Source organism: Aphelocoma coerulescens, chromosome 2, assembly GCF_041296385.1.
Source record: "Aphelocoma coerulescens isolate FSJ_1873_10779 chromosome 2, UR_Acoe_1.0, whole genome shotgun sequence".
In the NCBI taxonomy this organism is placed as follows: Eukaryota; Metazoa; Chordata; class Aves; order Passeriformes; family Corvidae; genus Aphelocoma; species Aphelocoma coerulescens.
In genome coordinates this window covers 150,015,442-150,087,530 of record NC_091015.1, presented here as the reverse complement: position 1 = coordinate 150,087,530, position 72,089 = coordinate 150,015,442, and the positions used below count along the sequence as shown (strand labels likewise).

General features: G+C 38.7%; 1 protein-coding gene across 1 annotated transcript; it reads right to left on the bottom strand.

Moving 5' to 3' along the window:
* Positions 1–35,319: 35,319 nt before the first annotated feature.
* On the bottom strand, positions 35,320–71,836 carry EMC2 (ER membrane protein complex subunit 2). The gene is made up of 11 exons (XM_069005355.1): positions 71,740–71,836; positions 65,298–65,411; positions 64,590–64,654; positions 60,277–60,362; positions 57,445–57,502; positions 46,460–46,545; positions 46,230–46,289; positions 43,812–43,893; positions 42,563–42,673; positions 41,571–41,675; positions 35,320–35,713 (listed from the first exon to the last, which is right to left on the bottom strand). Exons 1-11 carry the CDS (start codon positions 71,777–71,779, stop codon positions 35,627–35,629), a joined length of 894 nt encoding a protein of 297 aa, XP_068861456.1. The 5' UTR covers positions 71,780–71,836; the 3' UTR covers positions 35,320–35,626.
* Between the last annotated feature and the right edge of the window lie 253 nt (positions 71,837–72,089).

Genomic DNA, 72,089 nt, shown 5'->3' with positions numbered 1-72,089 from the left:
GCTGCCCCTGGTGCCACATTAACAACTGTCTGTGACAACCTGCCTTGGTGAGACCTCTGACCGCACCCTCTCCATCATCTCCAGCTTAACTAATCCTCTCCCACTGACCATGATCTTTTTCTCATAATGTTGGCCTATTCCACATGCCCCTTTGGGGTAGTTTCTCTCTATCATTATGCAGAGATGGAATTTCCAAGGCAGTTTTCTCCCCTGCCACCCGCTCTCAAGTGAAGGAGTCTGACTGTAAGCCATCTCCCTTGTTCATACCTCATCTGTGGAGCTTCTCCTCAAATCTTATTCTCAAAAAGCTTCAAACAGGCAACTAAAGTGCTTGTAGCTCACTAAATACATGAGGAGTGACAAGACAAATCACACAAACCTTGGCTGCAACCTTTCCCCCAGTTCCCTCACACAATTAGCTGTTTCCACTTACTTAATGCATTAGTTTATCTACTAATAACTTAATCTGTGTCATGGAAACTCATGTCTTGTTTTGTACAAGAGATTTCAGTGTGAAAATTACATCATTTTGTAGGATGCCAGACTTTCGCACTTCAACCTTTACAATTGTTGATCAAAAAAGGGCAGCCTTTGTGCAGAGCATTTCTATCACCACAGGCATAATGTCACACTCACATTTCATGGAGTATGAAGTTCCTGCAGATTGGAAGCTCAAGAATTAGTTATGGCTACTGGTTTCAGACAAGAAAAAACAAGAAAAGCCAACCTGAGAGGTTAAAATTAATGTTAGAGAGCAGCACCACACAGAGAGAGGGACAAATTCTGCTTCAATACAAGACTACCCAAGACCAAAGCTGAAGTTCAGCTACTACTGTCCCACTACGTACTGCAGTGTTCACAGGGCTAAAGGTTTGATGAGGGTGGTTGCATGGTCCTTCTGAGGAGCAGTGAGGCCCCTTGCTCAGTCCACAGTGCACCAGGACCTGCAGAGCAGGACTGGCTGTGCCTGTAGCCTCCCTGCCAGCCTCCCCCTTATCACTTCATTGTCTCATTCCACCAGCAAGAGAAGGCATTCCTCTGCCAGGATATAGGAGAGTGGAGCCCATCTCCTCCTTTTAAACATCAGCTGGAACCAGCCAAAGGAGCAGCCATATTTTGAAAGAAGGGAATGACCACAGGCTGACTTCCAGACGACTTGCTGGCACTGATTTTCAGAGGAGAACTGGAAGCCCTCTGCAGGAGAGAGAACGGTTTTCACACTTCAGGGTGAAGTGAGTGATCTGGGACGTATCCTTGCCCTGAGCATATTCAACTCACAGGGAGAGGGGTCTGCCCAAGGCAGTGCTGTGCACTTTGGGGATGCCTGTCCTCATTCCATGCTTTGGAGGAGAACCTAGGGATTTGATTTGGGGGTGCTATTATGATTTGGAGATGCTATCACAGTCCTGTAGCTATGGGGTCTTTAGTGGAGATTAGTGTAAATATAATTAGAATCAAAAAGATTGCAGAATCCATGCAGAGCCAAATACATTCCTTAGCAAGGGGCACCCAAATTGCGCTTAGAGTTTGCTTGTCCAAGTCACTATTAGAGCTAACAAAAATAGATATATTTTTGGTCTAGGAGCTTTAAAAGGAAAGTCAACAGCTGAGAGACAAAATATATTAATTCTGAGACTAGTCTTTGGCAGGATTGGGAAGACTACTGAGATTGTCTAAAAAGTCTCTGGAAGTTCGGCACTGTCCGAGCAACCATGAGAATGACATTAAAGAGAGCAGATACAGACCCTGTCCAGACCACAAACCCCACATGTAGTGATCCCCAGGTCCACTGAGCTCTTTTAAAACAGCTGACATTATTTTCCAGCTTTTTGAATTTCCAGATTTTTAAATTATCCCAGCTTCTCTGAGCTGACATAAATCTAGACAGTGAGTTAAGCCTGGAGACAGGAGAAACATATCCAGTTCTTCAATTCCCTGTTGAATGCTGTGATGGGACTTGACCTGGCAAGAGGTTTGAATTGAAGCTGCTCCAGACTTTCTGTGAAGCCAGCATACCAGAAGACCTCCAATCCCTAAAGCATTTTTTTTTTATTACAGAACAAAATAACAAACCAAACATTAAAATGAGTAAATAGGAGAAAACACAGAATGTCTGGATGACACCGCTCAAGTAAAAGGCTGTAAAGCAAAGGTCCTTGGTGTCCTTGCAGCATTGGATAGGTTCTCCACCCCTGCACTCCAGAGGTTTGCTGAGCCATGCTAGCTTATGTCATCCCCACTGATGTTCACAGCTCCTTTCCTTCGGGAGCCTCTGGGACCTTACTTTGCTGCAGACGCGCTCATTGCTCCTCGCTGATCCCCTAGACCCCAACTACAGGCATCCTGTGCCCCCTGTCCAGCACTGCCTGGGGGCAGTTGGTAACCAGAATCCTTCCCCCTGGCCCTGGTGGGATGGCAAAACAGTGGCTCACATCTGCTCTCATGTTAGGAGAACTCTCACTTTGCTTCCCTCTGATTCAACACTGTTGGGCCTAAACAGGCTGATTTGGAAGAGGGTTTAGCTTGCTCTGTTTCACCAGTTTCTGCTTCTTGTCTGAGCAGATTGCATACCTGTAAAATAGGTTGGGAGGGAGGAAAGAGAACACAAGTCCTTGCTGGCTGCTTCTGTTACAGACCCTCTGGCAACCACATGACTTTGCACACACATAGCTCTGATGGGGCAAAACACAGCCCCTGGTACTCCCTGCAGCCCCTGGTCACTGTCACTTTTGCTCCTGATGCCCTGTGTCCCTTGTCACAGCAGGCAGAGAGCCAGGGCCAATAGGTATGAATGTGTTGTTGGTGGCTCCTGCATGGTGCTGATGTCTCTTCTCTGAGCTGTCATCCATGCTACCTTCAGTAGCAAATGGAGATGATTCTGGTGTCTTGGCATAAACCTTCAAATCCCAGATCAAATATGCTTAATATAACAGAAAAAGTAGAAGAGAAGAGTGTAGACTAATTTTCATCCCTCAGAAAAATTACTGTGTAACATCCATCTCTTCTGTGGAGCCACAGAATGAATAAAAGTGGCTCTTGAGATGTTTCCTATCTTCCCCCAGGAAAACAGTAAGGAATAAGAGGAGATCTGTGTGTTTTATAGGCAGTACTAGAGTTGCTAGTGTTCACTTTGAAATCAAGGAGAATACCAAATCCATCTTCTAATTTTTTTTGTATTTGTCATAGTGTGATGGAGCTGCAGGAGGCAAAGAGGGAAAAAAAGTAGGACTGGCTTTCATCTCGTCGGAGAAACTGTTAGTGGAATTTAAAAGCCATCAGTGTCCAGGCTTCATGCTAATGACTATTTAGCAAATTGATAGAAAGTGGAACAGTGGAAACATAGAGAAAGAGGAGTTCTGAGGTGGGAAACTTTGGGCTATGTCCAGTTGAGCAGACATAGAGCCCCATGTCCCAGAAGATGGAATGTCCCAGCTGCAGTGGCTGGGACAAGAGGGAAAAACTTCACGGGCGGAAGGGAATTATGTGTGCTCAGCAGCACATGATCAGGCAATAGGGAATTGTGGAGAGGAAAGGAAATGTCCGATTTGGGGCATGAGAGGTGTCACACACCCTGACACAGCACATACTGGGTGCAAAACATCAGACATCTACCAAGCACTGCTGGCAGGGTGAGTTCAAGCAGCTCCCAGGTGGAATTTTAAGCAAGTATATTTTGGGCTTTGGGTTTGAAGCTGCCACTGTGAACTACACTCCAGCTGTGAGGGTGCAGATTGCTACCATCCCCAGTTACAGTTCCAGTTCATCTTAGAAGAGTTTCTGTAAAAATATGCACAAAAGAAAACCACCCCCATTGGCCTGGCTGAGTGCTGGTGGAGGCTTCCATCCCATATCCCAAATTACATGTTTGTACTCTTCTGTCAGACAGTGATGACTGAGAACAGTAAATACAATGTGTATTCCTCTGGCCTCCAAAAGCCTGCGTGTTGCTTCCAGCAACCTTTGTTTGGCTCCTGAGAGTTTTTTTAATACAGACAGTGCAAAAGCCAAAACTAGATTAAATCCACCATAATGAGTAAAAAAACTTCAAGAATATGGTCTGGTGATCTTAATGAATGGCTGAAGAGTATGTGTCTTGGAAGACATCTCAGGATTACCTGAAGAAGGATTAGTTCTTTACACAGCTCACACACATCAATCATTTAGCTTCTCATGGATCTCTTAGCAAAGTAATCTTCATGACCCTTGATTTCTACTTTCTTTAAGAATTTATTATCACAATGGAATAATTAATACCAAGCATTATCCAAGGCAACCCCTAAAACAGGAATTCACATATTTGCATCCTTTTCAGTATTTCGAAAATCTTTGAAAGCTTTGTATTGTTTTTATATAGAAAGAGTTCAGGAAAAATATACGGAAAGTATTCTCTGTGTCATTTGGATTCACTTTGGAACACTTGGCCTTCACAGTGCAGCCCAGAGCTGTTTAAGGCCATCATGCTTCCGAATGCTTGAAGAGAAATGAGACTGTGCTGCTTCACAGGGAAACTCAGTATTGACTCTGGAATCCAGTGTCTTTCAGGGGAACGAAAACCTGTATATATCATGACAGCAAAGAAACAGATCCATTTTATCATTTTACCTCTTACTAATTCAACATTAAAATCAAATGGTTTTGCATGTAGTTCAGTGGACATATTCCTGGACTCTGGAGATATGAGGATGTGAGGACAACAGTCAAACCCTTCAGCTCCAAGAGTCGTATGAATTATTTCTTCCTTAAGTAAGGCTGGTTCTAGATTTAGTGATGAAAGTGGGAGAGTCTAGCTTATGGACTGCAGCTTCATCTGCTGAACAGATGGCTTACATATGCTACAATCTAAATATCATACAAATAGACACTATTTCGACCAGGATGGAAAGCAGAGGCTGCATCTCAGATCTTGTTTCTGCTTTTTCCTTCGTTATGTTGATATGATGCAAATAAGAACATTAATTAAAATGTTTGTAGTTTATGTGCTGCTAGCACACTGCCACTGCTGTCACATCAAAGCTACAATTCTGCTAAAATGGAATTCAGTGATGAATTAATTAAATTGTGCTATGTGGCAGACTGGAAATCACATCTGTGCAGAATATTTATGATACAAAGAAGGATTTGAGGAGTTTGTGACCAATTACTACATCATAAAGATGATATTTCAGAGAGGGACAACCATGTCCTTTTCCACAGGCTCAGCAGTGCACCCCCTTCCTGCACCTGTACTGGGCAGTGAGTGGGCACCACAAACAAAGGGAGCAGCAAAGGCTGAAGTGAAGGAGCAAGAGGTAGTGGAGCTTTGACTGAGCATCCCCAAAGCTTCTGCCAGTGCAGCTGAGAGGGTGGGAGCAGGCAGCAAACTGACCCAGAAAAATAGGTGGTGGTAACCTTGTTCCTCCCCCAGGAGCAAGAGGGAGCAGGAACCGAATTGTGACTTTCATTGGCAATTTGATCTTTGCTATGCTCCCAAGGCAGCGAGACCATGCCCTGCCCCTCACCTTAGTGTGGATTGCACAGTCAGTGCTAAAGGAGATAACCAGCTGTAGGTCTTTCAGAGAGCCTGAATTTAATCCCCCCAGTGAGAGCATTCAGTTATGTATTTAGAAAGGAAAAAGGTTTCTACACGGTATAAATCCTTGCTTGATAATCCCAGAGCTAATGGGGAAGGCATTCGGTAGTAAACTACAGTCCTTGGACAAAGACATCTGTAACCAGACCGGAGCTCTATGATTAAACTCAAATTCACAGATTGGTTACATGCAGCTAATTTTATTCATTGAGAATACATGACCCCCCTAAGCGGATGTTTAAATTAAGTAAGAATATTGATGACAAATGTTCAAAATGTAAGACAGATGCCTGCAACTTTTGGCATGAAATTTGGAACTGCCAAGAGGTTTGGGAATACTACTCTGGGGTCATTAGGAATTTGGATATCCAAAATGTTCCCCAGCTGCTGATCTCTTCAGAGGCTACTATACTTGGTCCTGGAAAACTAGAAATTCAGTACAGTAAGTGATGCCATATACATTGCTCGGTTGGTAGAATGCATAAACAATTGGAGAAACTTTCCCCTTTTTCTAGGAAAAATGCAGTGGAGAGAGGGGTCTTGATTTGAGTCTGGGTTTAAACAAACAGTGTAAAAAAATAATGCCTGGTTCTTTAAAAAATTGATGTTTGAATTGTCTAGATCTGGTCTTTCACACTGTTTCTGAGCCCAGGCGTGGGTTCAGTTGCCTGTTGTGTTGTTTTCCACGGGTGCACACAGATCTTCCCTGCCACAGCCAAGGCCTCCGCTGCACCCCTGCCCCCTGCTGCTCAGCTGGTACCTATGGAAAATGGTTTTTTTTGGGTAAATAAACAGAATGAAATCATTAAGAAAAGAGGATGAAGGCTGGGTGTGTGTACCCCGCAACAGACACGAGGTAGAAATCCCCAGAGTATGTGTGGGGGTTGGATCTGACACCCAGGAAGTTAAGGGAAAGAATCCCATGTTATTTTAATTAGCTCCACACTAGTTCCATAATTGCAATGCTATAAACAGAGACACTTTGCATGGATCAGACGTCAGACCAAAACGGGGAATAGAATCTGTGTTTCCTGACTGTACTCTGAACTGCTGGACAATCCTGTTTTTCCAGTGCTGAGTCCCATAGCTCCTTCACCTAGGGATTTGATGGGAGCTCCAGATTTTCCTTAACCATGCCAAGCTGCCATAGGTGGGGCCTTCAATCACAACCCAACATATACCACTGCTTGCCTAACTGACCTGGGAAAATCTTGCTTCAATTTATGGAGTTACGTGATCTGGCTACACTGGGGCTAAGAATTCTAGAAGAACATTGAGGTGTTTGATGTCTCATTTTCCTGCCAACAGCAAGAACAATTTATCCACTCATAATTGTTTCATAGCTAGGCTGATATCTGGGAAAAAAAAGGTGTGTGTTACTAATACTGTGTTTTTCCTACGGTTGTATTAATATAGGCCAGAATTACAGAAAAAATATTTTTATTTAATTTTGGAAAAAAAAAGTTTAAAAGGCAGAATGCCTCTTTTTTAAACTATTATGAAATTTAGTTTTCCACAATGTCCACTGGCATCTTTCTCAGCAATTCATTTTAATAGTACACACTTTCTGGCAGTAAAAAGGGAGATAGCAACTAATATAATTAAGACTGCAAAACAACCTCTAAACTGAAATGTGTCTCTCGGCAGAACAAGCATAGGATTGTTCATTACAGTGCTCTCCAGGAATAACAAAAACAATTCCCAAAAATGCATTATTAATGGACATTCCCAGAATTAATGATAAAACAAACCAGATGTTCTCTTACATTTGCCTCATAAATGCAAAGTCAATATGCCAAACCAAAAACCCATCTTTGGAAAGCTATAGGCTATTTATGAAGGTACTTTAACTGTATTTCTCTTTACTATAAGAGACAGAATTCCTTATCTATAGTTTAAAATGACCTAGTTATGATTCTATATCTATTAATGAAGAAAGGACTCATGCCCAAGAGAAAAGTAGGTGAAATGTACGATTTTACATAGCCTGCATTTACTATAGAGCTGTCCATTTCAAATTAGACACATTTCTTATAAAAGAGAAAACCACAATATTCTTACACAAAGAACACTCCACAGTCACAGTCACAAATTCCTCCTATAACAAATATTTTCAAAATACAGCTTAAGACTGAAAAATCCTTCACCAAACAAGTTTTAGCTATATTAGTAGGTAGCAGTTTGATATCTATCCATCATGGAACATGATTACTCACATGGAATGTATTTCATCCTCCTGAATAAAGGTTGCAAAAGTCAACTGAAGCTGATAGAAAATAGTACTGATAAAGAAAAGTACAAAGCAAATTATACTTATGCTAATACCTTAATGCAGTAGTATCAAACATGGTGGGCCATCTGGTGTCAATCATCTGGTGAAGTCAATGGACCTGGAAAAATTTGCATCAGATTAAGTTCTTGGATGGGTGTACAATATTTTTGTGCACAAAATTTCTGAAGAGAAATTTTTTAAGAAAACCGTTATTAAGAAAAAATGATTTTGAAAAGTTACAAGTGTGTGTCAGGAGTAAAGAGTGAACAGTAATCAAGCACAAGACCTGAAAAAAATCAGAAATTTGGTATCTTTACTTTGTAAATAAAATTAGAAGAACATATAAGATTTTCAAGCAAACATTAGGTTCCTATTTTATATAAATACTTGAGTCTAACCACTGTTATTTTAAATTATTGAACAATGAGTGGGTTTTGTTTTTAGTAACACTTTCAGTTGCCAAGTGACATGCGAAAGGAAAAGGCAGCATTTATGCTGAAGGCTGCTGCAATGACAGGCTCTCCTGTAATACTGTGTGCAGGGAGACACGGAGCTGAAGCCATTGAGGAAAAGGCAGAGGTTATATTTTACTTTGTGAACTCCACTAACATGCCATGGGTCGTTGGGATTTTTTTCAGCATTGTCAATCTAATCTCTGTAATGATCACGAGACATGGCCAGGATCTCATCCAAAGACTTGTAGACTTTTAAAGTCCTTTGGGTCTCTTGCAAAGCTGTCCTGCTGTGAAGTTTCACTGCCCTACTGCTCCACCTGGCTGAGGCAGTGTCTGCTCTGTGCTGATACCCAGATCACCAGTCTAACTCACACTGCACGCTCACCCTACTGTTAACATTCCTCCGCTTGCCAGGTCCGTGGAATGAACCACTGGCTAAAGCCTTTCATCACTCCTGGATTGCACCCGAGCAGAGGAACAGTCTTCTGACCTTGCAGTGCCATAAACGACCATCTCCATTACCTCTGCTTTGCAGGCCTCAGAGACCTAAACAGTTCTGAGCCACAGGGCAGCTCAAACAACATGCTTTTCAGTGGGGGCTGAACACCTCACAGCCCACTTTGGGGTCTCACTGCAAGTAGGGTCTAGATAAACCATATCTTCTTTGCAGACCACAGTCATCTTTCCTTCTACCAGAGCTGGTGCAGGAGAGGCACAGGTACATGCTTGGGTCTTACCCTGACAAGGGGCTGACCTGCAGCCAGATTCCATGCCTGGACCTAGTTGTGCTGCTATCCCGTGGTCTATTGCTCCTCAGACACCCAGTCTCTTCACTGCAGGCTGGGTTAGGCTGCAGGGCAAATGGTGACTTCAGGAATAGCAGATCCGGCTGAGTGGCTCTGACCTGAGGCCAAGGTCAGCTGGTTGTGTGTTGCAGCTGGGAGGAGCCGCATGCTATGCTTCTGCCCTGCTTCTTTGGCCATGAGGCCACACCAAGTACTGAGACTGCTCAATTGCCCAAAATAATGACAAGGTGAGGCTGAGAAGCATCTGTGACTCCCCTGAATCCTTTGAAACTCTGCTTGTAGAGACAGAAAAAACAACTGCAACACTAATGTTTAGCTCTGCAGATGATGAGGTTCTCTCAATCATCATTTTTTTCTAAGCCTTCTTAAGGCCACAGACCCCACAACTCCCATGTGAATCACAAGCAGCAACTTTCCTAAAAAACAGGTCATCTTCAGCCTTCCTCTCTCCAATGCTATTGAGTACTGTAGATATTCGTAACAGATACACACATGGCCTTTATTCTTATGAGTGGGAACATGGATAGGAAGACGTTAGTCCCTATGTCTCCAACAGGAGATCAGAGGCTGAAGTGAGAAACACAGTGAAAGTTGCTAAAAAGCAGAGCAATTAAAAGTATTTCCTCCCTTGATTTGTATACTTTACATCAGTCAAGAAAAACCAGAAGCAGAGGTGGATGCGCTTCTCTGTAGGTACATATATAGATATTAAATGAAAATGTTGAATATGAAATAAAACCAATTTATCTAAAAGAAATAAATAATAAAATGTTGTTTCTCCGTTTCACAGCTACTGATTACTGCTCAGCCCTAACAAAGTTTGGAAGGACCTGTGACAGTCACCTTGTCTAAACTGTTGTTCAAAGCAGAGATTATACTTTGGGAAACATGAGGTGAGGGTCGGTCTGTTCTCCCAGGTAATAATTGACAGAAAAAGAGGAAATAGCCTAGAGTTGCACCAGAGGAGTGCTGAAAGAGTGGTCAGGCCCTGGTACACGCTGGCAAAGGAAGTAGTGGAATCATCATCTCTGCAAGTGTTCAAAAAACATGGAGATGTGGTGCTGAGGGACATGGTTTAGTGGTGGACCTGTCTGTGTTAGGTTAATGGTTGGACTCAATGACTTTGTAGGTCTTTTCCAACCTTAATGACTCTATGATTCTATGTTGATATATTTTGCATGCTGCAATGGCCTAAGTCTCATTCTCTCAGTTGCATGATCTGTTCTCTCACATGTGACATTATTCCGGTGCTTTACTTGAATCCCCCAGGCCTAGAGGTAACTAATAGCAAATTATTTGGCAGAAGCCCAACTTCTATGATTAAAACTTAAAATATCTCAATTATTCTGTATTTAAAAACATGCAGTCAAAACGCTTTTGAACAAAAATATGTATCATTCTCCTCAAAAATCTTTGGTACGTATTTACATTAATGTCCAGAGGCGTGTTGAAGCTTTCCACTAGACCTTCAATAAGGAAGAAGATTTCCTCCTGAGATGGAAAGGGGCAGCAAATAAACTTCATAGGAGGAGAAAATCCCGCCACAGTGGCTGTGGCGGCCACTGCAGAAACCTGGCCTGATCCACAGCCTGCCCAGCTCCTTGACCTCAGCAGGAACACACAGCACACAACCTAACCCACGTGGGGAATGAGCTTCCATGTGCTGCTGCCATGCCCCACAGAGCTACCCAGCCTCTCTTCAGTTTAAGACCAAGTAACACATGCAATACTTGTTTTTCTTGTGTTGCTGCTATCTGTATTTTATAGGCACAGGGAACTGCAGAACTAGGTAGTGAGGTGTTATTTGTGCTTCAGTGATTCCCAACAGTGTGGTCAGACAATGTTTTCATGGCCAGACTTCACATTTTCTTATTGTGGCCTGCTGGCACATGTTTGATAAACATAGAGGTTGGGAACATTATGGTTCCAAGGTCAAGTGTCGCTGTTCTCTGTAGTGGGCAAACAGGGGAGCACTAGTTTTCAGATGCAGCTCTCTCCAGCCACAGGTAAGCTGGAAACCCTTTTTCATTTTTTACATGGAGACTACAGATATACAGTTTTTGTATTCCTTATACAGACTTCCCTTTTTATTACTGTTGCGCACATTTAAATGTAATTCTCCAGCAGAACACTTGCACTGTCCTGAATACATGATTTCTTCCCTTCTAAAGTGTCAGATAACTCCTCAGTCTCAGGAGTATGAATATATTACACAGCCGTGGACTTTTCAGCTTGATGAAAGTAATCTCCATGCTTATCCAAATGTTTCAGAGCTCTGTCAGCAAACAAAGAGTAGATCTTCACAGCCCCTATCATCCAGCCCCGAGGCACTAACAAAAGCTCCATCTGTACCTAAAATGGCAGAGCATTTACAGAGCTTCCCCTGGATTTTCTCCAGCCATTTGCAAACTTCCACTTGAAGCATTGTCCCTGTGGCTGGGACCAAGGAGCAGGTAACTGCCTGGGGGACACCTGCACCCTAGAGCCCCTCGGAGGAGGACATCTTCCATCCTGCTGCATCTGCCCCCAGGCTCGTGACACAGCCCTCGTGCAGGAGGGTTGGGCAGTGCAGCACAAACCCCAAACTGTCAAGAAATTGCACTGCTGGCTCATCCAGTGGCTCCCAGGTGAGACCAAGCAGTGGCACGAGGTACAAGGACACATGTCCGGTGGTACACAGGGTCTGTCTCATGTTTGTGTTTTTGCTCCTCTCCCTGTCTTACCCTCGTTAGCATCTCGTTAGGCACAGTTGGCAGCTGAGCATCTGTCAGGCAGATTGCACACTTGGCACATTTCTTAACAACTTCAAACATCATTCCCAAGCATCTGCAAGAGCTTCTGCGCCATTCCTGGCTGTTGCTGTATCGCCCTAGGTGGGCTGCTCTGGGTCTTTCTGCAGGTGTTTGGAGACAAAGCATGTTCAAAGAAACTTTTACATCTCATTTTTACTGCTTCTGTCCTCTTTTTGTCTGATGCCAAAGATTAAAGAATGCAAAGATTAAAATATAGAAATTATATTTATAATATCAAGGCATGTTCATGCAGCTATTTGGTCAAGCCTGTGATCTGTTGCTGGTCAAAATTCAATAATGTGTATGTTTGCAAAGCAGCATTGGACACAGAGAAGACATGTGACCAATGTAGAAGGACACTAAGGGAATTATCAGGCTTAAAGAAACATAAGGGTTAAAATTACATTCCAGTTTAGTGGCTGGAGATTTTACTTAGAACTCTGGAATAAAGATTTTTATATATCATCTCTGACATCTTAAAGAGAGCAGTTTATGATGCAGGACTCCAGAATGATAACTAATTATATGTAATGTGTTAATCTAGATGAGGAATTTTGCAGTACCCCTAATTAAGGAGAGTGATAGGATGCTAAATACCAGGTAAGTAACCTCTGGCAGGGAAGCTTGTTCCCAGAACCTGAGGAACCCAGCGGTGATCTATTTTCTACTTACTTCGAAAACAATAGAAAGGCTTTAACTTTTCCTGATTCTTGTAATGAAAACTTGCACTATGAAAATGCTTTCTGCAGCACACCCTGCACTAACAAAAGTCATATTTGTCAGTGCTTTGGAATGGGAATTAGCACCACAGTGACCAGAAAGAAAGCATTTGAGTATGCAAAACCACTGTATTTGAATAAATCACCAAGAAAAAAAGCAGTCTTCAGAAATACCAAAGATTTACCTAAATATTCTCTCTTAGAAGCAAAAATAAGTACTTTGGAAGGCTTCATAAAAAATGCCTCATGGCAAGCTGGCTTTGTGTGATTCAAATCAATGCAGAGGAGACACTGTTGTTATGCTAAACTGAGCCATAGTTTGATTTGACTGGTTTTGGAGTTCAGCAGGTGGTCTTTGCAGACATCCCAACCCCTTCTGCAACTGGAGGGCGAGCTAGAATAAACAAGCATGGGTTTTGGGCCCAAAACTGGAAGAGGAGCCCTAATTCTTGCTGTGGATGGTAAATGTGGTCCCTGGGGTGAGGTAAGTAGTGGCTAAAACTCTAAGGTAGAAACATCGAATCTTTCAGATGCTTTTGCTGTCTGTGACTGTCTGTGAATACTGTACATGATGTGCTGGCTAATGATGCAAATGTGCCTGGGTGAGGCAGTTCCACCTGAACCATCAAATTCTGGGCTGTGCATTGCTGGTGGTATCCAGCCTGTGACATCTCCTGCATTAGCTGAAGGGGCCCTCCAAAATTTTCTGAGGCAGGGACAGCCCTGGCTACAGCCTATTTCACTTGCATAGAGATACCTGGACACACAATATGCTGCTCCAAAAATGCAGTGTGGTTCCCCTTTGCAGGTGACAGTGGTGTGCTCACAGGCACTCAGTGCTGGGCAACCAAACCATCCTTGCTCACCCGTCAGGTCCCTCACAGACATTCCTGGGATCAGGGCAAATGAAGGCAGGATTTAAGGCAGCATCACATTAGGACTCACACCACAATCTGGGTGTGCTCACGCTCCACCTAAGCCAACATGTGTAATATGATTAAGGGATGTAAAGTATCATTTCAAAATGCAAGTGTCAGATGACATGGGGCCAGCCAAGGAGCAGCAGAGGGGAGGTGCATCACCCCTGCTGTTCCCTCCTCAGTGCTAAGCCCTGTCTCTGTCTCTGGGACCCAAAGCAGGACCACTTGCTATCTGGGGCAATGAAGCTGGGCCAGGAGCGAGGCTCGAGCTCCAGCAGGCAGTTGTCCATGGTGTGAAGCTGTTGGGCTGCTCCTACCCCACAGAGCACTCTCCCAGCAATGTCAGGTCACACTGTGGGAGGAAAGACTTATCCCAGTAGGCAGGAGTGTGGGGGGATGAAAAGAGTCTGTCTGGGCACAGGCTGGGCCTGGTGCCTGCCCTTGGGCTGTTTGGTTTATGAACGTGTTGTGGGGATGGAAGTGCAAGGCACTGTTACAGCCCTGCAACCCTCCTGCCACTGGGCCCCAAGCCTCTTGCAAGTCCAGCGCAGAGAACAGAAAATGCTCATCTCAACATTTATAAGGAGGCAAACCAAATGCCTTCAAATTTTCAAAGCACTTCAGCTTAGCTTTGTCAGTTGTGTAGTGCTGGCACAAGGCATGTTTTTATAAAGAAGCATGGTTTTAAAAAATAGCAATAACCCTACTCTAATTAGTCTTCTTACACTTATTAAGGCACTTTCTGAATAAATTGCATTTTAAGCATGACAGAATGTCATACTTGGGTGAAAAACTTTAAATTAATCAAATACCTTGGAAAACTCAGTGATGACTTTCATGAGTCTTTGAGAGTAAAAACAGCTAAAATCTTTTTCTCCCCTGTTATAAGCCAAAGTTCAAATACTGGAGCAAGGTCACTTTTAAACAGACACATTCCACCCAGTCATTGTTTAGGTGAAACAAAATGTTAAAGCCTTTTTAGATTTATGCAGTAGCCACCAATGAAATTCTATTCAATATAAATCAAAGAAATTGGATCTATTCAGATTGATGGGGATAGGGGTCAGGGAAGCATGCCCATTCCTCAGCAGTCAAAGTGACAGATTGTGTAGGTTTTCCACAAATCTGACGTGGTTTCTTAATTAGAAACATAAAGGAAGCGGATATACAAATCCCACTGGTATCCGGTGGAAATGAGAGGAGAATGCCAAATGATAAACCAATATTTATAGGGGATTGTTTCCAAGATTTTATTACATTGTTTTTCCATTTAATTACCTTGAACTGGTCCTATAGAAATACTATAAAAAATATAAATGTGCTCTTATTTAAAAAAACCCCCGAAGTCCTGTTTAAAATGGGCTAATTAGTCTTACTAGATACATTTGAGATCTGCTGTGAAATCCCAAGGCTTAGTCTGCTCACAGCATAATCACCTTAGCTGACATCTCTCATTGGAAAAGTCTAACCTTTACAGGGCACTGGGAAAGACGATCTCATGTATTATTCCAACATTTACAAATCTCTAAGGCAACTGGTTCCATTTTTAGTAAAAAATCATACATGTTGTATGATTTGGGGTTCATTATTTGCATTGAAGAAATTAATTGTATGTTTACAAAAGAAGGATGCAAGCAGCAAGAAAACCATTTCCCAAAAAAATCACCTTTTTTTCAAGCAACTTTTTCTAAAAGAAATTTTTTGGGTAGACTGGCTCTAGATTTTTTTTTTTCTATCAGCATTCAGAATGAAACAGGAGAAAATATGTACCATTTCATCTCAGTCATATCCTTAAACAGATTCTGTTTTGATTTTAACTTTAAAAAAGACATATTGGGAAATTGCTGGAATCAACACCTACTTTGAAATCAGAAATAGTAGTCAAGAGCTTCTGTTCCAGACCAACAAAAGTATAACAGTACATACAAAAACAGACAAACACTGTGAGGCAGCAGAAGATAGGGTATATTTCCTGCAGAATGAAGTAGGATCAGGTATTTTTACAAGTACTATTATTTTTTAAACATACTCTGTGCTACAATGACACTTTAGAGTTTATTCCTAGACCTGTCTGATTTAAATAATATACCAACCCTCCTCTAGAAGAATTTAAACCCAATTTCAGAAAAAACATTGAGCTTCATATGTCCTATTAAAATTTATAGTTCTGACAAGCTTAAACGTATTTGCAAACCTCATTTTTTCAATCAAATTTGAAAGGCAGTGGCTTGATATGGATTGGCAAGACAGTGTAAATATGAGGTATGGATAGTCAGTGACACTTCACATTCGTCTAGTTTTCCACAGGCAGCAGGTAAAATGAAGATTTGTATTTGGCTGTGTGGAATGGGGATGTGGATAGAGCCCTGCCAGTGCTGCAGGACAGCAAGGGAGAGAGCTTGTCAGTGTCTGGCTGAAAAACTATCACAGGCACAATGGAAGGTGGAGTTGATCCTTTTTACTGAACAATGGGCAGGATGAAGAATAAGTGTGGAAAGGTATTATGAACTGAGGGAAAGGAGCTTATTTTTGAACTGATAAAGAGGAATCGGGGAAGGATTACAGAGAGTAATGTCAGAGAGTGTCACAGTCAAAGCAACAAGGCTGAAGGATGACCCATGCAGCAATATGCTCGATGGAAGCAAACAGCAATGCTGCATTTGTCATACCTAGAGAAAGTGTGCAGAGATCAAGACATGAGCTGGTGAAAGCTACAGGGTGAGCTTTAGCAGTGCAGTTAGATAGGAACGGCCATGTCTTAGAGAGGCTAGGCATCTTCAACCCTTCTTTCTCTCTGAAAACTCAGTCCTCTTTCCAGGAGTGAAAACTTTGAAAGATATGCGGAGGTGATGTGTCAGTTAGATGGGTGACAGCCATGAGGTTCTGCTGTCTGCAGAAGTGAGGATGGAGGGGAGTCTCAGAGCCTGCCAGGCTGCTTCATAATAAAAAGGGGACAAGATAGCTAAATACAGAGTCTCAATGAACAGAATCAGGTTACAACCAGAGGACAATTTTTGTCCCCAAATGCACACATATCTGTTGCTTATTTTACTGCATACGATGTGCCAGAGTGTTTTTTGACTTTGCACAGCACAGCTCATGTTAATGCAGCTGTACCCTGCCCCTCTCTCCTCCAAGAGGGTGCTCTCATCTCTTCTGGCTTTTGGAACACTTCCTCAGCTGCCCAGTTCCCCAAACAGCTGGGGATGCCCTTTCCATGGACATACTTCCATGGAAAAATGATGGTTGTTACAGCCCAGGTCAGGCTAGAAAGTGTACTACCAGTTACACTGTATGACTGCACAGCAGTGCCATGTCTCATGTAGTTTACTAGGAGTTGTTCAGATTAATTTAGCTTACAGATGTTACTGTGCTAGAGCCAACCTGAAAGCAGCCCTATTGCTGGGGAGGGTGGAGAGGGTGGAAGGAATCATGTAGAGGTGGGGCTTTGCAAAAGAAACCTCCCGAACAAATCCCAAGCTTAACTAACTCACATAATCGCAAGAAAAGCTTCCCCCATGGCATATATACTCCAAGTTGGGAAAATTCTACAAGGGTCAAGTTTCTGCATTAAGCTGGGGGCCTGGCTTTCTACCTGCTGCAGGCTGTGGGGTTGACCAGATGCTTTTAACCTGTCCTATAACACTTCATGCATATTAATCAATCACCTTAGTACTAGGGAGACATGTGCAAGCCCATCACCCATTTTACTGAACAAATTAGGCCTGGCTTGTTCCACAAAGCTGTATGCTCATTGCACAGGACCCACCTTAAAGCTCTGCTGATGGTTAGTATTTATTATCTGCACCACAGTTCAGCCTGTGCACCCTGAGCCTCAGCATATGAGGTGCTGTATACAAAACCAGCACTAAAAGATGTTCCCATGCTCCAATGGGCTTATTCCGATCTGGCTGCTTAGCAATATTGAAATGTTTTGTTGAATATTAAGATTGAATAAGCAGACAAGGTATGTGGCATGTATTCAAGTATTTTTTAATGAGAATTTCTGACCCAAATGACCTTTGAAAGGTAGAAGCTGTCATTCCAAGAAATACATAGGGGCAGGCATCATCTTTTACAGTGCAGAATCTGACTCGTTTTCAAAACACTGGCACCAAAAGGGAGACTTGTGAACAATTTTTGTCGTAAACATTAAGAAAAAGTGACTAAACACTGGAAGAACCAGAAAAGCCTACACCTTTTTGAGAATTTAAACTAATCTATGGTGCTTCAGGTATTTTCCTTTAGAATAAGTATTTTGTCTTCTATGGTGCTATACAGTACATACAGCAGGGAATACCACTTTTGAGAAGCAAAATAAGCCTCATGACACAAATCCTGCTCACTGCACTTAAGCAAACATTCTTCATATTGAATCCAATAGGACAAGTTCTGAAAAGTAGAGGAGAGAATTTGGTCCATTATGTGGCTATCAGATTTAAATTACACCAATAACTGAGACGCATGGGGTATCAGTGACAGGAATACTGGACCCAGAGTGTATGATTACTCAATTACTTCAATGTCTGTTGGATGCTTAAAGGCTAAAACAATTTTGGGTTCCTTCCAGTCAGTGCATATCACTGTCAGCTCTTCAGACAGTTTACCTTTCCCAAGAAGCTTTTGCTTACCTTATCACCTTCCCAGATCTGCTGCTTGCATTCTCCAATTACTGCACTTAACTGCAAGCCACGTTACATATACTTTACACTTCATCTTTATCTGTTCCATTTTGGTGATGTGATATTAGGCAAACATCTTAAACTTACAGCACCGGGCTTTAAGTCACTGACATCTTAGATTTATTTTTCCCAAAGCTTTCAGTTTTAGCAGGAGCTCAAATGGAGCACTGAGAAAGTGGAGCAGGGAGCCGTAGCCGCAAATGTGAGGGCAGTCTGGAAAATTAATGTATTCTTAAAGTGCAAGACAAAAAGAGGTAAAAATCTTCAGCACTCTGTAGTTCTGACTCATGAAGGAGATCACAAAATTTAAAGTTGAAAAGAAAGTTGAAACAAGATAATATGAATGAAAAAGGAGAAACGTGAAGCAAGGAGTGTAATTAATGTAGGTTATAAGGAATCTATAAAAGATATTATATTAGCTGGAAATATTTCTTATTACTGTTGTTATTTCTATTTAAAAATCTTAACGGAAAGTAGCTATTCACAGAGTGAGACAGAAATATCTACTTCCTTCATTAAAAACTTTTATCTGATTTAGCTTTACTCTGCAGTACCACTACTTGAAATGTAATGCATCATTCAGGGAAATAACAGCCAAGACATAGATTACTTATAAAAGGAAGGTGCTTAATACGTCATATCAAAATCAAATGTGTTTGTTTATTCTAATTTGTCACATCGGTCTTGCTTATGTGTGCTGATAAAATTAATTCATAACCAAGTGGCTGCTGTTTCCATCGATTACACATTTTGAGCATCAGTCATCATTTTTTACAAATTGTCACCAGTATTTTCCTTGGTTTGTTTTTTCTCTGAACTCTTTCCTGGTCCAAAACTAAAGGAACAGTTTGTAAGACAAATAATTCAGCAAAGACAAATGAGATAAGTTTATCACAGTCAATTCATACCAATAAAGGGAAATACTAAGAAAATCAGCAATGACTACAAAATAACCAAACTATTAAACTGCTTTATATTTTTTCATATTACAATATGGTTTTAATATCAGATAATAATCAATACATTGAAAATACTGTCTAAAGAAAGTGAGGCTCTCCACATAACTTCAGAATATTTCTTATCCTTATGCTTCCAGGACAAGGGCTGAGGCTTACAAAGCACACAAATTGCACAAAAGAGGGCTGGAAACCTATATAGCTCTTCAGAGTCAGGCTACAGTCAGAAACAGGGCTCTGAAAGAAAGTTTAAAGGCACTGAAGGCCCTGATTTAAAACTGTCTTTGGGTTCCTGACATCTTCAGGGAAGCACTTCAGCATTCATTTGATTATAAGCAAATGCTTAAACGGAGGTGACTCAAAAAACTTGAAAAACTTTATTTCTTGAGAGGGTATCATCAGCACTGCAAGTTGCTTAGCAGGTCTGTAAATCATATTTTTTAAATATCAAGTCCAAATCATACACACATGCCCCACCCATCTGTACATAAAACAAAATCATATAAATTCATGGACTGCCTTTCTCAATGAGGCCATGTAAACACACTCCATTATTCACAATTTAAGAAAAAAACCCTCTCTAGGTAATTATATTAATCGCTGATTTGAACTTTGCATAATTCAGAGCTAGTAATCCAAAACCTGTCTCAAATTAGAAAAAAAAAAAGGATATGGTAGTAGTTAATATTAAGGTGGAATTCCTGATTGAACTATATATCTGGTAGTGTTTCAGATAATTAAACTGAGTTCTAAGTAATATGAAAGGGTACAGTTATGGTCAGTTTTTATCTTCTAGCACTGCAGGGCTGTTGGGACTTGAAAATTATATGCAGGCAGATTTGGAATGGGCCCAAGGTAGACCACACTGAACTAAGTAACATCTGGTGTATACGGCTTAGGTTTTTCAAAAGTGTGTCTGGACAGCTGTAAAATGGAAATTACATACATCTCTGACTAAAGGCTACATGTAAAGCTGGCAGAGCTAACTGTGTGTTACTTGGAAAGGCCCTGTTCTCTCCTCAGAGCTGGGTGCAACCATCCTGGAACATGTGCAAAGACATTCCAGTTATGCTGTAAAGAATTTATTTTACATCCAGTGAATGAGAAATACTTGTAAAACCTGCATCTTTGACTAACATTTCTCCTACATCTCTTTCATGTTTAACAAGTTGAAAATAAAACAAAACCAAGACACTTCTAAGAGCCTGGTCCAGCCTGAGGATGTTACCTACACAGAAAACATGTAGATGACATCCGAAACTGTTACTGTGGTATGAAGTGCTCCAGAAAGCACCTCAGCCACCCAGTGCCTTGGGTGTTACTGCAATGACACTGTGTAAGCAGGGAAGAGCATAAGCCTAAAAAGGCTTCTCCAATTAAAGAGAGGTGGAGTGAACCAAAGAGTTGCATCTAAGAAATTAAGGAATTAATGTGTTTGAGTACAAGTCAGGATTTCTTTTTTTTTTTTTTCTTTTTAAGAAAAAACTAAATGGCAATTCATGATCTTAACAAAAACACCAAAACCAACTTTTTTGTCATTTGACATGAAAATTTTTGTTGGAAAAAAAGAAGATTTGGGCAAAAAAAATCGTAATTGATCTTTGGTGAAACAAGTAAAAGGCAGGAAAGCAATCATATAACTAAAATCATAGGCTGTCTTTAAAATAAGCTACATGTTTAGGCAATTGTTACCATTCCCCAAGGAGAGCTGGCTGTTCCTGGGACTGACTACAAGACCTACGAGGCTGTAAGGGATAGCCTGAACCTCAGCTTTCCAAGATAACTTCCACCTCACAGCTCAGTGTGCTGAAGCCTCAGACCTCACAACCACGTGGTAGGTTACGTTTGTTTCTTAATAGGAGCAGTTAAAATGCCTATTGATCAAATTTGCCTTGCCTGTACCAGGATAGGGATCCTGGCTGCTTTGGAGTGACAGTAAGAGAGATGCTGGTCTTTAATGGAGGAGCTCTCACTCCACCAAATTCCAGTGCTTCAGCCATTTGCTGCTGTGACTGGAGGTGTGAGCACAGCGTGGGATTGGGCCCCTGAGGAGGGGAAGGTAGGGCAGTGTGGTTCACATAGAGGGCTCTGCTTCTTCATTTGTAGGGAAAGAAAAAGACAAGAATTTCCTCTTAGGATCACCATGAAAAATGCGCTTTTTCTTTATAGTTAGACCCAAATGCATGCCTGAGACAGTAAGAATAATATATTGTTATATATAAACAAATAAAAAGTATGTGAGATGGTGATGGCCATGGGGAGCTCCTGCTGAGAACAAACCTCTTTCCAGTAGTTCAGGTGCCCAAACTGGCATCCAAGTGCCAGTTGTGATAACTAAGTCCAGTCAATACTTCAGGTAAGTTTGGGCCACATTTGTGCAATGTGCCAAACCATTAGTCCTTGAGACTATAAGATCTGAATCCTTTTTCTTCTTCTTTGTATGCAATACAGCACATTTTTCCCAAAGGGATGTCTGAGTGCTCTCCCCTGCTGCAGCCACCCCCCAGCATGGTGAAACACTGGGCTGGGCAGGTCGGTCACACCCCACCAGGGCAGCTGCAACACCAGCAACCTCAGCTGTCACTCCTGGCTGGCTGGAAGCCACTTCATGAAGGTTTGTGACCTGTTGCTTTCACAAAGAGTCATACTGTAAAACTCCAAGAGACACCCCAGGACAAAGCACCTGCAAAATTCACTTACTCCAGAAATATTTTTTTCATTTAACAGCATCTGAAACCATTAAGTTGGAAAATAATAGTGTTCCTGAAAGTGAAAAAAAATAAGCCAAACCGTTTTCCTTCCAAAGTCTGAAACATAATTCCTAGGCTATGAGTATTGCCAATTTTTATCCCTCAATTACATTTTTGCTCACTTTAAATCTAAATCTAATGCAAACTGCAGCTGAGATTTTACAGCATATCAGCTCCATATTTAAAATTCTGTCACTAATTCCAATATGTCAGATTTCTTACAACAGGCAAAATGGACCTTTAAAAGAAATGGTTTATATTAAAAAGGGCTCAAAGGGCTAAGGAACTCTTTACAATAGGAATGCTCATTGCAAAGGTAAAGCAGAGAGAAGTTAAAGTGCAAAAGTTAGAAATAGTATTATTTTGTCTTCAGAGCAGAAGGTTGCCTATGAAAATATGCCACTGCCCAGCAAAACATTTCAAGTGACCAAGGTAAAGGATGACCCAAATTCTACTATCAGAAATGAGACCTGGTTACCAGTCCTGTGGATGCTGAAAGTTGGGCAGAGCCCACTTGGAACCACTATGTCTGAGAGAAGAAATGCAGAGAGGTGAAGGACTGAAAATATGAAAGACTGGGCACACAAAACTTTCTGTGCAACAGTGTCACTTCAAGTTTTCTTCTCAAAACTCTGCCTCGCTTGAAGCAATGCTTCCACTCCATAAACTGTTCTGCAGCCATTTCAGTGTGGGAGATGTTAACACCACAGCCACATAGCAGTGTGTACTGACATGCTGAGCTGCAGTTATTTGCTGGCATTTTACTCCTGCTTCACCATCTTGCACTGTGTATTTATATTGGATACTCTAAATTCAGTCTCAGATCAAAGTTTTTAAGCAGAGGTAGCAACATCCACCATGCCTCAGAGCTCCCCACCTGCCTGTTTCTGCAGTGCCAGTGCCATAAAATACTCCTTCCATAAAATAGCCACTAACCTGAAGGGGAAAATTAATCCCTCCTTTGTGCTCCCCAGGTATACACCATCTAAAAGAAGTCATGCTTTAAAATACTAACAGCTTAGTATTTCACTACCTTTTCACTTTTACATGGAAAATATTATTACTTGCAAAGTACTCTCTGCTTTTCTTCAGCATCTGAAAATATTCTTTCTGATTTGAAATACAGGGAGCACAGAAGAGATCCAGCTGCAAACTCAAATTCAGACAAACTTCTAAGTAACACCATGGCCAGGGATGGCTTCACACCGACCTGTAACTGATCAATTTTCAGAAGGCTCAAATACCTAGAAAGTCAAGAAAAAGGCAAGCATACTTTTTATAATAAATTTTTGAAGTTTACCTACACCCACATCCCTGGGTGACCTATAAGTTGATTCACTCAGGAGCTGTGTGATGCAGCTGTGGACTACTGGAGGGAAAACCAGCTGACCTCTGCAGCACAGGTCCAAGGCTGCCTGAACCCACTCATTCACCTGAACTTGCCTCACATCCATGCTGGGTGGACACAAGCTAGGAGGCAACATATTTTTTTTGTGACTGAATGCCAGGAGCAAAACCCTGGGTAGCGTGGGTTGAAGTGTACAGCAGCATGCACCAACCCCACATGGAAAGAGCGTCAGACAGGCACTTGTCCCGTGCTTCCAGGATCCCTTCATTTGCTGCCCACGGTGAGACATGTTTTAGATCATATGTCTAACCAGCTTGCATGGAGTAAATGGTTCCATGTCTTGGTGCATTTCTAGGTCCTTCCCTGCAGTGCCTGTCCCTGTGCTGCTGTTGTTCTGCCTTTGTTTGGATGGGTCCTCTCCCCATCCCAACAAAGGAGAAGGCCAAACACATCCCTCCTTGCTGGTCACCTGGCCAGAGCAGTACATGGCAGAGTCCCTGTCATTACAAATTTGTTCCTTCCCAAAAGACAGCAATGGCTGTTGCTACTTCCTACAGGAAGGATTGTAACTTTACCTGTAGAAAGTTACACGTCACAGCCAAGCACAGCTACTGCTCCAGCACGTGCCTCCAACCACATCATGCGCTTAACCAAAACCCATTCCAAGTCAACATAAACTGAAATGAAATCCATGGAATAGTTTACTCAATGCAATTAGAGCAGATCAGGTTTAATTTCCCATTTAGCTTACCATGGCAATTGCTCAGCGCCACCAATACAGCCCCCTCCCCTCGTGAACAAAGCACTTCGCTGCTGATTCTTTTCCCAGCGCAGCTCTCCATGGTTGAAGATTTTCTTGGCTGACATGGCTGCTGTATGAACAGCCTGACCAGATTACCAGGGTAGCTAATGTCCTCGCTTCATCTCTCTCAACATCTGTACTGACAGTGCTGAATAACTATATTTAAATAGAAGCCTTGCATGTGAGTTTTCAAAAAACTTTCACTCTCTGCAAACCTGAATACTGTTTTCAAACCAGGCACATAGAAAAACCATGCAGCAGGTGACATTTGCAGAAATGAAGAAATGACATTTGCAGAAAAAAGCATCTGACTTTTGCAGAAATACTCTCCTTAGAATTGAAGCTTGCTATTCAATACCAGCTAAAGTGATGCCATGAAGATTTTTGCCTTTTCTTTTATACCCCTGTTATACCTTTTTACAACTTCTGTACTCCTAGTGCTTTTTGCCTACATTCTTGGACTTGTTTGTCAAGGTAAGAGACTAAACATTTTAGAAACTTCGTAGCCAGAGATCAGTGTGCCCCAGACCCCAAGGTCCTCTCCAGAACACATTCTGTAAACCAAGATAGAACCATCCAGGGGAAGGTTCCTTGGGGAGGGGGGCTCCCTTGAGCCTCTCATTGGGGAATCTTTGATAGATATGCTAATTAGTAAAACCTATAATGTTATACCCAATGTTGGGAGGGGAGAGGACACATAGACTTGGCAGGGTGCATCTCAATGCATATGACCTGGACGTGTGCACCTAAGGATCCTTAAAATAAATACCGAGGTAAAATCCCTTTTCCCCTTCTAACCGTGTACGACTCTTGATTTTAAGACCAGGAAAAGGCATCAAAGCAATACTCCCAGTTTAAAAGCACAGGAAAGGAGGAGGAATGTAATACAACAGAAATAACACATTTTAGAAGCTTATGGTTGCAGCAATATCTATACAATATTCACAAAGAGATGGTGAAGCTTAGCCCCATTTCAGCCTAAAAAGCATTAGGCCTGTGCTACACTCCTGTTGAACCCCTCCGGTTCCCAGTGAATCCTCTGAGATACCACAAGCAGGCACAGAGGAATATCCAAGTCCAACATGCCATGCACGGGCCACCACATGTTCCATGTACTCTGACAGGATCTGGGGCACGTTCCCCATTGGGCTTGAATGTAGCAGAAGGCAGTCAAAAGTATCCTGGGTCTCTGCACTTCCCAAATGCATGTGGGATGTGTGCCCCAGACAAAAATCTTCCATATAGGCTGGCTTTGGGAAGGGCTCTCTCACAATGAACAGGCACAGCAAGTTTGGATAGAATTTACCTCACCAGGTTTGGTTTGTCAGATGGTTTGTCAGGACTTAAGCCTGACTATACCTCATAAACATGTCCTTTCAGAGTCACTCATAAACTGGAAATAACACATCCTGCAAAGGAGAAAGTGAGGCTTACAGTTAACTTATTTATTCCTACCTAACATACTACAGACGTCCTGATTTTTACAGCATTACATTTTTTGAACCTTTTCAGTAAAGTGGAGGTTTCTCATTTCAGCCTAACTGCTGTTAATCTGTTCCAAATGTTAACATTGCAAATAAGGTCTGGTTACCATCTCTGCCCCAAGTCGATAATAGGAACAGAGCTGATCAGCATCTGGTTTAGTTCAGAGTACAACTTGCTGCCTAATGCTGCAGAATTTGGGTTGGAAGATTGTTGCATTTCATGAACACCACAAAAAAAATTAACTAACAACACTCACATACAGTCATGTGTCATTATTTATTGCTCTATAGGCTTGCTGAAGATGGAATGTCACATTACCAATTTTGGCAAATTTCAGCACACATAAACAGGCCAAAACCACTTAACATAAATTATACCAGAGCTGCCTAATGACGATTAAAAAAAAAAAAAAAATCAGTTGCTTACTTTCCAGACTTGTGGTGGAAAAATAGTCTAAAAATAAGAGAAAATTTTTGATCAGCTTCTTGTTTTATCATGTACTTTAAACACTTGACTTGTCCTGTGTCCCATTCATTACAAGGTGTTTGGCAGTGCAGCACCTTCAATATAGAGAAACCTATGATTTATAAATGAACATGGTCTAAAAATTATTTACAAAATATAAATTAGTATTTTAATGGAATACAATATTTGACCTAAAAGTCACAAAATCAAGTTCACATTCAGATCAAAATAAAAACTCCTGTTGAGTTAAATCAGAGCTGATAAAAATTTCAGTATACAGAATAATTAATCTCAGGATTAGCTGTGACCCCACTAACATTCAGAACCACTTCTCATTTTTTCTTCAAACCCTTTTCATACTTTATTCCACATCCCTTTACTGTGTGATCTATCATTTTGCAGTAGACCATATAAAAATTCTGCCTACAATATATTTCAAATATATTTCCCTTGTTAATCTAAATGGCAGATTATCTTTTATATAGTCAATGAAGACTACAGGATCAAAAGCTCTTGACAACTATAGAAAATATACCGTGGATAAATAATAAAAGTTTTAGGTTAGCAAGACATGCTAATTTATATCCATCAACTACTCACATTGAGGTTCAGTTTGAGCAGAAAAACTAATAACCACTTCAACTATTAAAAGACCATTTTTTAAAATGAATGTGTAGAATGCTTAAAACATCTGGAGCCAGTATAAAATGTACATGAATTCAGCCAAATTTACCCTACACTTTCCTGTCACTCGAAGCACTGACTGAAATGACCCACATGACATAAATTTCTTGTTACCTGGGAGAAATTACTTCTTTCCCCAGACAGATTTAGCTCGTTGATAGGCCAACTACTAATATAACATTTATGAAGTTAAGCAGGATAAAACTGGTAAGCAATGTATTAATTTCATAGCAACACCTATGAGCAGTGATTTTTTGGGGGAACCAAAGATTTCATTGATTGTATTTTACATTTGAGGAATCTGAAGGAGAAAAACCCTAAATTACTGAATTAAACCATGTTGCAGAGCCAAGTTAGTAACAAAACTCAGGAAGTGGGAGGTTGCTTCATGCTGGTTACAGAACTATACCATTGCCCACAAGATTTTTGTCTTTATGTAACTCCCACGGCACAAGAGAAAAATAACCAATAAAAGGTAATTCCCAGCAAAGTTACCTATTTTCTGCATAGAGACTTCATCAGAGATATTTTAAACTGCTTAGGGAAGGGAAAAAGGACTGCATAGTCTGACTGAACGACTTGAGAGACAAGACATTACTAATGAAGCAAAGAACAGAATTTACAGGTGTCTTTTGTAGAAAGATCAGCATAATAAGGAAATTTATCTACTTAACCCTGCTAAAATCGTATAAAAAATGAAAACCCACCAACCTTAAGCAGGTAAGAAAAATGAAGTTATGTTTTAAGATCTGTCTTTGCATGCACCTTCCTTACCAGCATCAGTTACGTCAGTTGACGCCTGAGCTAAGCAATGGACTAAGTTAAAGATCTGAAGATGCGTCTGTATGTCTGAAAGATAATTCACTTTATTCAAGCTCAGTTAACACTTCAGTAGTTTGCTGATAACATGAGGTTCACCACAAAAGAAAGGCAAAGTTTTTCTTTTCAAGCTGCCAAGAGAAGCTGTCTTGTACTGAGTTCTCCTTTTTTTCCTACCATCTCTGGGCCAGAGACTTGACCCACAACATGATGGATAGGTCACTTGCTGGGAATACAAGAAACACAAGTTCAAATTCTCCTGTAATCAGGTAGACAACATAAACCCTCACCTCCTACCACACAGGGAAATGACTCAGACATTAGGTTACTGGTAATCCAGTGTGGAGTAAACTTTGTGGGTATGGCTTTTTCAGTGGTGAAAAGGTTCCTGTTGGCTTTTTCTTTTTTCTGTTATGGAACAAAAGCAGCAGTCAAATCTCAATTTTATTGTAAAATGAAATCCTTGCATTCTAGCAAGTCCTCAGTAGTTAACTTCCCATCTATTTAGTCTTCTTCATTCAGGGTATTTGTGCTCCCCTCCCTCCTACTCCCATGTTGGCACTGAAATGCTGGTCCCACAGACTTCTTGTGATGACTGGGGTCACAACAGCAGACAGACATCCTCCTGACACTTTGGATTTCTCTGGCTCATATATCTGAAGTGACCAGAGGTAAGTGAACACAGCCAGTATATGGCAGTCTTCTGGTAGTTCTTGTTCACTGCCAAAGAACACACTCTCAGGTCTCACCCACTACTGAAAAGGAAACAGGACAAAACAATAGAAAAACCACCCCGACATCATCCCTCCATCCTCATACGTCACAGTTGGCCACAGTACATGGACAGGAGCCTGCCCAAAAGAACCACCACAAAAGATGTAACTGGTGGAACGCAACAGGCAAGAGACTGTGGGAATGGACATGGAGGCACAAAGAAAAAGGACCACAGGGCTTCTCCAGAACCCAGCAGTGCACAGACTTTGTTACACCTTCCATATTTCAAGCAGACCCCTAACCTCACTAAGTTCTACAATTTCCAGTATCTGTAGCCTTTTTTGCATTCATTTTGTTTAAAATGTTGATCTTACTGCATTAGTCAGCAATCACTTTCATTGCTTTCTTTCTCTACTTTAAATGCAGATGGCTGTCTATGAAAAGTCACTCTTCAACTGCTTACAAACACAGCGCCAGGGCAATTCAGACAACTATCTGTTCTGCTTCCACTTAGGAGTCTGGCAAATGAAGGACACAAAATAATTTTTTTTTAAAAATGGTGCCTAAATTTAAGAATAAAATCCACGTCTAAGCACTTAAGCACTTAAATATGTAGTCTGATTTAAAAAAAAATTTGGAATCAATAAAGTGACAGCAAAGCCAACTGGGAGCTGATGACTTGGAGAATTCCATCCCTAATTTTGTTGTCTAAATAGGAATCCAGAAATAGGGCCCAGGATCTCATTTTGAACAAAATATTTGTATGTATGATTCCTAGAGCTGGAAGGAATAAATTGGATTATTGATCTCCCCTGAGCTGGGAAATCACTGGAATTCATTTTAAAAGCACTGTTCATGTTATACAGGCATTCAGAAGATTGAATACGAAGGTTGGGCATTGAAAAGACATGAGAAAGACTGTTCTCCTCCTAAACACAGATGTTAGATGGGGTACCAGGCCCTACTGCCTTGGCACAGAAAGCCCAGGTGTTCTCAACCTGGAACCAGTGTAAGACATTGCTCCTTGCACTGACCCCAGCCACCTGCCAGCCTGTCAGGCTCATACCCCCAAAATTCACTTCCTGCTATGCAGTTAGACATCTGAAACACCAAACTTCCATGACAGAAGGCTTTTTCTTCAGCACACTGGACATTAAAAAAAAGGGTCTAAAGGAAAACAGGCATAAGTCTCTTGCCAGGCTTCTCCATCCAATTCCAATGATGGTATCATGTATTGATTTGCTCTCAAGGAAGCTCCCAAATGATCACATCTACATCTCTGCTTTACTGAGAAGATGGTTTGTATGTGGAAAAACTTTGATGTTCTTTGAAACTACTCTAATAGTTGTAGCTGTTTCTTTCATATGGCCATCAGGCTCAGAATTACCTGAATATGGGAGCTTCCCAAGAGGAACAAATTATCTGTATTAGCAAAGGCTCCTTTCTAAGTCTGGGTGGTGCCTACACTTAACTAAATCAAATTTTACTTAAAAGCTTATTAGAGCTTTTGGCTCCATACAGACATCACATTTCTGGGAAGTTTTGATCAAAAAGCTTGGCATGACTACAATTACAATATTGTTACAAGGCACTAAATGTTATTGATATGTTTAAAACAGAAATTCCGTGTTCATTTTATATACAATTTATCTCAATTGCATAAATACCAGGGTATTTATAAATTTCTCAGAGTTTTCATCCTCTTTGAATCTTTCAAACATATTTCCAGCTTACAATAAAGCCTGCTAATAATGGCCAAGCAGCCCATAGAATAATCATGTAATTAAAAAAAGGAATAACAACACTGATTTCATAACTGAACAGACACAGCAGCTCTTGACTTTTAATAGATCTATTAATAATTTTTTATGGTTTTCATTCTTGATTCTAACTTAAACAGAATAAACTGCAACAGCTGTCCAGGGAAAAAAGATACAGTCCTACTGGGTAGTTCTCTTACACTGCTGCCCACCTCATGATCTATCCACATTTACATGGTTTCCAAAGTCTAAACTGAAGCAAATATTCTCAGATGGGCAGTGACAGCTTTGAGTGTCGTATCTGTATTTAATGGAATAAAAAACACAAACCAACTTGTCAGACACACCACTGTGTCAAGCTCAATTACCTAAATAAACAGAGGCAATGGTTAATTTTACTTGCTGCTCACTTTTTTGAAATTGCTTCAGTGTTGATTGTTGCAGTCTCTTCCTGGGAGGATTACATCGGCCTGGTATAAAGTTTCACTTCCAAACATCATGTCCAAAACCCAAAAGCTTGCTACAAAAAAACTATAAATTTGGGAAAAGAACCTTCATTCTCTGGGGAAAATTAGCCTTGATCCTAAGAGGAATCTTATTTAAGCAAGCCCCACTGATGAGACAAGCAGTGCTTCTATTGCCAGTGCAAACAGGTTGTGGCCTGCCATGATGGAAGCCCACCAGAAACTTCCCATGTGAGCAGTCACTGTAAATGTGTCTTTCTCCACTGCCTTGAGGCAGATGCCTATGTGCCACCCAAATGTTATGAGGAACCCTGACATCAACAAGGTCACATTAAAAGCAGTTAAAGTACACACGGATGAGGAGAGAAACATTTTTGCACAATTTCTTTCTTTGTTAAATACAAACTAACACCTCTCATTATTTTGGCAATGCAAAAGTGCAGCAGATTTTGTCACGTTCTACAGGGCAGAGAGCTATTGGACCTCTGCTGACTCACACAGGCTGAAAAGGTAGCTCGTCCTCCCTCCAGCCATCCCTTTGACCTTGAATAAAGAGCCTTCCATCTGGAACTGTTTTTCTGAAGTGATTCACCCCACGCTGTTTCACACGACGCACAAAAAGGCCCAGTGACTGTGAGACCCAAACTGCAGTCGCCACGTCACCGTAACAGAGCTTTCCATACACTCGCAGGTCATTCAGCATGGATCACATCCAACCTCAGCCATTCTTTGTCAAGCACCCACAAAGGATTTTAGCAGACTCAGTACAAAGCAAAGGCTTACATGCTGACCTTTAGGTGTGCACTGGTCAGTCAGTGCACTGAAGCCAATAATGTGCAAAACCTACAGAGCCAGGATCACTCCAGCAAGCTGATTCATCTGTACCCTCACGTCTACACCAGTCCCAAAGCAAAAACAGATCTTCTGCAAGATTCCAGCTGTGGAGATGCTAAGGAGAGAAAGTAAAGCAGAGGACAGGACAGTCCTTAGTAGGAGCAAGATCCTGCAGGGAGACTCACAGCAATGTGCAGCCCTAGTGGCAGCCCTAGTGGCAGCTGAGCAGAGTTTAGGTGCTGTGCTGGGTCTCTGAGCACATGGACCTGAGCACCAACTCTGCAGGCTCTGGGCTGTGCCAGGCCAGGCTTATTTTGCACTTTTCACCATGACTACTCAGCTCTGGGATGCTGAGTGCACATGAATGGCATGTTCTTTGCAACTTACCAGTGGAAACCCTACTGCGGCACTGGGTTGAACAGGCCCGTGTGCTTCTCTCCAGCCTTGTTTCCTGCCTGATAAGCATTGAAAGGATTGCACAGCTTTGTACAGGTTTCCTCACCACAGGGCAAAATATATTCACCTATGAAGTGCACTGATAAACATTTTCCATTTCACATACAGCAGCTGAAAAACAACTTTACCAGATGACTTTGGTGTGGTTGATTTTTCTCTGGTTTTTTTTTTTTTTTTTTGGTCTTTTTGGTTGGTTGGTTGGTTGTTGTTGTTTTGATGGTTTTTTTTTTGTTTGGTTGTTTTGTTTTTTTTTGGTTTTTTTGTTGTTTTTTTTTTTATTATTTTTAAAAGGCAGGTAGATTAATGACCCAGTTATTCCTGGTAACTAGTCTCTGGGTAGACTCAACTAGTCTGTTGACCAGTAGACAGTAGTACAGTAGACTACCTGCTGTAGTTAAGTAATAGCCCTAAATTCTATTCATACACTGAACAATGCAAGTACTATGCAATATTTTGAGAAATACTAAGCCGTGTTAATATTCTAGACAAAACCACAGTCAAAAACTGTACTAATGCTCTTCTAATCTGACACCAACTTGAAGAAAGGTGGGAGTAGTCCTTTGCTGCATATGGGGGTATGTGCACATCACACAGCACTGTTTCACTGGGATCTCTATGGTTTAGATTATAATGAAGTTTTGGGTTTAAAGCTGAATATATATAAGCTCTTAAATTACAAGAATTATTATTGCAAACCTGACTGTAGCTACAGTTGGTGTTCTTGGAAGATGAAAGTGCAAGTAACAAGAAGCTAACAAATTCATGCCAGTAAGTCAAGTTTAATTTGCTTTCCTTTTCCCCTCCCTTCTAAAGCTGGCTGAAATACAAGTTCCACTGTAAATGCAGTGACTAGCAAACATGGATGCCATTACAAATACAGCCCTGCCAAGAGGAAGTCCTCCGTTGACTAATAACAGAGTTTCCAATAGCAACTGCAAGATATTCTGGGCACTGAACTGAAGAGATTTAGGGATATATTCTAAACAAGATGTGCTTTTTGCAGCTATAAATTGTATAACATTTGGACAAAAGGTTTTGAAGAAGTCACCAGTAACTTGTATCACAAAGGCAGAACTGGAGGTTTTGGTGGCTCTTCAATGACCTTTACCTCATTGATAACACTGAGCTCTCCTTGTCAAGCCTGTTACCAAAGTATGGTTGAGAAAATAAAGACACGGTCATCGCTACATAGCCTGGCATTGCAAAGATCCCAAGCTTTCGCTGTCAACTGAAACAGTATGAAAACATTGCCTTTTATTTTGTAAAGAGGAGACTGAATGCTTGCTAATATTTTTGTGTAGCATTTGTCACTGTCAGAGCACAATACAGAACATAATGAAGTTCATTTGGTAATTAAGTAACCCATTCTCTGAAAACCTATTCTTTAATGAAACATAGCATCTGTAACATTACAAAATCATTTACTAGAACTGGAAAATTACTGTTACAAAGATCATATTATATGACAGCTTCTCTTCTCAGCAAGCCCTTCCTTGCTGAGAGTTCAGGGCATTTCATGCAGTTGCTTCTCCTGCAGACAAGAGGATTTTTAAGTTTTAAGTTTTATTTTTAAGTTTGAATATGGAAAATACTCTCAGTTTCCGTTGCTGCAATTCAATAGTTCTGTCAAAGACCGCCCATGTATTTTCATAGGAGTAACTTATTTAACCTTTGAAGTAAAGACAAATTTGTCAGAAATATTTGCAATGTTAACTTGTAAGCTCTAGTATGTGGAATTTTTGTCAAAATACAAGCACAAATCAGAGTGCTAAATAGTAATTTCAAAGAGATGCTAAGCAGTAATGAAAATGAGAAGCTGCTAAGCAACCAAATGACACAAAAATTGTCATCAAATAAGTGAAAACAAGAACAACTTTCCTTATAGAGAAACTGATATACTAAATACCCAAGTCTGACACAGTTATATTGAATGCTGCCTCTGAACAATACTTTATATACAACACATTTCAGCAGCAGATGCCTGCTACACAAAAATACTGCACTGCTGGTTTTTAATACATTGGAGGTAAAATGTTATGTACCAAGTAATTTTAACTTTCAGTACAACTTCCCATGATTTTAAATTTTAAAATGCAACCAAATTATAGGAGATGCAGGTACAACAGAAAAAAACATGAATGAGGGCTTAAAACTCTAGATGGCACACTCATACAATCAAAGACTACAACAGGAATACACAGGTTCAACTATGATACTTTCTTGGTTTTCCACCCAAAGCATATATAATCTAGCCACAAGTACTGTTCTGAGGCCAGTTTGTAAATTATTATTATGAAAGGATGTGCACTATTTCCCCAAGTTAGAATGAGATGATTGAATATAATACTAGGCAGTATTTGCAGTTTTGTAACACAACGGCAGTGAATTAAGCTATTTTATTATTCCACATACAATTAATTCTCATGGCAGGGCACCCATTCTATCACACTACTGGACTCCAACCTACTTCATAGGTAAGAGTCAGATCCTACATGTTTCTTAAAGGCCCAGTCTCATGCAAAACCAGCTCAGTTATACAAATTTTCAAGCTCTGAAGGAAGTTTTTGTTGCTGCTTTGTTTTTAAGGAACTCAGTTGTGTTTTATTACATCAAGTCCATGATCATAATAAGGACATTTTAATACACAGCCTTTAACCTACCCATCTATATAGATTAGGCAGTATAAAATCTGAAAGTCTAATAATCTTGGATGGTTGTAACAGCCATGAAAACAACATTGCAATGCTGTTATTAGAATTTGCCGAGGCTATGTTACTGCTGTTATGCAATCTTACTGAAGCTGTAGTAAATGAAATGATATCTGTGCAACTCAATTGCCACAGTACACGTGTGAACAACATCCAGAATGATCAGAAGAGCAAAATGCTTTAATTAGGGGGTTTGACTAATTATCTGAGTAAATAAACAAGTGCCTAAAGACAAATAGAATACAGTTTTGCAGTGTGCCAGATGCTTCATGCTGATGGTGTAACAAACACTATCCCCCAGTAAGTACAAGGCAGCTGAACAAGCTGTCTCGTGTCACCCTTTCAGTGCAGTACCTTTTGCTCAGTGTGGAGAAGCCAAAGCATCACAGCAAAGGGATGCCCACACCAGGGGCACAGAACCAGTAGAGACCAGCACAGAGCCCCAGCTGAAATTCATCATGTGAAACACAAGTACAGCAAAGGACACAAAGAAGGAATAAAAAAGAGGGAATATCCATATACTGATTGGAGAATTATGTGGACACAGAAGCATTTGCCCACAAAGCCATGGAGAAGAATGTCTTTAGCCTTAAGCCAGTATCACAGCACCTCTGAAGCAAAGTCCATGAGCAAGTTTTCCCCATTTCTACAGTACTAGATATCAATTCATTAAAAAACCCTTAACAAACCTTCTCTAATAAAGTGTACTCATAATCACTCCTTGATGTATTTTCCAGAGTGTACCTCTGTAGCATGCTTTAACTCTTAAATATGCAAGTAAGAAAAATATTTAGCATATGTTATTAATCTACATATGTAAATTTGTGATTTCCATTTGCAAGTTCAGTAAGTCACCGTATTTTTTTAATCATTTAACAAGTTTATTTCTACAAATTATGGCTTAGAAGCAGGTACTGTACATACAAAAATCTGAGGAGACTGATGTGCAGCACGTCATTTCTTTATATTGTTTATGTGGATAAGTTATTAATTTCAGTGGGTATTAATCACATTTCTTTATAGCAGCAATAAATAGGCATTTTACTTTTCATAAAATGTTATTCTATATAGCATGTTAATCAATAAAAAATTAACTTTTAACAGCACTAGAGTAACATAACCCACAGGTTGAGTTGGAAAATTTCATATTAGATCTCTGTGCCAAACTAAGACTGAGTGATTTGCAGGGTCTCCAACATGTCTTCCACTGCCTTCAAAGAGTATTTAGTTTCTTTCTTACTGCGACCTGCAAACTAAACAGGAAAGAAAGGATGGTTATTTGTCATATTTCTGAAATTCTAGGTCTAAAACCTGTGAAAATAACAGTTCTAAACATCAAATATGGGTAATTAACTGTATTTACTACAAACTTAAAAGTACAAAACTAAAACTCAGAATTTTTTCCAGAATACAAGCTATATCACCCTTCTTCTATGAAACAAAGACAAATTACTTTTTGTTAAAACAAGACAGAAAAAGTTCTACTTATCAAGATTTACTCTAAAATAATCCAGACAACATATATTTTATGGTTCAAAGTAACCATGAGTGATGACATTGTACTTGACTGTAGCCTACTATTAAAAAGGCAATTTCAGAGAACATTTGAAATAAGTCTGTCTTGATAAGAAAGCAAGATACAGCTTAATAAATACTACTAATGGCTTTAGAAAGGAAGGGGCAGAAGGACAGGAAATGCTGACCACTCCATGTTGAGCTCAAGGGTTTTTCTAATGATACTGACAATTCCCATCGCTCATCAGCCATACCTAACACAGGGGATTCATTGACCAGGTTGGTCTTTAGTCAAGTGAAACTCCTAACCATTTTTAATACACCTGCACTAAAACGTTTTGCATTTCAGGTTGGGAGGGGTGGTAAAGAAATTACAGAAATGGTAACTAAAACTTGCTTCTAGTAAAACAGCCTATTCTCTACTTAAATGTTATTCTCTACTTAAATCCTTTACTTAAATCTAAACACTCAATAAATTTTCAATTTGAAGTTTTTTATTTCAAATACCACTGGTGTCTCGCATAGTTAGTCCTTGATTTATAATGTGTCCCTTCTCTCTTGTAATTAACTTAATTTAGCAAACTCTTCATGACCTGTTAAGAAAGATTAAGTCATCAAACTCAGGTAATATCACACCAGCAACAAGCTGCAGGACCTGTTAACCTGCTTTTGACCCCAGGGCTACAATCTAGCATTGCGATTCCCAATCAGCACCGAGTTTTTTAAAAACATAGTTTTGGCACAGTAAATGATAAACTATTTCAAATTAAATAGTTAGGAGAAATGTTGTTACTGTGACAACACTTTACAGCTTAGAGATGTACTGAAAACATTGTATTTTCACGTTTTTTATTTCCAGGTGATTAACTGATGTGCCAGGTTTTGGTTCTAATAGTATATAAAAACCCATTGTTCAGGTTGTGCAGTTTCCAGAGTGACATGCAACAGTCAATTTCAGAGGAAAATCCAAGATTTCTTAACACACTCCAAGGTGAAAGCAGCAACTTTTGCTTATACCTGATTGAATAAAATATCCTCTCTTTGCTCACATTAAACAGACACTTGGGAATTCCAAATCCTTTCACAAAATCAAGCAAGTTAAAAAACAGAAGTCAAAAGTTTCAAGTGAAAACCTGCTTCAAATTCAAAGCATTCAGAAATTTCAATAAAAAGCACAGAAGCCTAAATATACTGCAGTCAAAAAGCACACTTTGCAAGCCACACAGAAAGCATGCAGAGAAAAGCTTGAAAATAGAAAATTTTTTCTTATTCTTGCCACAGACACTGGAAGCAAAATTGACATATGACATTAGTTTAAAAAAATGCTACTTGCTAATTTCAAGAGCGGTTGGCTTCATGATACTGACATGTAGTTTAAGCTGAACAAATAAAACCACTCTGCATCATAACAACCAGAAGTACACTTGGAAATGTAATCACTTCAAATTTGCCCTGACAAACAATTATTTTGTCTATTCAGCCATTACACAGCAATTTGACTGATTGAGCTGGAATCCATTTCTTAAGTCATGATTTAATTTTCTGTTTCCCAAATGGTTAGTAACAAAATCACCTCTCCAGCCATAAATAATATGTAGATTGCTAACACAGAAGAATTTATGCAATGTACCCAAGAAACATGTATCTGGAAAATTACTACAAGTAGGGTAACATTGAAGATTTTTGTGAGCATTAATCAAACTTGCCTGCCTCTGCTGAAATGCTTCTACCAGAGGACATGCTAAACCAATTACCTAATTGAAGAGCACCAGGTAGCCTTATTTTGTTTTGGTGGTAAGGTAACTGTGACTCATGTCCTCAGTTAGAACAGACAGAAGTTCTTCTCAGGGTCTGCACAGATGGAATGATCCAGTTTTCCAGTCATAAGGCAAAAGTAAGCTTATCATAATAATAAACTTAAAACTAATTCTTTGAATAATGACTACTTCACTAACTTCTGAAATACAAGATTAAAATTAAATTTTATTTGGTTTTTTTTCCACCCAGTCAATTAAATTTAAGAAACCTGGAGAATAATGACCTCTTTTTTTTTTCAGAGGATGTGTTAGCAGCCAGGAATTCCAGCTCCATACAGCAGCCCTAGCTACAAAACCTTTCTGTCTTCCTGAAGAAGTTTACATTTCTCCTAGATTAGACACAGATGAGAAGTACTAATCAGCAACGATGGTTACATATTTAACATCAAAATAAGTATATTAACTAGATGGAGTGTCAAATATCTGTGCTTTTCAGATTTTTTTAAAATTATTCTTTATCACCATGTTTTCCTGTAAAGACAGTGCTGCACAGTCTAACTGACATTGGTGAAATAAGGTTTTCTATTTATACTCAAACATTGCTTTCTTTAAATTACAATAAACTAAGAAGTTTCTCTGATTTCATAGAGGAATGCACAGAAAAAGCAAAAATCAAGTGCCAAAGCACACTGCTTGAATGACAGAATAAACTGAAAGAAGGGGACTAGTAAAAATATTTTAAGTGAATTGCATATAAAAACAATAAAAAATAACTAAATAATAAAAAAGCAACTATAGCCAGTTATTTGAAAAAATAAAGACAGTTTTCCAAAATTACTGACAAAACTGCTGGTAATTCAAGTTCAAATCCAAACTGAAAATGGGGAACAATCTCACTTCAAGACAATTGCTCAAAACTAACTTTTTGCATTAATAACTTGGAATTTGAACTCACAATTTCACATAATTTGTCTAGATATCCAAATCAGGATTCCAAATGCATCTTGCTGTCTTGAACATGACCACCAGAAAAATTTCATTTAGCAGTATGAGAATGTCCAACCAATAAAATAAGTCAATGTTAAACCCAACAAGCTTTTAAGGCTCTTACTGTACTTTACAGGTGGATAATGCATGGAAAGTGGGGAGGACTTACAGAGATAATATAAATATCCAGCTTAAAACCTGTCTAGACATACCCTCCACTAAGGCAGGAACACTGTAAGGGCTGCTTGCCTGGCACAAGTGACCAAGACTTCACCCTCAGGTCCAAATGGTGACGATTTCCAACTGCTCAGCTCACCGAGGGAGCAACAAATCAACACTGACTCATAGGGGAACTGCCACTTACAGCATCACCCGACACCACTGGCTGTAGCTGCTGGATGTTCTGAGTCTCTGACACAAGAGACTGGAGTAGCCAAATGCTTCTGCAGCCATGTAACAAGGTCAGGAGGGTTGGGCTGGGGCTATCCTGCCCAGCTGTACTCTCTAGAGCTTCTTGTGGTTCTTCTGGGAAGAGGAGGGGGGTGTTCACCCCATTTACTTGCCAAGATCCTGGCTTGAGCTTGAGCACTTTCATTTTCTCAAGAGCTGAATTTTCCCTAAGATTCTAATCACACACAGTGTTCTTCACTTTATATCCCAAACAGCTAACAAGAGCAGCTAAAGTATGCTATCTATCTATCTATCTATATATATATATATATTTATGTGTGTGTGTGTGTGTATGTTAATTGCATTAACATGGCCTGTTCTGGTAAGCATCAACCAAAAATGCTTAATGTAGTATCCAAAAGAACTCCACAGAAACAGTAATTAAAAAAAAAAAAATCAAACTAAAAGAAAAAAAAAACCAACAATCACCCCCCCCAAAAACCTCACACACTCAAAAATGCCCCCAGCACCACACCAATCCCAATAAAAGTCATGTTTTGTTAGAGACATTATGATCTTAACAGTAAGCCATGTGGAGAGAAAAAAAGGAAAAGAAAAAAAAACAGGTATGCTTATCTGGATATGCATCAATTAACTAGAAACTGTCTTAATTAAACATCCATTATATTTAGAACCAGGAGTTGCCTATTTCCAGGTCTTCTAGGCTAGTCCACAACCACTACTGGTTTTAAATTTCCACCCCAATGCAACCTTAAAAGGGGCTGTTTCCCAGAAGTGCTTACAAGTCTCTACTGGTACTTCGAACTCCAATCACAATATTTACTTAAAACATGTGCAAATCCACTCTAATCTAAGCAGTTCATTTACTAAGATGTAAAACATGGAATACTGGTTTTCACTAAAAATTCACACATCTTTTAAAACCTGTTTTGTTCTATCAACTATGAATCCATAGTGTATTCCATTCTTTGACAGTTTTTTATAAGTTTTTGGTTGTTTTGGTTGGGTTTGTGTTGGGTTTTTTTTTTCTTTTTCTTTTTTTTTTTGGAAGCTTTGTTTTGTTTTGAATTCTGCAATACTTGAGTCTTCTGTCAGTGCTGTGCTTATAGGAATGTCAGGCATACTTCAAGTCAAAAGAAGCCCTGGTTATTTATGAAACATCAAAGTAGTTAATTCATACACACCTTACCATTGTGAGCAGGTAAATGGTTTATTAATGAAAAGCAGAGAGATTTAAATAGCAGAAGAGAAATAAAATTTAGGCACATAGGTATAAAATTCTTCATTTTGTCCCCAGGGATACAATACTCTTCACTGTACAGTCATAAGCTACAGGGCCAATTAGGAGAAATGGAAAATACCTCTAAGTTGGAATATATCAAAAACATATCAGCCACAAGAAGCTGCATTCTTGGCAAGGAACTGACATGCAGTACGTATTAGGAAAACTGCACTGGTTGTAAAAGGAAAATTAAATTTAATTTCATAATAGATGGTGCTTGTAAAAAGGCCATTTGGTAGTACTAACTGTGAAACAGTAGCAACAAGAAAAAAATTAAATATTGGGTTCCGATACTGAAATATTGTAGAGAGAAAGAAGTGTTACATGTATACAAAGTCTTTCCATTTAGTATCAATACTTTTGCTCAAAGAAAAAGTTGTGGGGAAAACTGGACAGTATGATGTTGATGTTCAGGATTACTTATATATAAACTTTGATTGGCAGATCATTAAAAATAGCTGTAAGGGAGTCAAATCAGCGTACTATGTTTGGGATGCACAGACAGCAGAGCCTCTGAGCTAAAACGTGTTCATTCATAGAGAAAGAAATAGATGCTTATAATACAATAGGAAATATAAAAGTTTACACCTAATTTTTCAAAAAGTTGAAAAGACTCCTAATGACTTTAGCAAGCTTTGTTCGTGGCCTACAAAGTCTATGTTTTCACAACTCAACAAGCATTTTTCTACAAAACTACACAAAACCAACTTCAGTCACAAATACTAAGGCAATTAGATACGATTTTGAAAGGTCAGAGTAAACTCAAGGAAAATAAAAACTCTAGAATTTTCATTTGTTTTCTAGTAAAACAGAAGTGGGTAACAAAGTCATTCTAAGAATTAAGAGACACCAAGTTCTACCAAAATAGCTGTAGAACCAAGTCTTGGAGGTCAATATTACACTAGTGTACATTCAGTTAATGTTAGTAGGAAAAATCTGTTTAAAGTTATTAGTACATGATAGTAATTAATAAATGTAAAATATCAACCTTATATTAATTAAGGTTTCCTGGAAATCAAACTGAAGCAAAACATAAAACATCCAAGCAGATTATGCTGATTTACATGTCCTATTTAACCTCTTGAACAGCAGCTGATAAAAGTGCAGAAAAGAACTATAGAGCATGTCAAGAGTATCATAAAGCAGTGAAGTACTAACCTGGTATGCTCTGTTTATTTGGTTTGCTGCCCAGCTGGCATATTTCATATTATCTTTTTTCATTTTTGCACTTGCTTTTGGATTGGAAGCAATATGACTGGCAGACTAGGAATACAATAAAATAAAAACAAAACCCAGTGTAACTATAAAACTTATGTGCATGAAATAAGAGAACATTCAGCATCCTTACAGTCCAAGTCCCATGCACAGTGACAGTGGAAAAAGACAAAAAAATTTTTAAAGTTATTGGCAAACAGCATCCAGATAAGAATTAGCTGAACTTTTTAAGCTATTGTTTGTTCTATTTAAAGCTACATTAAACTTCAGTTCAGTTGTGTATTGAGTTAAGAACCAGACCTGGACATGATCATCTAATCTAATTTGCTTTTCGTAAACTGAGAGTTATGAATTAGTTTTCCACATTCAATTTGTTACCATAGACAATATAAAATACATCACTTGTATGTCCAAATTGTCATTAAAAACATGACATTTTTCCCTGTAGCATCAGAAAACACATTTTAAAAGCAGGTAAGACTCTACATAAAGTATGTCCACTTTCACCTGAAAGAATAAAAAATATTACTTAAAAACCAAAGAGAGTTTTTTACTTATATAAATAAATGCACTGTGCAAGGAATCAATGTTACTGTGCTGGTATTCTTCAGCAATTCATCATCCTCTAAACAGGAGCATGTCTTTAAATCCTTTTTCAAGAAATTACCTTCCTGTGCAAATAATTATAATTCTTTTGAAAATACAGGCAAGACTTAAAGGTTAAGAGCACTTCAAGTAAGGAATACTTACTGGCACAAAATTGTCCATACACCAAATGCACATAAAATACTTTGTATTTTAAAACAGTGTTAATAATCTGAGCTATTAAGTTAAAACAACAGGGGGGAAAAAACAAAACAGCAAATAGCAAAGGATAATACACATGCATAAACATATTCAAAATGGTAACATGGAAAATATATAATCATGCTTACCATGTAAAGTCCAAACAGAGCTCTCATATTTCTGTTGTTAAGCTTCAGTGCTTGTGCAAAATACTTTCTCGATAGCTCAAGGTTTTCAAGCCCCCCCTGAGTGTATTTAACCTGTAAAAAAATATAAGCTCCTGAAACTTGCATGTCATTCATACCTCAGGAATTCACTTTGAAGCAATGATATTACAAAAATTCACTCCAAGTTTGTTTCACATGACATTTCAAATCAGGTTGAGTCCTATCAAAGGCCAAATACTGGCTTGGGAGAAATTCAAGTTCTTTGCAATATATACATTTTAAAATATTTAACTATAGGAGAAAAAAACCCAGCATTAAGTTAATTAATGTATTGCTACAAGATTAAAAAGTGATTACTTTTCACCTATAAATACTTGAAACCTTGGGATAGTCTCTTATGAAAAGCAGCACAAATTTAAATCTAAATTCTGACTACCAGAAATCCATACTGACAGTATGTTCCCACAGCACGCATGAAACCAGTACACAAAACAACACAATGCCTTTCATTATGTATTCAAAATAGCACACAAAGTTTAGAGTATTACTCCACTGTTTTTCCATTCATTTTTCCTGATATTAGATCAACAAGAAAGAGGGATAAATACTACAAGATATGCCTTGAAGTCTTTCTATGAGAAAGCTACTAAGGCTTTCAAGTTTTAATGTCAACCCAATTTTATCCACGTTAACTAAACAAATTAAGCCCATTCCAAGCAGTTAACAGTACAATTTAGGAAAAAAAATATAATCCGGAAAAAAAAGATAAATTCAAATGGCTAAAGCCTTGAGCTAAAACTTCTAAATTTACCTCTAGTTTTTACCTCTCTTCCCCCAGTGCTACTTTCAGGCAGAATTTGGAATGTGGATTTCAAGATCTGAGTCCACAGTAACAGGCAATATATCATAACCACCTAGGCAGCACTGCTGTAGAAAAATTTAACTTCTCATGCACTTAATTTGAAAAGCGCATAAAAACTTCAACAAGAAGAGTTCAATTAAAATTAGCTTTTGTCTTCAATAATTCCTGCCCTAACTCTTATATTTAGCTTAGTCACACTGAGTAAGAAAACACAGTTTTCAGAACATATTCAGGTCTATGAGATGTTAACATTCTCTGTGTACTCTTTTAAATCTCTTAGGGAAAAATTAAAGAAAGCATTTTCACCACTTCTGTAACATAAAAACAGAAAATGTAATCAAACATAATTGATTTTTCTGAAATACCTACTTCAGCATATTGCTGACAATATAAGTGGTTGTGTGGATTAGTCATCATAAGCTCCTCTAAGCAGAAGGCTGCCTTTGCATAGCTGAGGAATACAAAAAACAGTGATAAAATGAAACAAGAGTACACAGCTCTTCGCTTCCATTTTTTTACAGCACAATAAAAGTCTTACTTTTCCCCCCATAAAATCACAATTCACAATTAATAAAAATGTTTCATTTTAAAATGATGTTTAGAACCAAGACAAAAATACACAAAATCTAATAGTCTAGGTATATAAGGAACAGCTCACGAGAAGTATTTAATATACTTATCTCTTATTAGTAAGTGCCATTTCTTATCAGCAAGGGTGATGAGTAGAAACAGGTATTAGGTACTGTAAGATACTGAGCTGAGACTACAAAATAATTCATTTTTTTCCTAAGAAAATTCAGCTACCCGAGGATTCATAAACCCAACTACAGACCACAGCATTTACATTGTCAATTAACTTTACCTGACAACAGTCAACCACAGAACTGAGATCAAAAAAATCATACTAAGAACAGTTCTAAAATTCAAACAGATCAAATCTATGTAGGAAAATAGCATCAGACCTGTCCAAATGGGCAAATCCTTATCATTTGAAAAGAAAAGGCTAGTCCTTGAGGGTTTTTTTCTGAAGGCTTTCAGAAAGAATTAAGAAGTCAAGCTCAAAATGCAGGTTTATTGAGAAGAATCTCAGCTTCATGATCTTTCAAATAATAGAATTTTCTGCACTATTTGCATCATCTAGAGATACATGATACCACTAGTTTACGTGATAGGATTCCAAAATTCAGAGACACAAGGTTTATAAGGACAGTGTGGGTAGATATCTAATATCGCAGTAAAAGCAATTTAGCAATTATGAGACCATATTAAACTGTATTATCTGTAAAATCTTGTATCCTACAATAATACATTGTGGTTTTCTCTAATGCATATTATGACAGTTGTGTATCTGTAACAATTATCAATTTGGAGATAAAAGGGCAGCCACCTTATTCTCCAAAAGCAGAAGCCAGAATCCTCATTGCAGAACAGGGTAGAACTGAGGACTGTGTAAACCTTGTACATCTAAGTGTGTTTATGAACAACAATGAGAGCATGGTGATTTCACAAGCCCAATTTTTCCCTGTTATCAATAATAATGATGCTCACAGAAGTACAGTGAGCACAGTGAATTCTTTCCATGAACTGAATTTCTACATACTGCTTTTTACTGGAATTACAGACCAAGACAAATACAAGGAAAAGCAATTCCTTTCTTGGATTTTACTGCACAATTTCATAATAAAGATTATAGCAAAAAAATCCCAACCTAATAATGGAATACGTATGTCTGCACCACTCTCTCATTCACTTTCGTACTGACAGATCTGACAAGCTTAAATTATCTTTCTAGCTAATTTTTTTTTTAGTAGCTGTTTTCTTGGAAAAGTGGCTGGTAGATTTCCCCAAACAAATGGAAATCCAGGTATCAAAATTCTAGATTATTTCTGAAGTCATCATTTAAAGGAATTTAATAACTATTTTCTTTGAGAATGGGGTGCAAGGAGAGGTGACTGGCCAACAACTTTTCCCTCACAGTGAGAACAGCTATTTCTTCCTTGACAATTTGATTCTTCTACTACCCTCTGAAAAGGAAAGAAGGAAACAATGTGATATAATTCAGGCTGGGCTGAAGAACTAAAGAAAGAGGGGAAAAAAAAGATATGCCTTTGGGTGCAGGTTTGAATTAATGCTGTGATATTAGAAAACTTGCACTAAGGCTTTGAGCTAATCCTCTCACACTGGGATTTCCTCCTGTCACTACAGCAATAAAAAAAGCTAACAAAAACATTAAATATCCAATAAGCAAGTTACTACAACATTCAGCATTCTTGATCGCACTGGATTTTGTACCCAGGCGACCAGATGCCTCCAACTCTGGATCCATGTTTTGCTTTGAGGAGTTTTTTTTAAAGGTTACTAAAAGTTCTGGGAGAGGTAGGCTAAAAGAAAATTGGAGTATCAGTTGCTGTGATCAACTGATTTTAGAAGTAAAGAATTTACCATCTCTAACAAGTAAAATACATCACTTGAACAAAAAAAATGATGGGAAGTAAGTGCTGTTCCCTGCTGCACTCAAACCACTTTTTTAAATATCAGACTTTAAAACTTACTGAAACATACAGGTAATTAAGTAAACTCTTTCTGTTTGAAAATCAAATGCCTTCTTAAAGTATTTGGTAGCCAAGTAAGCTTGGTAATTATTTCCAGTTGAGGCCTGTTATGTTGGAAATGAGACAGCATACTTTGTACCACTAGTCCTTAAAAAAAAATATCATTGAGGTTTTTGACTTACACAGAGTGGGTTTCAAATTAACAGTTTTTATGCGGACTTAGCAAACAACTTACTCATGTTCATTGATGTAAAGTTCTGCAAGTTCATGCCAAGCTTCTTGGTCACCAACAAATCTGTATAGAGACGACAAGAGAGGAAAAAAGGAAAAAAAGAAAGAATGGGCAAGGGATTCTGCAAATGACTAGCACTGAAGCAAAAGCGTAAATTAAATGCAAATTCCATTTTAATTAAAAAGATTTATCAGAATAGCAAAACACAATCCGTATTCTTGCAAGACACTCACTGTTCCAGATACTCATTCAGCTCTCGGATGGCCTCGAGATTTTTCCCCTGGGCTTTTCGAATGGCAATCTTACGCTTTCTTGCTGCCTATGGGTTGACATTAATAAAGGATTAGGCCTCATAATTCCCTGGGTTTTTGTAAGGAAAGCAATTTGACTGTGCAAATTATTATCTCAATACCAGTGGAATTCCACAGCAGAGACACTGCTAGGTTGAAGTTTATAAACATACCCTATGACATCCCACTGAGAGATTGAAAACCTCTTCTTACAATCGCATTATGTATGCTTTTCTTTGGAGGCACAAACTGTATGCATTATTTCATTCAAATAAATGACTGTCCAGATTCTGATAATTACAAAACAGCAGGGGGTGCTAATCTTCAGCCATTCCAATGACCCCCACCTTGTCATTCACAAGATCCATGACTATAGAGGAGAAATGGTGACTGAGTCCTAGAAAATCTCACAGATGCATCTTAGCTGTCTCTGTTTAAGTATGGCTTTCAGCCATTAAAAAATATTCTTGTTGGAGTGCTGAATGCAATCTTTAACTAATGCTAAATACACAACAATTTCCTAAACAAGTCTCTCATCATTCTTGGAGCACAAAGTAGGCTCTGCAATGTAAAGGGAATACAAAATAGTCATTTCAATGGCAAAAACTGAGCAGTACTTTGATATGCGGGTAGAAAAGCATTTCAATTTAAACAATATAAAAATGAGTTATAAGAATTATAGTGTATTTAAATTTTGAAGTACATAAAAGTTGTTAGAGACCAGAAGCAGATAAGATATACAGGATTGTAATAGTGGATTATTCTGTACTTTAATCCAATATTTCAGCTTCTGAATGATGCTGGTTACAGTTTTCAGGCCTGTAGGTGTCGTCAGTCCTACAGATTATTCTGAGCTGGAAGGCACCAACAAGGATCTCATCAAGTCCAACTCTTACTAGAATGGTCTATACAGGTGTCAAACCTGTGACCTTGATGTTATCAACACCATGCTCAAACCAAGAGTATCAAAATACACTTGAGGTGTGATTGAGAACAAAGCAATCTTCCCAGCTGGGAGCAAACAGAACACCTCAGCCACCCTGAAAGTCATCAGATTAGAAATCTGAGAGAACGAAAGAAAAATACAATTCCAGCATAACATAACTCAAAGAAGGAATGCCATCAGCCTCCTTCCTCACCTCTAATCCCTGTGCTCTTGGGTGATCACAACCACTGCGGTCAGACATGACCCAACAGATGGTCTGGTGTACATGATGTCTGCCTGTACACACACTCTTGTATGCCATTTCTCCATGAGATAATAATGACATAAAGTATGAAGCACACTTTTCTGGTAATTAAGTCCCACTGCTTACTCCCTTCATAGCTCTCATCCTATTTCATATCTTATAAAGAATTTATACAGTTGGATATCACCTTTCAGAAGCCTTGACAGCACATGAACAGACAACTTTTCAACAAAATCTTAAACAATTTTAATCTTTGAATTTCAGATAGCTCTGAAATTAATTTATTCATGATGTACCCAAGTTCACAGTCACATGTGCCCTGCAAGAGTTCTTGTATATTTACAGCATTTTAAACATAAATACTCTCCTAAATAATTTTTTATCCTTTAATCATCAATTGAACTAATCAATTGCTTCCAAAAGAAGAGAGCAATAAACTAGTTCAAGCATCAAAACAGAAAAGGTAGAAATACTTTTGACATGAAGTTCATTCTTTCCTTTTAATTAATCTCCTTTATCTTCCTCACAAACACATATTCAATGAAAATTCAGTGAAAATAACTCAAGTGAGGAAAAAAATATTTTACTTTTCTGATTAAACATAAGACATAGGCAGAAAAAAAACTCATCAGGGGCCAAATTAGAACACGAGCAGTGTGGCTTCCACTGCTTCTTTGTCAAACTGCAACCTGTGAAGTTACATACATCATTCTACTTTTACTGGGAGACATCTGGCTAAAAGCCATAACTGGAAATTTTAACTGCTGACACATTTATCACTGTAACAGTAACACTCTCTATTTTATTTTTGCTTTTTAAAAAATAAAGGTAACAGCATAATTAAACTTATTTTCTTTAAATTCAAAAAGAATAATCCCACATGCTTATCATGCTGCTATTACAAACAAAACCATAGAGTAACAACCAAAAAAACCCTAACCAAAACCCCGGTGATTGTTCGCTGTGACATTTTATGGAGTTCTCAAAGCGTTTGTAAAGCAGGTCACCCCCTTGCTATGGTGGGAACACCAGGGCAACATTAACCCACTACCCAAAGCTGTCATTATACACAGCCCAGTGACCTGCCCACTGAGCCTGAAACATGAAAAAAGGGAAAGTGGGGATAACAGCATGCACAGCCAAAGGAATGCATCAAGCATTCATACAGCCAGCCAAGACAGAAGGGGTTTTGCAGGTAACAGACTACTGACTTTATAAATGTAGCTTTTTAAACGTAGTTGTTGGATTAATAACTCGGTTATTTTCAAAATTTAAAGAAATCAAGAGCCTGATCAAAGTAAACCCCTGAGAACTAAAATAATCTATTAAACGTACAAAATCAATCAGTGCATATGACAACTTAATTTGCAATGGCAAACAGGAACAGTCTACATAAGTCACTCTCCTCTTTGTTTCTAATGCAACTCCTTCAATTGCATCCAAGTCAGTCCTCCAAAAGAGTCTGGAAACACATTTTCCATGGCCGCTTTATTTCTTAACCACAGCACTTCCAAGTAACATAAATCAAAGGAGCCTTAAGACATTAATTTATGAAAAGCTACAACTATTTCTAGTCCCAAATAGAAGCTGATGTTTACCTACAGCAAGCATGTAATCTAATGCAATCTAATAACAAGGACAAAAGCATTAGACATAATTAACATATTCTGGTGGTAGTACTTAGGAATTAAATGGATTATATATACATTTGACAGAAGCTCCCTTCTGCACCAAATCCCATGAAATTTCTTCAAAATTACACTTTTACATAGGAAAAACAGTATTTAAAACTTCCCTTTTTTATCACCAAAAATATAACAGCATCTGCGTTTGGAATCTGCACTCTCTTCACCCTCAGAAATGCTGAGAGCTAAGTTTATTTACAGAAAACTCTGAGTTTACAAAAGAGAGGCTCAGCCACTCAAAGCAGTGGTGACATCCTGAGGAAGAACAAAACATTGTCTAGTAGCACAGAATTTCTGAAAGTCTTTTTAAAACCACTGGAAAGAATTCAGTGAGGATGTAGAGTTTTTTTAAAGCAAATTCTAACTTTTTCCATCACCTGAATAAAATCATAAAGCCAAGAGATATGCACAGAGGTGTTCAGTAGATCTGAAGTATTCAGATCTGTGATTCACAGTCATGATATGACAGGTGAAAAAATATAGACATGAAAACATACTACTACTGCTTTTAATTTTAATGGTATTCACAGACTACTTTCCCACCTGACTTCCTAGTTTTTCTTTGAATCATAAAGCCTATCAGGTTTTTTTAAAATAAAAGTAAAATTCAATAATTCCAGTAGTCGGTGTGTTAAGAAAAATATATACAAAAAGGTCTGCATTACAACCAAAACATGGGCTTGTTTGTGTGCTGCAAACTTCTAATTCTTGTTCTCATTTATATTGCCCATGAGCTCACTGTGTGAGTCAACTTAAGTGCTGCTCTGTGAGCTGGGGCTCACACAGTTTCCTGAGCATCCGGAGGACAGCAGCATAACTAATGACAATGTACACTCATAGGATCAATTTTTCTTTATTTCCATACAAATTAAACAAAATGCCTTACTGCACAGAACCACAACCAACACTAATAACCACTTTAGCATACAAAATTAGTTACTTGTTAAGTAAAGCCAGACTCACACCAATTCTACAGAAGCTTTACCTAGCATTTATATCATACTTCCAATTTATTACCTGCCTTACAACCAGCTGATAAAAGAAAACCAGGCAATTTCATGTTTTATTACGTTAAAGGTCCTTTTTACCAAAAACCTCACATACCAAAATACAAACTCACTTTTAAGGGACCTACTGCAAGATACTAAAAAACTGCAAAATGCAGAGTACAAATCTGTTCCATTATTAATTTCAAGGTGACCAAGAATATTCTTGAGAAATTTATTTTTAACTACAGGGACTTAAAATTATTTTGAAGTCTAAGAAGCCTACTAAAATAGGCACAATTACCTTGATAAAGATTTAAAAAATAGCATTTAGAGAGTACATTTCAGTTCTTCACATCACAACAGTAAGGCTTTCTAGAACAAGCCTCATACAAAAATTAACTCAATCTTCTTTCTCCTTCCACCTTAAGTAAAAAGGAAAAGGCAAAACCTCCAGTGCTGTAACAAGATCTGCAGTGTTTGACCACGCAGATACTATGACATGGATTTCCCCCATCAATTTTCCAGAGTTTAAAGCAAAACTCTAAAATGGTTATTGGCTAATTCTATAAATCCACAATTCTTAATTGAAACATACATGCATCTTAAAGTAATACTTTACAGATTCAGTATCATATGGACAAAGGTACTTCAGTATGTACAAATTTATTAAGGAGTGAACCTAAGGTATTTCTTTGAAAGACTAAAAATCCCTAATCTGGCATAAGAACTAATTCTCCATTTGTCATGATTCTTTTCAATTAGCATTAAGTAGACTCAAAACGAAGTGAGGACTTGAACATTTATCAACTTTTGGATTTCATTAGTAAAACATACCAAAAGAGAGTCTAACATTGTTCTAAATTTCATGGCTGCAAAGAAAGTATTAGTAGGAGAATTTTCAGGGATTAACACCCCTAGGAAAGGAACAACTTCTTATCTTTATAACTACTACAGCATTAAACAAATGATACTTTTCATTTTAAAAAGATTTTTTTCGCTCTTTTTAATATTTTAGAAAATGTGCATTTGGTCTAAGAGTCTGATACACTGAAACATTTTTCTTGAAATTGCAATATGCAAATCAAAACAAGTGTAAAGAGCTACAACAAAGATACACGGAAAAAATTACACAGGTGTCAAAAAATAGCACGTAATCAAAAACAACCACAATAAAGAATGTATTCTTACCAGAATTCAGACTTTTTTTCAAAGTCAGTTACGAAAGACAGTTAAGTCCTGCAAACCTATGCAGGCACAGAGCTACTGGGTTGAAGCTCCTCCTTGAGGGACAATTTCAAAGCAAAACATTTTTCAAAGCAAAAATTCTGGGGGAATCCAATAAACAACCTATAAAGGCTAACACCAGCATGGAGCAAATTGGTAGAAGCTGTAAAGGCTGAAAAGCTAAAGCCTGGAATTGGCAAACAGGACAGATGCTATATACCAACAAAAAGTAAGAACAGTTTACACAGGGGAAAGCAAGGCTTCCCTAATCTACTGGAGTTCTTCAAGGAGTCACTAAGTGTAGATGAATAAAGATCCATGTAAAAGTAATCTTTGACTTAAAAAATAATTTCAATAAGATGTCTCACCCTGAAGCTGAAAGCTCCAAAGGAAACTAGAGTTACCCCAGTCTAACAGGGGATGGATGGATAAATAAGTAAAAAAGGAAAGAGTTCTCTGCACTGAGAATCCCAGCATCACCTGTACTAAAAACTACTAATCAGCACTCCTGATAAGTGATCTAACAAGGGAATTAATAGTGATGTAAAGTTAACTGTCGATAAGGAGTTCTTTAAGTATAAAGAACAAAAGACAACAGCAAAGAATAGCATTCAAAATAATGAATACTTTTATCAGCAAAATAAAACAAACCCTGAAACTTAATCTACATAAGTGGCTGCATATAGGGTCAAACAATACTAATTTAATGCACACAAAAAAGCTGTCTGAGTTTGTCTAGTTAAGAGGGAGATACTGGACTTGCAATAAACAGTTCTATAAAACATCAGTTCAGTGTTCAGAAGCCATCTTAAAACAATCTAAAAACCCTGTTCCAAAACCCAAAACTGAAAATACGGTGATACTGGAATTATCAGAAAAGAATACAGAAAGAAATACAGAAAAGAATATAGAAAAGGATACAAAAAAGGATACAGAAAAGACACATCTGTGGCATCATTTTGTTATAATTTAAGTTCATAATACTCTTGCATTTTTAATACTGACTGCTGTTCTGTACTCTCATTTCTCACCCAAATAAAGGAAAAAACACAGAACTGACACTCAGAACAGCAGCAGAGTTAAAGGCACAAAATGGCAACAAGAATTGCTGCACATTAGGACTTGTTAGTTTAGAGGGGAAAAAAGTGCAAAAGATCCCTAAAGTCATGAGTATTAATAAGGTGAAAACAACTGCTGACAGTAACAGGCAAATTCTGAGGCATTAAATAAAATTGTTAGATTGAAGGTGTGGGAAAGAAAAAAAAACAGGAGATTTGCCCAATCCATTAATCAATTACAAAATTTAATTTCTCAATTATGTTGTAGATGTAGGCATGGCAAACTTAAACAAATTTAAAATAAATCTATGCATAAATTTAATGAAGAGCCATTAAAAACAGAGTTATCACTTCTGGCACAGGAAAACTGCAACATGAAGATGAAAAGAAAGTGGCAGAACAGACCACAGCATACTGTCATTGCCCTGGTCTTACACACCTCTGGATCTGCAATAAGTCAGACATAGGACAAGTAAAATGGACTTTTGCCACAACTGCAGTACAGCTGTTCTTATGTTCTCAAATACTCAATTTCAAGATACAAAATCTCCATCAACATTTGGAAGTGCTACACTCACAAAACATGGGAAAAATGGAATGCATTCTGCTCTCTTCACTGATCACAACTGAAAAAGAAGCAAAAAAAACCTGCAATGGTAAATGGTGCTCCATCAAAAGCAAAAAACCCGTACTTTTAGGACCACATAGTGCATTCCCAGCTTACCCATCAGTTTTCATTGGGAACTAACCAAAGTAGCAGCTGCAGTTTTTCACACCTCTCACGAACTCCATCCTGCGTCAGACAGTGCCAAGCTATCTTTCTCGATTCCCTTAAAAACTACTACTGTGCACACCTAAGTTTAGGTCTAGCTCTGTCTTTCCTGGCAGTGCTGCCAATATATTTAATGAAACATACATGTCACCTCAGAAAATTCTCCCCACTAGGAGATGTTTCATTTGGTGAGCAGTGTTCCACTTTGCAACTCAGAGCATCCTGTAGATGAATGTACAAAGCTGCACGATCTTCACAGGAGGTCTCTGTTAAAAATGAATTCACAGCTGCTGCAGTAGTTTTAAGGAAACACCACAGTTCAGCTGATAAACAGACATGCAATGCTCCAATTCAGCACTCATTATTATCATCTTATTTAGTGTAGACAAGGAGGTGGGGAAAGAAGGGTTACCTATACTGTCCAGATGGTAGTAATGCATAATCACAGAAAGAGGTGAACTCAGATATTCATGGTATATAATTGCTGCCTATTTACATGATACTAAGTACTATGATTTTGCTCTGAATCTTTCTAGTATTCTGGGTTCCCAGAGGTCTTGAACCTCGTGTGTCTCTTCTGAAGTACATCCAGCTCATCTACAAAAAGCGTCTCAAAACAGTAAGAGAAAGGGCAACTTCATGTGACCATATGCTAACTTCACGTGACCGTACGCATACACTTGTCCCTGCCCACTCCCATGAACAGTAAAGTTGATCAGAACACTGTCTTACGATGAAAATTTTAATTATTCATTCACGTAATTATATTACAAAACCCAAGAGGTTAATGAGACTATCCACATGTCCTAAGCTAAGGAAGCATACAGAGTGTCTTGCATGAAAAGCTTGGTTGAAAAAGTGGCAAGAAAAACGGCTGACAAATTATCCTAATAAAGACACGAGATTTTCTGTGGATTAGAATTAAGGCAGAACTTTGTGCCTTATCTCACTTTTCCCTGGTGTTGACCAAGTGCTCTGCAATCTTCTTGATGGCTGAGCTGAATAATCAGGAGAAACTGCTGGTGCACTAGGATGACAGTGGAGTGGGTTAGACACCAGTCTAAGTCTTGATCACGTGAACTCAGTTTCCTTTCTCATCAACAGTCTTCTCTGCACTGCTGGGCAGACCACCTCAAGAAGTGCCCAACTGAAGAAAAATTGTCTATCTAAAAGGCTTTCCTCCAAAGCAGAGCAGGATAAGGATTTATCAACAAAATACATGAAGAGCAAAAACAAACAAAAAAGTCCTTTCTACCAACACCACTAAAAACCCAATGAATCTCTTTTATTTTGTTCAGAGAAACAGAATAAGCGTTTTATCTGAAGACCTACAAACAAATCAGTCACTGTTCAGCATCACTATCAACATTTTTAACTGGACACTACACGAAATTTTAATTAATAAAAAGAGCCCCGTGATAGAAAATACTATGCAGCCTCAATAAAAGTAATCTGTCAGCTTGACCTCTAACATGCCATGACTTCAATCAAAATAGACCAGAATGGAAAAGATTCCACTTCTTACCCTATTGAAATGTATGCAAGTTATGCATTTCACGAGCCACATTTCAATCATTAAAGTCTTTAGAAAAGTGACTATTACTCAACATCTACATGCTTTGAAAAATGACACAAAATCTCTGAGGTGACATTAACATTGTTCCATTGTCAAATGAGTTACCTTTTTCAGCAAGTAAGAGCAGAGTGAGATAAAACTTAGAGATGATCATATTTTAAAAATAAAGACTATTTTGAATTCTATCATAAGAAATCAAATAAAATAATTACTGTTACCTTAATTTCAGTGCTTTGCATGCAACAAAACCTCAGATGAAAGTGGAAATGTCCATTACATAATCTGAGTTCAAATTTTACTTTTTAGAATGGAAAATTCTGCTATGTGTCTAAAGGAAGTAGTTTTTTGGAAAAATCTTTTTCCATGCTACTTTTTGATCAGTCAGTGCAAGGTATGATTTTTACATTATTTGTGTGAACAAATGTCTATGTTTCACTTAAAGCACTTGCCAAAACATTTAATGTATATAAGCAACTCCATGTGTCAGCAGACAGAAGAAATTTTTATAAAGCAAAGTGAGTGCCAAGACAAACTCAGCAACAGTTGCTTTTCTAAAATCTTGAAATATTTTCCTACAGCAGCCACATGTGTGCATGGAAATAATTAACAGGTAAATGACACATAGAAATCTGTACATGACAATTTATCAAAACTTTTTACTTAACTTTCACTCTGAACATGCAAGTCTTACTCAACCAATTCTACAGGAGCTTTTCCTTTGCATTTAACATTCTCCAATTCTATTATCAGATCTTAAGAAATCCAACCACACAACTGTTCTAATATTTACAGCTTATGCTTCTAACTATTACAACTGCATGGATAATCTTTATGATTTGGTTTCGGAAGAAATCCAAATAAAGAAATAATCACGCATTTCACTTATTTACATATATCGTTTTATGAAGTCATCCAACAAACCACTCAGATGCTGTTAGCTACGCTGAGATAGCTGAACAGTAGAACTGCCAAAAATGCACACTTCGAAGATCTGTGGTCCATAAAAGTCACTGTAATACAGTGCTCCATTTTACACTTTTCAGCAAAAGGTCACAAAACACGCACCAAGGTGACCCGTTCTGTGACTTCACTGCAAATGGCTTCCATATTGGTTCTACATGACTCTGAAGACTTAGTGCCTCTGAAACTCTTTGGGCCATGCACAGATAAAATCCACCATTTACTGGGGACACCTATGCTTGTGCTCAAAACTTCTTGAGCTCAAGCTTCTACTTCTTCAGGGAGAGTGAAAAAGAAGAGTGAAGAACTGCAATCGTTCTTTTTACCCCTGCAAAAAATCTGTGAGTTCTATCGCTGCTAACAGACAGACTTTAACCTACCACTGTGTCCTGAGTGCTTAACTTGGTATTGTTTCCAGATGTGTTGCCTCGAAAATAACTTTCTAGTGGTTTGGGGTGTTTTTTTATTGTTACTGCTTGCTTTTTAATTTGTTTTGTGGGGTTTTTTAATGGTTTACTTAGTTTAAGGGATGGCACTTGATCTATATCCAGCTCTGGCATACCCTAGTTAATCCCAGTTATCTGTGTTTCTGTGGGTTTCCCCCCCCTGAATAGCAGACCTCATCAAATGACCAAAGAAAGGTAGAGGTTCAACACACACTTAGGAAGATTTACCTGAGATTGCCAAAACATCTGCAATAGCCGATTAGTATTACATTTACACAGTTTACCCAATAGACAGTTCCTCAAAACCAAGTAACACTTATACCCACGATGATTAATAATAATTTATTAACTGTCCAATAAATATGTATGTCATACAAGAATCTGAAATTCCACAGTTTCTTCATATTTCAAGTTTTATCCTTGTGGGAAAAAAAATTCCATGAAAATATATTGCTACAAGTTTCTCTAGACTTTTATTTTGGCAGCTAATAGCTCACAGTGGCTTTCACAAACAGTATTCCAAAAATGCTTAGAAGAACAGTACAGTCTGTCTCAGATTTTGTTTTATACAACTGGCATGCTTTACGCATTTTGATTCAAGAGCTAGTAAAGTGTCCCAGACATACATCAAAATAACTGCTATTCAAGCACTACCTGAGTGTATTAATAGTTCATCCTTAAGCAAGACTATGCATTAGGAACATAGAAGACACATGGCAAACTATATTACTCTTTTAAATACTGAATACTCTGGGAAATGAAAGAGTGCAAAGGCCCAACTCTAAACACTACTAAGACTTCTGGAAAGATTGCTAGTTATAATCTGTCTCCTAAAATCCGTGTTTAAGCAGGTATTATATCACATCTTCCCGCCAGGAAATGAAGGTAACATTGGTTATTATAACAGAAAACTAAAGGAAACAAACACAGTAATATAGACACACATTTTTCCACACTTAAACACAGAAAATATAGTCACAGTTTCAAACAACACATCACTGCAGTTTAGAATTATCTTTTAAACTTACTGTGTTAGTTGAATCTTCTTGTAAAATTCTATCATATAACTGGATAGCATCATCATACCTGTTCAAAGAAATCAGTCACATTTATTTCTGTTAAGACAGAACTTCTGACTTTTTGACTCTTCTTGCAATAGTTAATAACCCTCCTGCATTTTTTTTTATACTGAAATATACATATAATAAGCAAACTATATTTACACAAAATTCTTTTGAGTGAGTGCTAAGTATCAACAGCAGTATTGTATGTCACCAATTAAGAAAAACACATGGGAATTGCTTCATGGAATACCGTTTCAGCAACAACTTAGATATTTTACACCCAGTATCTTACTCTCCTGTCTGTTCTCTCTTTAACTATACCTGATAGGTCCAACCATCACATCCCTTACTCCCCCTTTCACATCTCCCAAGAAACAGAAACTCCAAAATTTGAAAAGCCATCCAAAATAATGACATTTCACTTCATTGTTGTAACTTAGAACTTCATGTAAAGTTTCTTCTGTTGTGACTTTAAAAAGTATGAACAGCTGCATACAGCAAACTGGAAAGATTCTACAGGATTCTACCCCAGATTATAACATAAATCTTGAAAGAAAATGTTTTCCACCATTTCCCACTTTTTATTATTTGTTTCTCAATTAACTCTGCAATCTGAACTATGCTTGGAACAGGTTACTTCAGGTGCTGTGAGCACTTCAAACCTTCTGGGAAACAGACCTGTGCATTCAGTCAGCTGTGTACATGGCCCAAACAAAGGAAGTAATTCAAACCATATTTCACTACACAGCCGTTGTGCTATCACCACAGAACTAGGGCATACATTGTGTCTTCATGTGGAGTTTGACATGAAGCTTTTCAGAGATACTGCTGATTGATTTTTGATGCTCCACATTCCTTAGACATCACCTTAGACACACATTTACATCCTCTCACTGTTCCCTAAGCACTGCTGACATTATCATAGCTCAGCTGTCCAGACCAGCTACCACAAGGTATAGGAACTAGTGCGAAAGGAAGCACAAAACCAGAAACGAGTAGAAGGTGGCTGCTACAAACTTGAGCAGATGTGCTGTAAAATGCTGTATTTTTGTTCTCTGTTAGTTGCTGCTTTGTCAAATGCATTTTAAAAGACTGACTCTGATGGCCAGGGTGAAGTTCCAGAACATTAGTCTTTTTACTAGCAAGTGCGTACAGGGCTGTCTCATTCTATGGGAGTGTTCTTCATTGTTTCCTCTTCCTCTTGGGGAAAGCAGAATCCTCCCTAGATCCTACAAGTCACTTACAATTTAATAAGAAGTTCACTTCAATTGAAAACATGAAGCCTCCAGCCTAAATCTTCCTAGACTTCTTTTATAGTCAGGGGAGAGACAGGCTCTTCCATGGCATGGCTTAGAGCACCTGCACAGGGGCTCTTGTTTAAAACAACCCCAAGCTGAAGCCTCTTTCTTCTCTGACTTCTAGAGAGAACCGATGGACATGGAACCAGCTTTTATTAACTTGTCAAGAATTTTCAGGAGCACTTTAGGAAACTATGGCTCAATAGTGCTTCATTGCTGAAACCACACATAATGTTTGTGCAGCACTCATCTCCCACAAAGATCAGTTCCCATGCAATAACATCTTTAATGTAGTCACATAAGCCTGAACTGAATTCTGATCTATTGTACTTCTGAATAGGTTTCAGGAAGGGGGAAAAACTGCTGCCATTCTCTCACTGTCGTCCTACCCTATATAAAATGAAGACAAGAGAGCTAGGTTTAATAGAAATTCTTCAAGAATATGTATTTTATATAAAGTGAGTGCAAAACACAGAGCATCTGGTTGCCCTGAGACAGCTCCTGTGAATGGAGTCCATTTATTCATTCTCGATCCAAGCAACAGACATTTATCAGTGTTTCCTATCAAATACCACTTTCAAAGCTAATTTTGCAAGAATGTAATGGATGAAGAACATATGCTAAGTAAGTATCTTTTCAAAACCCATTTAGGGTGTACTTCCAATTCCTTTTTATCAATATGGCCCAAAGGCTCCAAACTCACCAACTTTGTATGCAAAATGTGGCATGGAACAGATTTTCTATCATTCAAAGTCACTGGAAGTCATTCTCAACACCCAAGTGCTATCAAACAGAATGTTGACAATAAAGATGTACCCAAGGAGAAATGTATACAATAAAGTTCATTCTCAAGCTCTGAGGTCATTCATTTGGAAAGCTGCAAAGTTTTAATCTGTTCATTATTTTAGTAATTTCTGTTAAACTTAGTACGCTATAACCCTGATATAGGATATTTCAAGAAAGTCAGTCTGATTTTTATGTTCTGCCATTCCATTCCATACGTTTTTTGATTTTTTTTTTCTATAACAAACTCTGTAGATTTAATCCTTTTTAAGTTCATTTACCCACGCTCAGAAAGCAAGAGTAAAGAGCTGCACCCTGCAGTAATCAGGAGTATAGGAGAACAATTACGGCAAAAAAAAATGCCGGCACTGATTTTCATATGCTCCCCTACCTCTGTGAGATGAAACTTACACCTCACAGAATCTGCCAAAAAACTGTGCAGTGTTCTACTGTATAATAACTTCTGCTGCCAAGTAAGAGATCCTTCTGATCTATGATCTCTGATGGGAAGATTGCAAAAATGAAACACTGCACAGTACCCGCAAAAATGCAACACAAGTGTCTAAAAATCTTAATATGATCATGCACACTGTTACTTCCTATAAAGAAACTGCCCAGCATTATTTTGGCATTCTGTAACGGCTGAAATCTTTTTTAAGAAAGAGCAAACATTTTTTCAGACAGAAAGTACGTTTTTTTCAAATTCAGGCTTTACCTTTCCATAGCTTCAAATCGCATTCCAGTTAACCGTTTAACTCTGTGGCTCCCAGGAAACTGCCGCCTGAGCTCCTGAAGACAAAACTATACAAAGAACCACAAAACCTATTGTGAATATAATTATCTACACAGAAGCTAGAAGAAGATAAAATAGAAAAAAAAAAAAAGGCCTTGGCTGATAATTCAACAACCTGGCATGCCAGTTCTGAATAAAAGTAAATACCAATTTCTGAAATAAGTAATAAAATGAACTGATAAAAAGAAGGTCAGAAACTGAAATTCTGTCTGTTAGAAGACTAATTTTAAGAAATATCTTCCATACAGGGCACTAGACTGTCAGGTCCCCTTGGAAACAGTTATTTGCCCGGAAAATTACACTCATGTACTAAAACAGCTCTGATACCATTAAAACTTGAATTCTATTTAGTTGCCACATAGTAACACAAGACAGCAAAAAGAACAAAATAAAGACAGTAAGAGCTTAAGTGATACTTCTTTAATAAATGGATATTTCACAATGGAACAAACTATGCTAATACAATGCTCTGCGTTTATTTTTAAAATAGAACTCTGAAATCCAAAGAAAATGTTTGCCACTGGCTTGGGTACAGCATGCTGGCAAGAAGAGGCATAGTTTTTAACTCCTGAAATCAATGAGGCACCTGGGCTGGATAAAAAGAATTCATCACAGGCAGATTTCTCCAGATTAGCAGAGGATGTTTGGAAAAGGGACTGAGTCACAACTTCCCCAGAGCAAACTGACTCGTAACCATATCTTGAATGTGCCTAAACAGCATTTCAGAGTTTGTAGCTGACTCAAAACAGTGGGAGGCAAGATAGTCCACAGGCTCTCAAACAGACCAGTGGTGTGCATCACATTAAAAGCTTCACACTGAATCCTCCTCTTCTAGGCACTTATTATGTAACTCAACTTAGAAACTTGTTCTTCAGACATAAGGTTCTAGTAGAGGCCTATCTACATAATCTATTCCATCTCATCACATCCACAGGCCAAAGGAAAAAGTACAAATCAGTAACAATTAGTAGGATCCCTCTTTGTTTCTGTAGATAAACAGGTTGCTAAAGCACATTCAAGAGGAATATTTACATCTCTCACAGATGCTAAAAAATATAAAAGGAAGAGAGAAAAGCAACAGTAACCGAAGTTGTAATGCTTAGCCTCAAGCAAGAACAGACTATTTTCATCACAACCAACTTAATTTGCAATGAACCAAGATCCTTACATTGCAATTTCAGATAGAAAGACTCAGGTTTAGTACAGAAATAGTTTACTGGCACTCTGAGTGATGTCTAGGTGAACTGCTGTTCCTCCAGTCACAAAAACTACATGTACTTAGCAGCATGTTACATGATATCTGAATCAATATGACCATTCTTAAGAGGCAGGAAAATTTACATAAAACTCAAGAAAAGTAGATTCACTCCAGCTTTTAAAACCCAGACAACCTTGTAGACTTTAAAAAAAAATACAATAAATCCATCCTGTAGTCCAGTGATCAGTGAATCCTGAAGGATAGTGATTTTTATACATGTACTATTCTTCTCCACAAACAACAAAAATTGTAACACTTATAATAGTAAATTACATATTCTGCAGAAGGACTTTGACATCTGAAAAATCCTCATTGACAATATGAAAGTAGTGCTCAAGTGCAGGAGTAATACAAGACCAGAACTGTTCACATTAGATCTCACTACACAATCATTACTTAACTGAACACTGCCAGAGGGCCAAAATAAACTCCTGTAGATTAAGCTATTGGACACAACAAAGTGACAGGAAAAGTTGTAAGAAAGTCACAAACAACTCACTGTAACACTGATAAAACCAAAAGCACAAGAATAAATTACAGTAGCTGTATCTTCAAAATGTTCTGGACTCAGCAGCACTGAATGTCCTCTTTAAATGGAACTTGTAATCCCCATAATCATTTTTTTTATTGAGAACTGGTTTTGCACCATGTCAATATTCGCGATATTCTCTCAGAATTCTCTCAGTTACAACGGCAAACATAATTTGCATGTGAAACTTCAGCTTGCACTTAATTTGCTTTCTGACTTTTTAAACATCAGACAAAGGCAGAGAAATATAAACCTGGGCTTCAGCAGGTAAAACACTGGTAATTCAAACGCTGCCAACAACAGGTGACTGCACTAAACCACCTGTGCGAACCAACTGGCTGGTTGCAGCAGGGGTATGGACTACACATGGGCTTTTTGCGCAGGATGGAAAGGACAAGGTAATAAATAGAGGAAAGAAAAATAAAAAAAACAAAAGACAGAGAAATGCTTCTGAAAACTACCTCAGCTTCTCATTTGGAGTAGATGAGACCTCTCCCCCTAAGCAAAATGCATCACAGCTGTCAAAAACTCAGTGCTAAAATACCAGAAGTTCTAAAGCTGTTTGTCTACTTTGGAGCTACAGCTGTGGTAAAATGCTACAAATGATGTTGACCTGTTTGAATTAACTACTTCTTTATGATAAATCAATCAAATTAAAAAATAAAAAATAACTCTAAGCTTCCTCCTATGATTTTAATCTTGTTTCTGAGCTGCATATAAAATGTTGCATTCCCCCAAACTATTCCTTAAAGGGCACAGACACTGAAATTTAAACTCCCTGCCAGGGTTAGTAAAAACAAATAGTGTTTCACAACTGATCTTTCAACACTGGCTCCGTCAACAATTTTGTGAAAGTCTTCTTTAAAAGACCCTGAAAATAAAGACTAAATCTGTTTTACATATAAATCAGGACACAGAAATGTATTTATTTAAACAGTAAGTCTATTTGGTTTTGTTTAAACAAACAGCTATACTACAAGAGTATTTTCTTCTGAGAGACAAAAGAGAAGGAAGTTCAGTGGGGTCACAAGTTCAAAGTCTTGTACTATATTTTCCAGCATATCCCACTTTATCATATATATCATATATATGGGATGCCAGATAACCCTGTCTAGTTCTGCCTGCTTTCAAACTGCCCTTCTCCCAACCACATCCCCTAGTCTGTCCCGTTGCATTACGTTTTACCCAAATGACATCACATGAAGCTCAAAGATTTTATGAGGTAGTTTGTCATCTGACAGAGAACAAGGCACTGGAGAAGTAATTGCTGTGAAAGACCTGGAGCCTTGAAAATGGCTTTTTACTTAGAATAAGCTCAAGCTTGATGGCTTTCAGGGTACAAGACAAGCCTCTGTTTTCTTCTGACTGTTTTCTGAAGGAGGGGTGAAAAGATTATTAAAATTTTCCTGCAAGACACACTTTTGCCTTTTCCTGTTGCTGCCTTTAAAGGATTAGCTAAGCTGACTGGGTTGTTTTGTTTCAGTGGCTTTTTTTGTTTTTAATCTAACAAACAGGTTACAGTTCAAAATAAACTAATTCTATCTCAATTGTTATTTGTATCATTCAAATAAATTTACATCCAAATTAACAAAACTCAAATATCCATTAACAATATTTTCATCAACAATCACCAAATAACTTGGATTGCAAGGGACCCTTGGAGTTTACCTGCTCCAAATCCCCACTCAAAACAGAGCCAGTTTCCAAGGGAGTGCAGGGCCATATCCCAATCTATTTTTAAGCATTTCCAAAGGAGATTCCACAGCTTCAATGTGCCAGTTGTCATAAAGCATTCACAAAATTTGTCCTAATACATAAATGGAATTTGCTTTGTTGCAGCTTACGTCCCACACTTGTCTTTTCTTGCACATCTATGAAAATATGTGCCCACCTTCTTTCTACTTTCCTTCCCATCAGTACATATTCAAAAATCCCTTCTTGACTTTTCCAAGACTTAACATATATCTCCCAGCCTTTCCTTATCCATTATGCACTCCAGCTTCTTATTCACGTTGAAGATCTGCTCCAATATGTCAATGACTTTCTTTGATGGTAGCCAACATGACATATAATATGATATGTAAGATGGGTCATTTTACCTCAAAACATTCAGAAAACCAATATAATTTGGGAGTTTTTCAATAAACAAACATTCTCTGTACAATATGGCAACTTTAATATTATTCTTGACCTTTAGCCCATACCAGAGTAGCTGTAAATATTTTCATGGCTATTGGAAGAGATGTGATCTGTATAAACAAAAGTTATGCCTTAGAGGAGGTAGATGGCAGCAGTTCCTTCACAGCTGTGTATTTCTTGACAGATATTCTTTCTACCAGTCCAAGCTATGGAGTTCAGAATATCCTGTAACTGTCCAAAAACCTATCTGGAAGAGATACCCAGGATGAAAACATACAGTGTGAAAGAAAAGTCAACTTGAAAACTCACCAATGCCAAATCATCTCGACTGCAGTCCAGGGCAGCAATCATCACCTGTTCATAAATTATCCAAACTGGACACAAAGAGACAATAAATGCAGATAATTGGTTTGGAGCTTGTTTAAGACAATAGGAAGCACCTATCATGTAAACAGGATTAATTAATTCTGTCTGTACATTTTTCCCCATCTACTCCCATGAATCACATCTGAAACAGAGACAAATTAAGAAACTGCTGGAATTAATTAAAAATGTATTTAAGCAATTTAGTGCTTTTTAGTGCCAAAGTATTTTCTGACATCTTGAAAGACAAAAATGCTCTAATTCTGTTTTTCCCAACAAAACTGCCATATTCTAGACAGATCCCTGTGAGGACTTGCTTCAATTTCTGTCACAGTGTTGAAGAACAGAAAATCAGGCAAATAACATCAAAGTAACAGCTGCACATGAAGTTTTTGCATTGCAGTCTAAATACTAGTACAGCAAGCTAACAGTTCTAACAGGTAGTTTTTACAGCTGTTTTCACTGCAGCCCACATTTGGGAAAGAAATAAACTCCTGGAATTCTGGAAGCCTATCAGACTAAGAAAGTAATATATATTTCATCAACATCAGCACATACTGAAAGACAACACAAAGGCTGTTAAATAAAATAGAGACTGAAAAAAGAAAACCAAATCACACAATGAAACTTCTAAAATAATGGTTGTTTACTTACTGTCATCTCCAAGTTTAGATGCATATTCATTAATTAACTCTTCTCCAACATCCACTATCTGTTCACTGTTTCGGTAGTTTTCTTCCCTCCATTTCCTCATTTTGTCACGCATATCTGTGGGCAAAGGGGAGTAAAAAAATTGAAATTTCCAGACAGTAATGGAATTTGAATGTGCATATGATAGATAAGATATACACATGAAGGATGGTTTTAAAGAGCAACAGAGCTAAGAAAGTGACTTCTACTAATGCTAAAAAACTACAGAGAACAGATCTCTGAAACCTCATTACCCAAACTGCACTCATACTCTAACATAATCAGTTCAACTTCTAAGTTTGCAATCCCTCAGGACAGTAACACATGCAGTAAAAAAATGTATACCTAGTTATCCAATAAATAATAAAATTTATCCATTGTTAGGTAGAATAGGCTACAAGAGATTTCTCCCAAGTAGTTTCACACATTTACAAACAACACTAAAATTGCGTTTCTGCTACAGGTGGATAAATTTTCACTTGAAATTTTAGAAAAAACATTAAAACTTCCACTCTGAAAGGAAGTTACACACTCCTAGAGAAAGGAGCTTCAAGAAAGGTAGATATGAATGTGAAGGCTTTCTATACCAGGGAAGTGTGCAAAAAAATATCACTGTTTACCTAGGCAAGATAGAAAAGACAGTTATTTTAGCATTAGGATTTTTGTTTCAAGAGTACATTTAAGAGGAGAGCAGGCATTTTCATCAAGTCAGCTAGAGGTTACCTTGCCTGAGCTTTATTTATCTTCTAGATCAGGAAATTGCTAAGAATGCAATTTTATATATACAAATATTTATATATGTGTAGATGTTCTATACACAAGAACAAATTTCGAGAAAACTGAAGGAAAATAGTTTTCATTACTAGATAGTGGCTTTACTAATAAGAAGGTACCAGGATAACTGTTGCTAATATTTTTTTAAAACTCTACAACAGCTGGAAAAACAAATACAGCGATAGATCTAAACACTGTCAGTTTTTCCTGCACTTCAAAACACAGAGTTAACATAAATGACAGCTAAAAATTAAGCACTGAAAGTTGTTCCATCTACCTGAAGTGATCTCAGATTGCTCATAAGACTGTTATTGTGCTACATTTTGTGTTTTGAAATTCAACCAAAACCACCACAGGGTTACATTTCATATGCATGGGCAAAGTTAAATGGTTCTAGACATATGATGGTCCCTGGAAATTCAACGTTAGACGGCAAGAATGTGAGCGTACACAAACATTCACAAAAGCTGACAAGCTAAACGCCTGAAAATAAATAAGCTGTCTGATTTCCACCCACTCATTTACTTGGAAATTATCAATGCCTTCATTTCAGTGTGATTCCAAATGGAATAGTGTTTGAATTATTTATTAACAGAAGGTACATCTACCATTCATCACACAAGCCCAACATTCACAGCAATGGAAAAAAACCTGTAGGACAAAGAATAGAATGTCAGCTGATGAATGAAAGATTTATTAATTTTAGAAATACTGATTTTATGTAAAAGGTAGAAGAAAGAAAACACTAAGAAGTGCAGTAAAATTACACAAGGCTTTTAAAAACTGTCAAACATAAACAAAACATTACATTTTCTTAGTCAAATGAATTTTTTACTAAGAAATCTATCAAAAGAGTCAGCTAATAATAACTTAAAAGTCTTGGAGATATAATACAAGGCTGGGCAGGAGCAATTAGCAATTTTAGAAGAAAAAAACAAGGTAAAGAAATGTCTAAGTTTAATTACAATTTCTCCTGTCACATATAGGCTGGTGCTGAGCAACTGATACGCTTGTTTTAGACTTGGGTTCTTCTAAATTGGCAGGCTCGGCACATGTAAATCAAAAGCGTTACAAGTTCAAAGGAACAGAGGCAGTTGGGACAATGTCTGCTGTTTCCTAAAACCATGCAAGAAGTCTACTGCAAGCCAAGAGACACAACCTGTGTTTTATTTTTGTGTCCGGTAAAGTGTCAGTTCATTTGGCCTGAGCAACCAGATAAGAAGTAATCCTCCTATAATTACCTACACTTGCACTGATGAATTGGATCATAGTTTTCAAGTCCTTGATATCTAAAAGCCCCTGATGAAATGAAGGAAATTACCACTTTGGGGCAGACAGAAATTTCAGACTCCAAAATGTGACCTTGGCATATAGCTGCTACCACGGCAGTCAGTCAGGGACCCCGCAGCCGTTATGTTTCCAGAGCTCATTTGTATAGTGATTCTCTGTTACAGGCACGAAATCTTCATGCACAGCCCACCTCTGTGCACTCTCATCTGGCAGGTGCAGGCAGAGGCACAGGTGGCATAGCTGAGCGCTGCAGATGCTGCCTCTAACCCTGGCAACTCTGCTGTCAAAAGGGCCTCAATTTAAAAAAAACCCCAGCATCTCACCTTTGCCTGCTGTAATCCCATAAATCCATGTATGAAACCCAGAGTAAACTGATCTGACCCTTTGATTACAACTGAAAATTAGGAATAGCTAAAAGAAAGCAAAGACAGCACACAACACAACAAAACCACATCAAAACCAGTTAACTGCACATAGATTATCAAGGAGATAAAATCTTAAGACTATTTTCTATTTCCTAGAGTCTTTCCATGCAAACTAAATATGAATTTAGTTTCTTAGTCACAGAAAGGGAGTTTGTCACCTAAAGTGGAATTTAATGACTAGAGACATTAAAGATGGAAGTGCTCGGTTTTTAAATTCAATAGGAATTTTCTCTCTTTTTGTATACATGTTCCCAGATACACACATTTGGAAGAAAATGGCCTTACATATACACACTGTTAAAACTTCATCTTATAAAGCATTTTATGATATTTTCAAAAATGACAAAGAGTTCCTTGAAAAAAGTCTCACATAAACATGGTAACAAAAACTTCTAAGTGCCACTATTGAAACAGTACAATTTTTAATACAGTAGCATTGCTAATTTAATGTTACAAAGAACTTAAGCAAGAGGCATTCAGAGCTTATAAAAATCTTAGAAAATACTTTTTTCACTTTTTCAATTTATATCAAAAGAAAGCTAATTTTAGAGAATATGCCGTATTTCTCTTTTTCATTTTTTCATGATATCTACTGAAGAGAATTATTGACTGAAACAAGAGTTTCTGTGACAGCACTCAAAGATCCCCAAAATCTTGGGGAATGACAGCCTGAAGTCACTGCTTCACTTTAGCAGGGTGTGATGTGTTAATGCCATTAAGCTGCTGTGCAAGGGTAAGAAAAGAAAACCTGGCTTTTCTGTCCAATTCTGACAATGTCAGATGCATTTTCTGCGAAAGACAATTGTTATTTTAATAGTTCTTGAACTGCTGCCTGCTTGCAGATCATGCTAATTTTGCACATAGAGGTTAACTCCAAAACTTGCTCCTAAAATGAAGTTACAGAGGTGTTTGCTTTAATATTTCCACTCATGGCACAAAATCACCTTTAATGTATCACTGAATATAAATATTTATTCTATGAAGTTCTACATAGCTTAAGAACCACCTAGTAAGAGGCTGCACATATCCTGGTACCAAGTGATGTCCAAACCTAATACATTATGATCCTTTGTTACACCTGCAGTTCTTGGCTTCCTGTCATTCCACATAGTTTCCAATTCTTTTACATATGAAGGAATCAGGAAATATGCCATTTTTCTACAGGATAATTAGTAAGAGTATCAAAAAAAAAAAAAAAGGAGCAACATATTATCTTAGTCTCAAGTAAATAAGCTTTACTGTAAAATATGTTACATAAGAACATATAAGCTTGTCTTTCAATACCACAGCACCCTGTGGTATTGGATCATCTGAGCCCATTGATCAAGACCATGAAGTTAAATGGGACGTTTTCCTGCTACACAGATTTCCAAGTACACTTTAAAGCCTGAGACACAGCAACAAAGTAAAGAAAGAAAAAATAAAAACAACAGCTCCCACGCTGGAAAACACAGTTGTTTTCAGTTATCTTTCCTAACCACCTGTACCACGCGTGTACCTAACAACATTTAACTATGGTTAAACTCCTACCTCTGTCTCAAAGAACCTGAGTTAAAAGCAAAGCAAGGTACAAACTATTTCATTTGTTTCATGTAGTTCTTCTTTCCTAACTTTGAATCACAGATTCATCTTTGAGCAATATGTAAGTATAAAATGTCTTGTTTGGAAGGGCCTAGCTATATAAAGGACATATCAACCACACACTTGGTTTCATAGAAATAAGGCATTTTAGAAAGATTCAAAATGAGCTACATAAAATTCCTAGAACTGTGTTCAAGTTCTTTGTTAGGAACTAGGTGACAACACTGCTGGGATCACCTCACCTATGAAAAGCTTTATTGCACCAGGACCTGTTAAAGCTCACACAGAAAAAAAGAGAAAAGTCATCTTCTTTAAGAGTCCTTGCATGGTTTGTTGCAGGACTCCATTTTCACCTTATTTTTTGTCTCTTAAAATAGAGAAAAAAAAAATAGAATTTTTCGAATGTGTGCTTCTAAAGTGGAGACAATCTCTTGTACCAACATACACCAGACTTTCATTTGGATGTACACAACTGAGAAGTTGAAATGATAAAACTCACCAGGTGGTCCTCCAAAGTTTCTCATTCAACCCCACCCACTCTAGACCTAGCACAATGCCACAAATGTCAATCAGAACTCTTGGAAACAGAATATGGAGGTTATTTCTAAGAGCAGGAAGCTCACCTCAGTATGAATTAGCTACACCCAGAAGCAGTAAGCTTGAGTATCCTACACCTGGCCTCTACGTTAGAGCATAAACATACACTCTGCAATGCCCTGGGCCAAAACAATCTAGGGCTAAATGTACAGAAACATGTTCACAGTGCATGTTACCCACCCTGTGAAAAAGCTCATTTCTCTTTCCAGTCACTGATACTCAAGAACAACAGGAAAAAAAAAACCCTAAATCCCCGTTTTGTAACATCTGCTCAAGAAAAATAAAAACTGGAAAATTTTTCAACACAAGGTGGTTTAAGGCAACTTCTGTGAAAATCTAGTAACACCAGTAATGATCCATATGATCTCCATCCAAGATGAGCTTCACAAGTACTACAGCTTCATTCAAAAGATATAAAAGAATGGTCAATCAAGGTTTTCCCAGTCAGTCTAATGACATCATGGTGATACAACCAAATATCAAAGTAAAATTAACTGACTTCCCGACACACTGGCAAGCAAGCCCACTTCTTCATCCTTATTAATTCACTTACAGCACTATTTTCTTCAATAACAGCTAAAATTTTTCCTGAGATTAATGCAATTTGAGCCAAAAACTGAATGTTTGAAATTCCATTTTGTTTTGCTTCAATCCTACAGAAAAAGGTAAAGACAGCATGGGAGCTATTTCAATGGGCAATTTACTGGTTTCTGCTAAAATACATCCCATGCAATATTCCTCCTGTTAGCTACAAAACCAAACTAAGCAATAATTCATGACTGGGGAATTATTCTACTGCTCAATTATTTCTTCACAGATTAGCAGTAAAGAAATGAAAACCAAAGATCACACCACTTCCCTCTGCATTATCTTCTCTACAGTATAATGTTTGTAACGCCTGGTATGTAGCTAAAGGTTCCCCCTTTATGGCCAAAATTATTATTATAAACCATTCATTTATTCTTGACAGGAGACTACAAGGGGCTTGAATGCTGTCTTGAGCTCACATGTGAATACTGGTTGTGAAAGAAGAACCACTGAGAATGTCGAGTAAAGCTCAGACAGCACTGATGTATGAAAAATAAATCACCATTATGATCGAACAGACGCGAAAGCTATTAAGACCTGAGGGGCAGGATTTTCAAAAACTTTTGTCACTTCAGACGTTCTTGGAGTTTCCCCACAAACGCTTGTGATCGAGTTTTACGAAAATATCACGTAATTTTAAGTCCACCAAAAGATGAACTATGACACAAACTGCTGACCCTGCCAAGAGACCATTTTTCCTGGTAAGCGCTGTACCATGGGGGGAAGGCCGGGAAACGGCAACGCAGCCGCCGCCGCCGCCGTGCCCTGGGGACGCGGGGTCCGTCCCCGCGGAGCGGAGGCACGGGGAGCCGAGGGGAGGCGAGGCGGGGCTGGCCCGCCGCGCACCGGGGCAGCGCGGGGCGCTCCGGGCCAGGTGCGCGTCACCGGCCGGAGACCTGCGGGCACCGAGGGGCCGAGCGCAGGTCGCCGCTTCTGCGGCCCGGCCGCCCACAGCCCGAGGAGTCCGGCGGCCGCTAGAACCGCCGCCCCTCGCCCCTGCTCCCCGGGCCTGCGTACGGTCGCCCGGCGCCGGCCCGGGCCCGCCGCGCTGACGGGCTCCGGGAGCGCCGCCCCCCTCCCCGCGGCCAGGGGCCGGTCGGGCCGGGCACGGCCCCTGCCCCGGGCGGGGACCGCCGGCTGCGCGGCGTTACCTTCCCAAGTCACGTCGTACATCTCCGACACCTTCGCCATCTTGGCGGCCGCCCCCGTGACGCAGCGCGGTGACGGCCCCGGCCGTCATTGGCGGGAGGGCGGAGCGGGGCCGGCCCGCGGGGCAGCGCCCGGCTGTGGCGTGGGGCCGCCTGAGGCCGCGCCCGCAGCTCGGCCGGGGACGCCGCGGGGCCCTTCCGACCGCTCCGTTACCGTCGCGGCGGCCAGAAAGAGCCTCGCCCCGCTGGAGGAGCCCCCGAAGGGCCGGAGCGTCAGGCAGCCGGCGCCTGTACCGCCGGGCCTTTGGGCTCTGCTCGTCCTTGCTCGCGTCGGGAGTGCAGCGACGGGGACA

Bases quoted from the DNA above. Each gene is read 5' to 3' on its own strand.
- EMC2 (XM_069005355.1), bottom strand. From the start codon at position 71,779: ATGGCGAAGGTGTCGGAGATGTACGACGTGACTTGGGAAG. The intron at 41,676-42,562 runs GTAAGCATGATT...TTGTATTCCTAG, and splicing joins CTCTGTTTGGACTTTACATG to TCTGCCAGTCATATTGCTTC. The intron at 35,714-41,570 runs GTTAGTACTTCA...TTTCCTGTTTAG, and splicing joins AAATAAACAGAGCATACCAG to TTTGCAGGTCGCAGTAAGAA.